This window comes from Rhinoderma darwinii, chromosome 2 (assembly GCF_050947455.1).
Source record: "Rhinoderma darwinii isolate aRhiDar2 chromosome 2, aRhiDar2.hap1, whole genome shotgun sequence".
NCBI lineage: Eukaryota > Metazoa > Chordata > Amphibia > Anura > Rhinodermatidae > Rhinoderma > Rhinoderma darwinii.
Genome location: NC_134688.1, coordinates 195,413,124 through 195,485,212, shown reverse-complemented (window position 1 = coordinate 195,485,212; position 72,089 = coordinate 195,413,124). Strand labels below are relative to the sequence as shown.

The 72,089-nt window shown below is 40.9% G+C and overlaps 1 protein-coding gene across 3 annotated transcripts; it reads right to left on the bottom strand.

Annotated features, from left to right (window-relative positions):
- Positions 1-23,953: 23,953 nt before the first annotated feature.
- On the bottom strand, positions 23,954-56,786 carry NMS (neuromedin S). 3 transcript variants are annotated; one of them, XM_075850341.1, is made up of 10 exons: positions 56,499-56,785; positions 52,602-52,657; positions 49,541-49,591; positions 41,981-42,040; positions 36,985-37,011; positions 36,867-36,914; positions 33,440-33,475; positions 30,879-30,920; positions 25,643-25,694; positions 23,954-24,993 (listed from the first exon to the last, which is right to left on the bottom strand). In XM_075850341.1, the coding sequence occupies exons 1-9, from the start codon at positions 56,641-56,643 to the stop codon at positions 25,656-25,658; spliced, it is 504 nt and encodes a 167-aa protein (XP_075706456.1). In that variant the 5' UTR covers positions 56,644-56,785; the 3' UTR covers positions 23,954-24,993; positions 25,643-25,655. The 3 variants fall into 3 exon arrangements, with proteins under 3 accessions (XP_075706456.1, XP_075706458.1, XP_075706457.1); XM_075850343.1 differs by lacking the exon at positions 36,867-36,914 and having other exon boundaries at positions 56,499-56,786; XM_075850342.1 differs by lacking the exon at positions 36,985-37,011.
- Positions 56,787-72,089: the final 15,303 nt, after the last annotated feature.

Genomic DNA, 72,089 nt, shown 5'->3' with positions numbered 1-72,089 from the left:
GCTGGCTAAGTGGTAGGGACTCAATCATATTTCTGGGATGTTGACATATACACTACCGTTCAAAAGTTTAGAGTCACTTAGAAATTTCCTAATTTTTGAAAGAAAAGCACCGTTTTTTTCAATGAAGATAACATTAAATTAATCAGAAATACACTCTATACATTGTTAATGTGCTAAATGATTATTCAATAGCAAACGTCTGGTTTTTAATGCAATATCTACATAGGTGTATAGAGGCCCATTTCCAGCAACCATCACTCCAGTGTTCTAATGGTACATTGTGTTTGCTAACTGTGTTAGAAGGCTAATGGATGATTAGAACACACTTGAAAACCCTTGTGCAATTATGTTAGCTCCGCTGTAAACAGTTTTGCTGTTTAGAGGAGCTATAAAACTGACCTTCCTTTGAGCTAGTTGAGAATCTGGAGCATTACATTTGTGGGTTCGATTAAACTCTCAAAATGGCTAGAAAAAGAGAGCTTTCATGTAAAACTCGACAGTCTATTCTTGTTCTTAGAAATGAAGGCTATTCCATGCGAGAAATTGCCAAGAAACTGAAGAGTTCCTACAACGGTGTGTACTACTCCCTTCAGAGGACAGCACACACAGGGTCTAACCAGAGTAGAAAGAGAAATGGCAGGCCCCGCTGCACAACTGAGAAACAAGACAAGTACATTAGAGTCTCTAGTTTGAGAAATAGACGCCTCACAGGTCTTCAACTGGCAGCTTCATTAAATAGTACCCGTAAAACGCCTGTGTCAACCTCTACAGTGAAGAGGCAACTCCGGGGTGCTGGCCTTCAGGGCAGAGTGGCAAAGAAAAAGCCATATCTGAGACTGGCTAATAAAATGAATAGATTAATATGGGCAAAAGCACACAGACATTGGACAGAGGAAGATTGGAAAAAAGTGTTATGAACAGACGAATCGAAGTTTGAGGTGTTTGGATCACACAGAAGAACATTTGTGAGACGCAGAACAACTGAAAAGATGCTAGAAGAGTGCCTGACGCTATCTGTCAAGCATGGTGGAGGTAATGTGATGGTCTGGGGTTGCTTTGGTGCTGGTAAGGGGGGAGATTTGTACAAGGTAAAAGGGATTTTGAATAAGGAAGGCTATCACTTCATTTTGCAACGCCATGCCATACCCTGTGGACAGCGCTTGATTGGAGCCAATTTTATCCTACAACAGGACAATGACCCAAAGCACACCTACAAATTATGCAAGAACTATTTAGGGAAGAAGCAGGCAGCTGGTATTCTATCTGTAATGGAGTGGCCAGCGCAGTCACCAGATCTCAACCCCATAGAGCTGTTGTGGGAGCAGCTTGACCGTATGGTACGCAAGAAGTGCCCATCAAGCCAATCCAACTTGTGGGAGGGCCTTCTGGAAGCATGGGGTGAAATTTCTCCCGATTACCTCAGCAAATTAACAGCTAGAATGCCAAAGGTCTGCATTGCTGTAATTGCTGCAAATGGAGCATTCTTTGACAACAGAGCAAAGTTTGAAGGAGAAAATTATTATTTCAAATAAAAATCATTATTTCTAACCTTGTCAATGTCTTGACTATATTTTCTAGTCATTTTGCAACTCATTTGATAAATATAAGTGTGAGTTTTCATGGAAAACACAAAATTGTCTGGGTGACCCCAAACTTTTGAACGGTAGTGTAAATCCGTCATGAGACGACCATTTTGTATATACATCTTTGTGTCCAGGAATTACAGACTCTCACTTGTGTAAACAGACGTAAATTGTAACTCTGTATGAGTCCCATTCAGATAACTCAGCCAATCATTAAGACATTTTTCTGTCCCTGTCCACACGAAAAATATATCGTCAATGTATCTCATCAAACCCATCACAAATTGGAAGGGGCTGGATGAGTATACATAGTCCTGTTCAAAGAGTCACATAAAAATATTGGTGTACGTAGGGGCCACATTTGACCCCATCGCAGTGCTCCTACATTGAATATAGTATAGATCCAGGAACATAAAATAGTTCCCATGGAGAACTAGTTCAAGTAATGAGAGAAGAAAATTATTACTTTCTTCATCAAGAGCGGAGTCTGCCAGTACACGTTTAACAGAATCTATTCCCTTGTCGTGGTCTATACTCGTATACAGACTCATGGCATCAAACGAGACAAGTATACAATCACCCTGAGCATCCAATGTTTCTAATCTGAGGATGAAATCAGTTGTGTCCCTCACATATGATTGAGCCCCTACTGCAAATTTTCTAAGAGTTTTGTCCAAAAAGGTGGCTATTTGGGTAAACACTGAGTCCACCCCTGAGACAATTGGTCGACCTGGTGGATCCATTATGTTCTTATGTATCTGTGGATCCATAATGTTCTTATGTATCTTCGGTAAAGTATACAGTATAGGTGTAATTGGGCAGATAGAGATTAAAAAGTCATACAGTTTAATATCAATTATATCATACACTCCTCTGTACAACGCCCAGTTGGTAAAAAGTAAAAACACGCCCAGTTGGTCATTAAGAAACGAATTAGCATAAATATAAAATTGCTCATAACTTGCTCAAAAATTATCATTTTTCAAAATAAAAACCACTGTTATTATCTACATTACATCGTCGATCAGATTATGTAGGAGATAGGGCACTTATAATCTGGTGACAGAGTCTCTTTAAATGAATGTTTAGCTGTTTTTCATTTGAGCCCTGCTACATCCTTTTTTACCAATGAGATATAGGCCTCACATCTGAACCAGTCCACATCAGTACCTGGACAAAATGAAACTCCTCTGTTTAGAAGACTAATATCAGTGGAGTATAAAGCACAAGACTAAATATTTACCACTACCACTGGTTCAGATGTGAGATTGATTTGCATGCTTTTTTTTTTAGGAGATTACGTTTAAAGGCATTCTTTAATAATAGAAAAATTGATGATAATGTGGTTTGCATCTTAGAGAAATGTGAGTCTGACATGATTACATTGAATAATGTTGGTTTATATAGCAAAAGTGCTTTTCAACCTCCTACTACGTGCAATGCAGTTGAGACCTATATCTCATTGGTAAAAAAGGATGTAGCAGAGCTCAAACGAAAAACAGCTAAACATTCATTTAAACCTAATCTTTTAGGTGCAGAAGTTAAATCCCTTAAAAAATTATGTGATATCCCTGATATTACAATAAGAACAGCGGATAAAGGGGGAGAGATAGTAATTATGGATGTTGCTAAATGTATTGCTGAAATTGAGGGCCAACTGAAAGATACCCAATGTATATGAGAGAGTTTACTCCGATCCGAAATGTAACATTATATACATAGAGTTAAATTGCTAGTTGATGATGCTTTAGCTATGGACGTAATTGATATTAAACTGCATGACTTTTTAATCTCTATCTGCCCAATTACACCTATACTGTATACTTTACCGAAGTTACATAAGAACATGATGGATCCACCATGTCGACCAATTGTCTCAGGGGTGGGCTCAGTGTTTACCCAAATAGCCACCTTTTTGGACAAAACTCTTAGAAAATTTGCAGTAGGGGCTCAATCATATGTGAGGGACACAACTGATTTCATCCTCAGATTAGAATCATTGTATGCTCAGGGTGATTGTTTACTTGTCTCGTTTGATGTTGTGAGTCTGTATACGAGTATAGACCATGACAAGGGAATAGATTCTGTTAAAAGTGTACTGGCAGACTCCACTCTTGATGAAGAAAGTAATAACTTTCTTCTCTCATTACTTGAACTAGTTCTCCGTGGAAACTATTTTATGTTCCTGGATCGATACTATATTCAACGTAGGGGCACTGCAATGGGGTCAAATGTGGCCCCTACGTACACCAATATTTTTATGCGACTTTTTAAACAGGACTATTTATACTCATCCAGCCCCTTCCAATTTGTGAGGGGTTGGATGAGATACATTGACGATAAATTTTTCGTGTGGACAGGGACAGAAAAATGTCTTAATGATTGGCTGAGTTATCTGAATGGGATTCATACAGAGTTACAATTTACGTCTGTTTACTCTAGTGAGAATCTGCAATTCCTAGACACAAAGGTGTTTATTAAAAATGGTCGTCTCATGACGGATTTATATGTCAAACCGACAGACAGGAACGGTACCCTGAGATATGAGTTTCAACATCCCAGAAATATGATTGAGTCCCTACCACTTAGCCAGCTGTTGAGGGTTAGGCGAATTGTTGCAGAGGATGATATCGTTGATGTTTGTCTTGATGAGATGTGTAATCGATTTCCAGCGAGGGGTTACCCCAGTAGTTTGGTGAATCACCATAGAGAGAAGGTAATGAAGCATTCTAGGAATGATGTTCTTTGTGGAAGGAATAAAATTGCAAAAAAAACTAGGATCCCATTTGTTTCTACTTATTCCAATGTTAGCAAAAGGTTGGGTAATATTGTAAAGAAAAATTGGTGTATTCTTCCACAAACATTTCCTGATATTCTGGAGTTCAACTCTCCTCCCCTAATGTCATTCAGAAAATCTAAAAATTTAAAAGACCGTTTGGTCAAGACAGATTCCTTGGGCCAGAGGATTTCGGGACATGGTAAGACAGGATGCTTCCCCTGCCTAGGCTGCTGCAATTGCAACAGCATGCAGAAGGGGAATAGTTTTGTACACCCCCGTACTGGTAGATGTTAATAATAAGACAATACTTTGTAGATCTGATTTTGTTATCTAACTTTTACATTGCCCCTTGGGTTGCTTTATGTTGGGGAAACCACCCAAGAATGCAAGAATAGGCTTAGCCAACATAAATATACTATACGTCAAAAGAAAGTTGGATTCACCTATCCCACAACATTTTGATAAATATCGACACAATGTCTCTCAATTAAGCTTTAGAATTATCGATGGGATCCCTGAGTTACGTAGGGGAGGTGATAGGGAAGCCATGTTGATAAGGTTGGAGCTGCATTGGATCTATGAGCTTGATTGTTTGGAGCCAAAAGGCTTAAATCGAGAATTCAAAATTGTCTCTCTCTTCTAGCTCTACGTTGGAATGCGTGTTTCTACCATGTTTATGTAGGTTTGGTTTTAAATTTAAGTGCTTGTACCTAACAATCATATGGATTTGTTATGATGTTTTTTTGGGCTTTATCTTATAATAAACAAAAAATAATTTTCTCTTTTCTTAGATAGTTTACACCTGTTGGGATCTTGTAAACTCTGTGGAGATGGAATTCCGGACCAATAGGATATACATTTTCAAATGTCTAGAGTTATTCTGCCATGCATATTTCCTCTTGATGTAATTCATTATAATAAAATGCCCTTTTTTTTATATGTCCTTTGGTGGTATGTATATTTCTACACCGTAGATTATAATGTTCCCTGAGACCTTGAGACACAGGACAACTTTTATTTAAGTCTATGCTCCTTAGGCATAGTAACACTCTATGTATTTATAATTGGGGTGATTTTTTTCAAAAATGTCTTCCCCTTTTGCAATATTATCTTATGGTTCTCTCTATTGTTAGGCTGTGGGAAACTATGAATGGGTACAGTGCTGGTTTATCCTTAAAGAGGCTCTGTCACCACATTATAAGTGCCCTATCTCATACATAAGGAAATGGGCGCTGTAATGTAGGTGACAGTAATGCTTTTTATTTAAAAAAAACTATCTATTCTCACGACGTTAGGAGCGATTTTGGTTTATGCTAATGAGCTTTCTTAATGCCCAAGTGGGCGTATTTTACTTTCGACCAAGTGGGCGTTGTACAGAGGAGTGCATGACGCTGACCAATCGGCATCATGCACTCCTCTCCATTCATTTACACTGCACTAGCGATATAGTTATATCACTATATGCAGCTACATACACAAACCGTCCAGGCTGGATGGTCATGTGTATTCATTATCAGGACACTGTAGTAATGTTAGGGTTTGTGTATGTGGCTGCACATAGTGATATAACTATATCGCTAGTGCAGTGTAAATGAATGGAGAGGAGTGCATGATGCCGATTGGTCAGCGTCATGCACTCCTCTGTACAACGCCCACTTGGTCGAAAGTAAAAATACGCCCACTTGGGCATTAAGAAAGCTCATTAGCATAAACCAAAATCGCTTCTAACGTTGTGAAAATAGATCGTTTTTTTAAATAAAAAGCATTACTGTCACCTACATTACAGCGCCGATCTCCTTATGTAGGAGATAGGGCACTTATAATGTGGTGACAGAGCCTCTTTAAGGCGTACTACGTTATAGACATAAGCCGGTGGTTTTCCTATACAATGGGCTAAAAATTAAAGATAAGATAAAATATAGATGGAACCTATTGAATGAATGTTTATAAAAGATTAAGCTATTAGACTGCGATACTGACGTGATATTTCTTTAGTATTCTAATCTATGATATCCACTCGTGGCTACATGCCTTTTTGAGCATGTTACATTAAGAAGCAAGTATGTTGGCAGATGAACAGTTAAATTACTTCTTACTTTTCTAATTTTAAATACATGCCTGACTGCTGGCTACACCGTTAGATAAATTGTAAATCGGCTCTGTACTCGGTACGGACATCTCTCACAATAAGTGTCCCACACCCGTGCATATTGCATCAATTGAGTCACGATCTCTATCTAGCGGCAGGCATTGATCATTTTAATCCAATATGTGTGGTTTGTCAGTTTGCTTTATATAGCATAATAAAGAATTTCATTCATTTATTTATTTCTATTTATCATATGGTAGTTGGAAAACTGGGCTTTCTTTCCTGAGGGCATTTAGTTGTTGGATGGTCCTTTTCAACCCTGTTTTTGGGCCGCTCTCCTGCGCCCTCTAGGTTTACACCCTCACCTCATACTATATATGGCATCGCATTGCACGGGAGAATAAAAGGAATAATTTTTAGGCTAAATATAATTGATAGACCAAACTGCCTTAAAACAGAAAAAGTGAAAAAGTAATTGAGGCTTCTTATCATTTTTCCCTAAATAGGTACACTATGTTTTTTGACACTGCTTTTGACACTAAAACCGCATTGGAATCAACCAAATAATGGCCGAAATCACTCTTCCCCATTGATTTCAATGGGAGACAGAGGAATTTTTATTCCCAAGCAGCTTTTGGCCGCTCGTGGGGAAAAAAAAGCAGCATGTTATTTCTTGAAATCAATGGGAGGCAGAAAAAACCTTAGGTGCTCATTTTTGAGCATTTTTCGCTGTGCTTTTTGCCCACGGTTCTTACATTAGCTGCAATGGCTGCGAACAAAAAAACTTTGCAAAAAAAACGTGGAAAAATAAGTGTAGGCAGTTCAAAATCTGCCTTACAGATTTTTTTTCTGCCTGCAAAAAACTCTGTGTGAAAAGGGCCTAAGACTTACAAAATAAAAATGCACCAGCTCCAGTTTTAAATAATATGAAGGCCTAGACTAAGAAATAAATAAAAAGTCACCTTTAGTAGGCAGCATTCCAAAAGTTTAATTTTTTTCTCTGGGCATCTAGGCCCAAAACATCCCTAGTTATGAAAGGGTTAAATACATTTCATCCTCAATAAATGTTATACAGTATGTAGTAATGGTATTCTGCCGCGCTTTAGGTCACTCAATACTGATCTAAAATATATTATCAGTGGATTTTGCACTTTTTTATTACTTTAATTTCGGAAGGTTTTTCTTATGCTCTCATTTAGTGCCTTCATCCATGCTATGCGACAATAGAATAATCGAGATGATATTACGCAAGCATTTAACAAGGCTTTTTAAGGGACTCTTTGGAACGTACATCGATTGTTGGGGGTCCGACCTACCAGAGAACCCTTTTAACCCCTTCCCGCTCCTGGACGTACTATTAGGTCATGGTAGCTGTATAGTTCGCGCTCCATGACCTAATAGTACGTCACGGGAGTAACAGCCATTTCGGCCATCCTCCCGACACATACAGGAGCTGTGACAGCTGCTGTCTCGTATAGCAGCTGCCGCAGCTCCTACAGCGGGAACCGATCGCTGTGTCCCCGCTGATTAACCCCTTAAGAGCCGCGTTCAATAGATCGCAGCTTTTTAGGGGTTAAGCTACCATCGCCGGCCTGCTACACGATAGCGGCCGGCGATTGTAACTATGGCAACCGTCCACCAAACAATGGCGTCCGGCTATGCCATCGACGGAAACCTTGTGGGTCCTGACTTTTGTCAGGACCCACTATGCTTGCTGTCAGTGAGTAGCTGACAGTTCTAATACACTGCACTACGCATGTAGTGCAGTGTATTAGAATTGTGATCAGGGCCTCCTGTCCTAAAAAGTCCCCTAGTGGGACAAAGTAATAAAGTAAAAAAAAAGTAAAATAAAGATGTGTAAAAATAAGAAAATAAAAGTTTTAAAAGTAATAAAAGTCAAAATCCCCCTTTTTCCCTTATCAGTCCTTTATTATTAATAAAAATAGATAAATAAACAAATAAACTATACATAATTGGTATCACCGCGTCCGTAACGGCCTAAACTACAAAATTATTTTGTTTATCCCGCGCGGTGAACGCCGTAAAAGAAAATAATAATAAACCGTACCAGAATCACAATTGTTTGGTCACTTCACCTTCCAAAAAATTGAATAATAAGAGATCAAAAAGTCGCATGGACCTAAAAATGGTACTGATCGAAACTACAGTTCGTTACGCAAATAATAAGTCCTCGCATGGCTTTCTTGATGGAAAAATAAAAAAGGTTCTTAGAATAAGGTAACACAAATTTTCATCTTATATTCATTGATATAGACCCTGCTTATTGTCAGATTGACCAACACAGTGGTAGAGTATATATGTTTTGTTTGAGGAAGCAACCTGATGAGGATAGCGAAGATCAGGTTGTCAACCTGTTTTTATTTTTTGTGTTTTTTTTTTACAACTTATCCCGAAATCACGGATAACATTTTTAACAACAAATTGAAAAAAAACTATTAATGATAAAGATGATTATTAATACATGTCCATAGGTCATATACTGATAGGAACAAATTAGCAGCATGTACTGTGACCTGTCAAATCATAACTGCATATTTCAACATTTATTTAATTTTTATTACTCCTCATATACTGGTAACCAAAGTCATGATACTGTATCTAAATAGTAAAAAAAAAGTCTCTCTCACCAGTCCTGCATTTCATAAAATATATATAGATATAGGCAGAGAGAGATTAATTAATGCTGACAAGATCTTGCTCCCTACTCTCAATCTCCATCAAGTACAATTGAATGGTCTAATATCTTCTCTCAAGCCAATAACTGTAAATAAAGGAATCTCTAATTGGACAGGGAAACACGAAGTCTGTTATCCTGCAATGTGTATTCTGTCCCTAGTCAACACAGCTAATATACTCCAGATGTAGAAGATTAATTCCTTGACCTCACTAGTTAATGAATTATGTAAATGTTTATGTAAGGTAGGGTTAAGACACTATGTACTCTAGATATATATATATATATATATATATATATATATATATATATATATATATATATATATATATATATATATATATAAAAAGCAGATTTAGGTGGTGAGCATAAACTAAAGAGGATTTGCCCTCCAGCCTTTCTGCATAAGACGTCCTGACACCTAGGAGCTTTTACTCTCTTATATTGCCTATTGATGAAATGCCTTATGTTGGATCTTGAAAAATCCTAATACGTCGAAAGAATGTTGGAGTTAACAAAGGCATCCATAGAAGTGTGTAAAAAATTATTTAAGAATAAAGAAATGTGCCCCAATCCCTCTCCGTTGATTAAACGGGGAGACTTGATAAGCCTGCAAGACTTAAAATTCAGCACCAAAACTACTATGCAATCTAAATTGAGAGGGAAAGAACAACTTCAATTGGAATTCCCTCAAGTCCACCTGTCCCATTTACATTATATGCAAATACTGTGTAATTACAAAATGCTATTGAAACAGAGGAATATCAATAGACCCCTGATATGGTTTCAGTCCCTAACCTCCACCTCACATCTGTTAGGAAATGTCTGTTCCTTTAAGATCGCCATGACTACTCGTCTAGCTTCTGGGCGGTTCTGGTTTTACTTGTTGAGCCTATCCCACTTCTGTCTTTCTTCCTGTCAGATGTAAGGGTGGAGTATTTATACCTGGCATTCTTCCCCTTTTTCTTTGCTTGTGAATTTCCTGGATTCCATGTGCTTGATCAAGCTACTGACTATACCCTGTACCTTTTGACTTCCTGGAACTGAACCCCTACTTGTCTCTGGATTACCCCTTGCTTTCTGATTTTGACTTTCTCTTCCCGGCAGGTTCTGACCTCTGCTTTTCCTAACATCCCGAACACTATAGAGTAGCCTTAGACACTGTTTTATCAGGGTTCTGATGGATTTGGGGTTGCAGGTTTATTGGCACGCTCACTCCCGGCAGTCTCCAGCAGCCTTTGGGGAATCGCTCTCTAGCAATTCCATAAACTTCCACACTGGGTATTGCTAAACTAACAATTCGATAACAACATCCCGTTCCTAAACTTATCTAAAAATTGTATAAGAAACTTGTACCTCTAGATACAGAAGCTCCACTATATTGGCTCCTGGGAAAAGTAAATGAACATTAAACTCAGCTCTTCAGATATTTTCCAAGTCTATAGATTTAGCAGTGGGCCCTATAGATAAACCTACAGGAAGCTTGTTATAAACTTGTAAGCAGATGGTACAAAACTCCAGCCTTACTTTACAGAATTGACAGTTCAATACCTTCAGAGTGTTGGAGATGCCATAGACAAACTAGTACCTATACTCACATTTGGTAGGAATGTGATTTGATCAAACCTAACTGGCAAAAGGTGGAACATATTCTTAAAGGAACAGTGTCACGAAAAAAAATTTTTTTAGATCAATTAGATTTTAGTGTTTTATTACATTTTTTTTATTTATTTGTGTGTTTGTGTTTAACTTTTTTTTATTTTTTAACTTTCTCTCCCCTATGGGGGCTGCCATTTTTTTTTCCATTTCTGTATGTGTCGATTTACGACACATACAGACATGGAATACGGCACATACAGTCCCATAGTGAATGCGAACGGGGCCCGTTCCATCCACTATGCTGTACGCCGTCTGTGTGGGAACGGTGCATGCGCCGTTCCCACACAGTCCAAGTTGAACTGTGCGACGTCCGGCGCCATTTTCTTGTGGACCGGAAGTCGCGGCCGGACAGTAAGATTACTACTTCCGGTCGCGGCTTCCGGACTTGTGCACTTGGAGCGGCGGCAGCAGACGGAGCGGACGGACCAGAGGGAGCGGCGGCGGCAGGAGCAGGTAAGTTATTTCTATGTATGTTCGTGTTTTAGTGTGTGTTTACTACTGTATGTTAACCTACTACACTGTGTGTTAGCTCAAAAAATGGCGACACATAGTGTAGGAGGTTTGACCGTTCAATCCCCTCGTTTCACCCGGCACTAGCCAGGATAAAGGAGGGGGGGATTCTGAGAGCTCACTAGAGCGAGTGAGTTTTCTCAAATTTTGCAGCATAAAGCAATGTGGTTGCTTTACCACATGCAATGCTGCAATTTTGGGAATTGCTCCATCTAGTGACCAGCGCTGGGAAATATTATAAATTAGAATCTAATTTATAATATTTCCTGACTCATGAAAAAAATGTAAAAAATTAGAACAATGTTTTATCACATATACACGAATTGTTTAACTAAAAAAAAACAACATTTTTTTCTAACAACACATTCCCTTTAAGTAATTATGTTCACAGGCCCCTTCCCTATCTCCAGTTCTATTATTTTTAAACATCTCACAGGGATCCACAAACTTCCCTAACAAAACCTTATGGTCCCACTTACTGCTAGCTGCTAAAGCTATGATTCTATCCCGTATTTTTCGGACTATAAGACGCACCTGACCATAAGGCGCACCCAGGTTTTAGACAACAGAAAATAGTAAAAAAATGATTTGTTAAAAAATAATTTATTCTATTTCACCAGAGCCAAAACTTTGTTTATATTTTTTTTCATCGATTGAGCGGTGTGAGGGTTTATTTTTTACAGGACGAGCTGTAGTTTTATTGGCACCATTTTGGTACATACGATTATTTTGATCACTTTTTTTTTTATTTCATTTTTTATGCGCTAAGGTGACCAAAAAACGATTTTGATGTTTTACATTTTTAAACTCACCATGCGAGTTAAATAATGGTATATTGTAATAGATCAGACTTTTACGGACGCAGCGATACCAAATTATTTTATTTTTACATTGTGCTTGGGGAAAAATAGGAAAAGGTTTTTTTAATATTTTTCTTTTTTATACTCCTGAAAATGTATTTTTACACATTTTATTAGTTCCCCTAGGAAACTTGAACCAGCAGCTACTTGGTTACATGTGGAGTTACTGAAACAGCGTAATGCGCTGGGACGCCCAGCGATAAAGAGAACAGAGGACTGAAAGTCACCCAAAGCGCTACATGAGAAGCCTGGACTTCCGGGTTCTGTGTCCGGCTTATTTGTTCCGCAGCTCCATAGAGGTCAATAGAGAGCCGCTCGCGCATGCGCAGAAGAATCCCATTGATCTCTATGAAGCTGCCGGACACAGCTCTCATGCAGCTCTATTGGTAACTTTCGAGCCCCGTTCTCCTTATCGATCACACATGTATTCCCTATCCTGTGGATAGGGGGATACATGTGTTTATCGCACACACCTTTAACCCCTTTCCTCTTTAGCCACTTTTGACCTTCCTTACAGAGCCTCATTTTTCAAATCTGAGATGTTTCAATTTATGTGGTAATAACGTCGGAATGCCTTTACCTATCCAAGTGATTCTGAGAATGTTTTCTCGTGACACATTGTACTTTATGTTACTGGCAAAATTTGCTCGATATGTTCAGTATTTAATTGTGAAAAACACCAAAATTTAGCGAAAAATGGCAAAAATTAGCATTTTTCTCAATTTTAATGTATCTGCTTGTAAGACAGGCAGTTATAACACACAAAATTGTTGCTAACTAACATCCCCCATATGTCTACTTTAGATTTGCATAGTTTCTTTAACATCCTTTTATTTTTCTAGGACTTTACAAGGCTTTAGCAGCAATTTCTGACATTTTCAAGAAAATTTCAAAAGGCTGTTTTTACAGGGGCCAGTTCAGTTGTGAAGTGGCTTTGAGGGTCTTATATATTAGAAACCCCCAATAAAACACCCCATTTTAAAAACTTCACCCCTCAAAGTATTCAAAACAGCATTTAGAAAATTTCTTAACCCTTTAAACTTTTCACCGGAATTAAAGCAAAGTAGAGGTGAAATTTACAAATTTCATATTTTTTTAATCCAATTTTCTTTATAACACAGAAAGTTTTACCAGAGAAATGCAACTCAATATTTATTGCCCAGGTTCTGCAGTTTTAGGAAATATCCCACATGTGGCCGTAGCAGGCTACTGGACTGAAGCACCGTCCCCAGAAGCAAAGGAGCACCTAGTGGATTTTGGGGCCTTATTTTTATTCAAATATATTTTAGGCACCATGTTAGGTTTGAAGGGCTCTTGCGGTGCCAAAACTGTGGAAATCCCCCAAAAGTGACCCCATTTGGGAAACTACACACCTCAAGGAAATTATCTAGGGATACAGTGAGCATTTTGACCGCATAGGTTCTTTACAGAAATTATTGGAAGTAGGCCGTGAAAATGAAAATCTAAATTTTTTCAAAGAAAATGTAGGTTTAGCGGTTTTTTTTTTCTGATTTTCACAAGGACTAAAGGTGAAAAAGCACCACAAATATTGTAAAGCAATTTCTCCCGAGTAAAACAATACCCTGCATGTAGTAATAAACGGCTGTTTGGACACACGGCAGGGCTTAGAAGGGATGGAGCACCATTTGGCTTTTGGAGTTCACATTTAGCAGGTATGGTTTGCGAAGGCCATGTCACATTTACAAAGCCCCTGAGGGGACAAAACAGTGGAAATCCCCCACAAGTGACCCCATTTTGGAAAGTAAACCCATTGAGGAAATTATCTAGGGGTATAGTGAGCGTTTTGACCCCACAGGTTTTTTTGCAGAAATTAATGTAAGTAGGCCCTGAAAATAAAAATCTACAAAGAAAATGTAGGTTTAGCTAATTTCTCCTCATTTCCACAAGGACTGAAGGAGAAAAAGCAGCACAAAATTTGTAAAGCAATTTCTCCCAAGTAAAACAATACCCCACATGTGGTAATAAACGGCTGTTTAGACACACGGCAGGGCTAAGAATAGAAAGAGCGCTATTTGGCTTTTGGAGATCACATTTAGCAGGAATGGATTGCGGAGGCCATGTCGCATTTGCAAAGCCCCTGAGGGGACAAAACAATGAAAACGCCCAAAAAGTTACTCCATTTAGGAAACTACACCCCTAAAGGATTTCATCTAGGTGTGTAGTAAGCATTTTGACCCCATAGATGTGTCATAGAATTTATTAGAATTGGGCAAATAAAAACAATCCTTGTTCTTCAATAAGACATAGCTTTAGCGCAAAATTTTTTGTTTTCTCAACAAATAAAGGAAAAAAGAAAGCAACATTTGTAAAGCAATTTCTCCCGAGTACGGCAATACCCCATATGTGGTTATAAACTGCTGTTTGGGCACACGGCAGGGCTCAAAAGGTAAGGAGCGCCATTTGGAGTGCAGATTTTGCTGGATTGGTTTCTGGGTGCCTGTGGGATCAAAACATTGGAAACCCCCTAGAAGTGACCCAATTTTGGAAACTACACCCCTCAATGCATTTACCTAGTGGTGTAGTAAGCATGTTAACCCTGCAGGTGTTTTGTAGAAATTAGTGTGCATTCGATGTTGCAGAGTGAAAATTGGATTTTTTCCATAGATATGCCAATATGGGGTGCCCAGCTTGTGCCACCATAACAAGACAGCTCTCTAATTATTATGTGGTGTTTCCCGGTTTTAGAAACACCCTACATGTGGCCCTAATCTTTTGCCTGGACATTCGACCAGGCTCAGGAGTGAAAGCATACCATGTGAAATTGAGGCCTAATTTGGCGATTTACAAAGTATTGGTTCCCAATTGCAGACGCTCAGATGTGAAATAATAAAAAGAAACCCCTGAGAAGTGACCCCATTTGGAAACTGCATAGTGAGCATTTTCAAACCAAAGGTCTTTTCCATAAATGAATGCGCTGCGGATGGTGCAAATTAAAAATTAATATTTTTCCCTAGAGATGCCATTTCAGTGGCAAATATGACCCCAAAAATTGTTGAAAGGGTTCTCCCGGGCATGACGATGCCATATATGTGGAAGGAAACTGCTGTTTGGGCACGCTGTAGGGCTCAGAAGGGGGGGGAGCGCCATTTGGCTTTTGGAGAGCGGATTTTGCTTGGTAGTAAAACGGGATAACGGCATATTTTTTATTTCCTGACTTATTGGAGCCATAACTAATATTATTTTTTCATAGAGGTAGTGGTATGAAGGCTGTTTTTTTTTTTGCAGGATGAGCTGTAGAGATTATTGGTACCATTTTGGGGTACATGTGACTTTTTGATCACATTTTATACTATTTTTTGGGAGGCCAGGTAAACAAAAAAACGCAATTCTGGCATAACTTTTTTAGTTTTTTTTATACAGCGTTCACCATGCGTTGTAAATTACATGTTAACTTCATTCTGCGGGTCAGTACGATTCCGGCGATACCTAATTTATAGAACTTTTTTATGTTTTACAACTTTTTGCACAATAAAATTACTTTTGTAAAAAGAATGTATTTTTTCTGTCGCCAAGTTGTGAGAACCATATATTTTTTATTTTTTTGTCGACGGAGCTATATGAGGGCTTGTTTTTTGCGAGACAAGCTATGGTTTTTATAGGTACCATTTTTGGATACGTGCGACTTTTTGATCACTTTTTATTCCAATATTTGTAGCGCAAAGTGACCAAAAAACAGAAACTCTGGTATAGTTTTTTACGGGTTTTTTTTACGCTGTTCACCGCGTGCAATAAATAATATAATATTTCGATACCTCAGGTCGTTACGATAATAAATAATAAAAGACTTGATAAGAGAAAAAGGGCGATTGTGTTTTATTAAATTACTTGAAACTTTTATTGTTTTCAAACGTTTATTTTTTTCACTATTTTTTACACTTTTGTTATACTTTTTTTTTTACACTTTTTTTCAAGTCCCACTAGGGGACTTGAAGTTCCAACTGTCTGATGGGTTTTTTCTAATACATTGCACTACCTACGTAGTGCAATGTATTAGATCTGTCAGTTATTCACTGACAGCAAGCCGATTAGGCTTCGCCTCCCGGCGGGGCCTAATCGGCTTCCGTAATGGCAGAGCATTGTGTCTCCTGTTGCCATAGCAGCAGTCGCCAGTCCTGATTGCTTGTCAGGGCTGGCGATCTGCTAGCAACCGCTAAGATGCAGCAATCACTTTCGATTGCTGCATCGAAGGGGTTAATGGCAGGGAACGGAGCTAGCTCCGGGTTCCTGCCATTACATGTGGATGTCAGCTGTAACATACAGCTGACTTCCACCGCTGATGACGCCGGATCAGCTCCTGAGCCGGCACCATCTTGCCGGCGGCTACGGAAGCCGATTAGGCTCCGCCGCCGGGTGGATCTTGGCCGGCTTCCATGCTAGGCAGACCGGGAGGCCAGTATTAGGCCTCCGGTTGCCAAGCAGCCATCGGAACCCCGGCAATTTCATTGCAGGGGTTCCGATGAACTGCAAACACCTTAAGTGCAGCACTCGCGTATGAGCGCTGCACTTAAGGGGTTAATGGCGGGGATCGAAGCTAATTTCGGCCCCCGCCATTACAGCCAGATGTCAGCTGTAAGTTACCGCTGAGATCCGGCGATGAGGGCACCGGCTCAGCTTCTGAGCCGATGCAAAACATTTGGCGTATGGATACGGCAATTTGCGGGAAGTCATAGCTTTCCATGGTGTACCCATACGGCAAATGTCGGGAAGGGATTAAATTGCTGTTCCTGACCGTTAGAGCAACGTGTCAGAAGCTGACACCTGCAGTGCATGGAGCGGGCTCAGTGCGTGAGCCCGCTCCATACATCACCCCCCCTCCCACAATGCCGAGTCCCTTGACTGCGGATTATAAGACGCAGGGACTTTTTAGCAAGATTTATTCTTGCTAAAAACTGGGTCTTATAGTCCGAAAAATATGGTATACTGGCGAAAAAAGAAATACCTCCAGTCTCGCACTGGCTGAAAAATATTGTCCAAATTTCAAGAATGGAGGAATTGAGTTTCTTTGCACAAAGGAACCCGAGTAAATATACAAAAATCTGGCTTCCTTAGCTCACCTTTCTTTCTGATCCCACGGGCTATGGTAGCTATATATCTTCATAGATCTCTTCACTGTCTGACAAAGGCGCATGGATTTAGATTTGAACATGGTTTATTGGTTTTGACTCATTCCCTTATAGAACTAATAATAACTATATGTTACTGTTTAGAATAAGACCTGTTCTACTTAATATTTATAATTTGACTTTTGTTTATATAGATATAACTACGACACATTTCTATCTGTTAATTATGTCAGACATTTATCTGAAATTTTAGAGATACACTGAATTGTTGTATGATATATTTAAGTGTTTTATTGTCACGATTTGAATTGCTATGTTATATGATATTTGAAAGAATGTTGGAGTTTGTGGATATATCAACGGACCTGACACATGGCACCTAGTGGTTGGGCGTTAGGGCAGTTAAGGAGGATTACAAATTGAGTTTCTAATTAATATTTTTAAATATATGTTTTGGAATTTTTCCATTTCTGTATTTTGAATAAAATATTACTTTAGCATCATTTTATTTTAGGAATACCAAAAAATAACTGAATATGGTTGTCAAGGCAGGAGGTCGCCGTGAAGTGGCAAGTGGGCTTATACAATTTGATCAAAATATTAACTAAGAACCTCCTGTTCATGTTCATTGATTAATATTGTGGATGTCTGGTCCTCGTTTCTCCTCTTCAATCAGTATATTTACAGATTCCACTGGCGTAGCTATAGGGGTCGCAGCGGTCGCAATTGCGACCGGGCCCCGAAGCCAGGGGGGCCCATGGCCCCCCGCACCACATAAAAAGTTACTATAGTAACTCGGGCCGCGGGCCCCTGTTACTATAGTAACATACTTTACTTACCTTCCTGGTTCCGGAACGCAGCGGAGGTCCTGACGTCAAGCGCTGTGCGCAGCGCATGACGTCACAGCGCTATGCGCCGCGCACAGCATCGAGACGACAGAACTCCCGCCGCGGCCGAAGAGGAAGGTAAGGTTAGTAGCCCTGACTGGCGGGGTCTGACTCCCGGGACCCGCCAATCAGCTGTTTTGAAGGGGCTGCAGCACTCGTACGAGAGCTGCTCCCCTTCATTCCTGTCACTTCATTCCGGTCACACTGTGAATCCGTGTCGGCGATTCACAGTGTGAGCAAGTAGTGAAATGAAGGGGAAGCAGCTCTCGTACGAGTGCTGCGGCCCCTTCAAAACAGCTGATTTGCGGGTCCCGGGCGACACATCAGCTATTGATGGCCTATCCTGTGGATAGGCCATCAATGTTTAGGGACTGCACAACCCCTAAGCCTACGATGTATCAGGCTTAGGGCGCCCATGAGACAGGATCACAGGGTTGTGTGATCCTGTCTGCTGGGCCCTGTATCTAAGCCAATCACATGGTAGGCTTAGATACATGGCCCATGTGTGATCCTGTCTGCTGGGCCCTGTATCTAAGCCAATCACATGGTAGGCTTAGATACATGGCCCATGTGTGATCCTGTTTGGTGGGCCCTGTATATAAGCCTACCACACTGTAGGCTTAGATACATGGCCCATGCGTGATCCTGTCTGCTGGGCCCTGTATCTAAGCCAATCACATGGTAGGCTTAGATACATGGCCCATGCGTGATCCTGTCTGCTGGGCCCTGTATCTAAGCCTACCACACTGTAGGTTTAGATACAGGGCCCCAGCACACAGTAATCTTATACTGTATAAGATTACTGTCTGCTGGACCCTGTATCTAAGCCTACGTTGTGGTAGGCTTAGATACAGGGTCCCACAGACAGTATCACACATGGGCCCTGTATCTAAGCCTAACACATGTGTTACTAATCATTTTTTGTGTGTTTTCTTACAGGTTCGGTCATTGGACTACTTCGATGACAGCTTTTTTTTTATTATCAATAAAATGGTTAATGAGGGCTGTGTGTTTTTTTTTTTTATTTCAATAAAATATTTTTTCTATGTCTTTGTTTTTTTCAAACTATATTACTACCGCCTTAGTAATGGCCGCCGGCTTATTGACGACGTCCATTGCTAAGGCGGGGCTTAGTGTTAGCCGGTGCAGAGGCGAACACTAACCACCTTTATTACCCCGGTACCCACCGCCACCAGGGGTGCTGGGAAGAGCTGGGTACGATCCAATACCTGACCATCTGTAGTGATGGTCGGCCACTGGGGTGGCCGCAGGCTGGTATTATCAGGAGGGGAAAGGCCAAAAACAGTGGCCCTTCCCACCCTGGTGATGCTAGGCTGCTGCTGCTTTATTGTATCTGGCAGGTTATGAAAAATGGGGGGGACCCCACGTCATTTAACAAAAAATAAAATAAAAAATAACTGGAAAGAACGATGTGGGGTCCCCCCCAATTTTCATAACCAGCCAGATGCAACACAGCAGCAGCAGGCAGCATTACAAGGGTGGGAAGGGCCACTGTTTTTGGCCTTCCCCAGTCTAATACTACCAGCCTGCGGCCACCCCGGTGCCTGCCCGTCACTACAGATGGTAGGGTACTGGTTCGTACCCGGCTCTTCCCAGTACTCCTGGTGGAGGTGGGTACCGGGGTAATAATGGGGGTTAGTGTAGCCTCTGCACCGGCTAACATTAAGCCTCGCCTTGGTAATGGAGGATGTCAATCAGCCAGCGGCCATTACTAAGGCGGTGATAATAAAGTTTAAACAGATACAAGCACATAGAAATATATTTTATTGAAATAAAAAAACACAACCCTCATTAACCATTTTATTGAGAATAAAAAAAACGCCGTCATTGAAGTCCTCGAATCCGAAGTCCAACAACCGAACCTGTAAAAAAAACACAAACACACAAAAATAATCAGTAACACATAAAGAAGCAAAATTATTATTCTTACCTATCCTGGGTCCAGCGCTGGAGCCGCAATGTCAGCGAGCTGGGCCCTGTATCTAATCCAATCATGTATGATACTGTCTGCTGAGCTGTGTATCTAATCCAATCATATGTGATACTGTCTGCTGGGCCCTGTATCTAATCGTATCTTGTGTGATATTGTCTGCTGGGCCCTATATCTAATCTGATCATGTGTGATACTGTCTGCTGAGCCACTGTATCTAATCCTATCATGTGTGATACTGCCTTCTGAGCCACTGTATCTAATCCTATCATGTGTGGTACTGTCTGCTGAGCCACTGTATCTAATCCTATCATGTGTGATACTGTCTGCTGGGCCACTGTATCTAATCCTATCATGTGTGATACTGCCTTCTGAGCCACTGTATCTAATCCTATCATGTGTGATACTGTCTGCTGAGCCACTGTATCTAATCCTATCCATAGTTTATAGGGTCGTAGTGCTATAGATATACTATGCTGTCTCATATACACACTTTTTTTTGGGCGGACACATATGTATTGGGGCTATTTCCGCTGACATTTTAAGCCCTGAGGGTATGTTCACACGGCAGCATCTGTTATGGCTGAAATTACGGTGCTGTTTTCAGGAGAAAACAGCACCGTAATTTCAGCCGTAATGGCATGTGCAGGCGTCTTTCGCTGCCTCCATTACGGACGTAATTGGAGCTGTTTTTCTATGGAGTCCATGGAAAACGGCAGACACTTCTTTGACGCGGGCGTCTTTTTTACGCGCCGCCTTTTGACAGCGGCGCGTAAAAAAAAATGACCGTCGGCACAGAACATCGTAAGACCCATTCAAATGAATGGGCAGATGTTTGCCAACGCTTTTGAGCCGCATTTTCGGACGTAATTCAATGCTAAAATGCCCGAATTACGTCCGTAAATAGGGTGTGTGAACCCAGCCTTAGTGACGCCCCCGGCTGCTAGTGCTGCATTGTTGGGTCACTCAGGAGACCCAGCGATGCAGCTGAAAGCTGCGGACCGTCGGCCATGAGAAGTTTGCGGGGGGGGGGCCCAGAAAGACTTTTTGCATCGGGGCCCATGAGCCTTTAGCTACGCCCCTGATAGATTCTTTACCTTTTTTCAATTTCTGGTACCAGCACTCCGCGCTTTTAACTCAGCTGATTTTAATTAAGGAATGACCTCATAAGTGTTTCTGCTCTTGTGCTCTCAGTTGGCCACTGGGGGCACATCTAAAGGTGAGTTTATTCCATCTTTTCACTTGTGGGGGAACGTGGCTTGGCCTGGCAGCAGGGGTACTTCTGGGCCTCTGGGTTGCTTCCTCTGCGAGTGCGGTACTGTGATTGCAGTTCTGCAAACAATAGAGAAGGGACCCACTTATCGGAGGCCGCCGTGAAGTGGCAAGTGGGCTTATACAATTTGATCAAAATGTTACCTAAGATCCTCACGTTCATATTCATTGATTAATATTGTGGATGTGCAGTCCTTGTTTCTCCACTTCAACCAGTATAATTATCTAGTATGTTTTGGCTTATAAGTAAATTATACATTTTCATCTGGTTATGAAAGATAAATTTCTTTGGATAGAATTTTATTCAATAAAAGCAAAGAAACGTACTTTTCAGTCATGAACATTTTATTTGATTATGTAAGTGACAGCAACTAAATATATTGCAAGTGATATTATAAGTGATATTATAATTGAATGAGAGTATGGCTGCAACTCACAATTTCTGCCTGCACCAAATATATAACAGGAACTGCAACGTTCAAATGTTTATATACAGAAAGATAACCAGTATGAAAGCATCCTGAGGTTCGAAAACCGTGTGGCAAATCCGGATGCCGTTTTACTGTGAATCTTTACAGTTTTGCTATGCGGTTTTTGGTCACGCGGCTTGAACTGGTGAAACATGTGGTTTTAATGTGTTTCACCTGCTCGAGCTACACAGCCAAAAAATGCATAGAATAACTGGAAATTCACAATAAGAACCACATGTGTTTTACACACATTTTTTGGTCACGCATTACACTACTGCCATGTAGCCGCTGTGTGTACGGGCACCCTGAACGTATGTAAGTGATAATTAGGATCAGCTGATTGAAGAAAGCCTTATTTGACTGTAGCCAGCCCTGTTGATCATAAACTTTATTCTATATTGAATGTTACCATGAAAAAGTAGTCACCACAATGTTTCTATAAGAATACTATGTCACGATCAAGGAAAAATGCAGAAGAAATTAGATTATTAATGTATATAAATGTTGTGCAAATGTATCTGTCTGAAAAGGTTAGAAAGCCATTCGCAGGGTTATGAGGCTCCATCACATCAAATAGATTCTCAAATGAGGAAGAGTTGTATGGCGCAATGCACCAGGCAATTCTTCAATCCTTTAATATGGTTCCAAAGCTAAAGTTAAAGTGTAATTGAGATATTTAGCAAGCCAATGAACCAGAACAAAGTCAAGTGTAAGGATATGTTCACACGGTTAACAAAATATGGCTGAAAATACGGAGCTGTTTTCAAGGGAAAACAGCTCCTGATTTTAAGCCATTTTTAATCAAATTAGAGTTTTTCGCTGCGTTTTATACGGCCGTTTTTGGAGCTGTTTGTCTATTGAGTTAATGAAAAACAGCTCCAAAAACAGCTTAAGAAGTGACGTGCACTTCTTTGTCATGGGCATCTTTTTACGCGTCGTTTTTTTAAAATGAGGCGTAAAAAAAACACCCTGTCGGAACAGAATTCCATATTTTCCATTGAAATGAATGGGCAGATGTTTGTAGGCGTTTTGCTTCCGATTTTTCGTCCGTTTACGAAAAACGGCCGAAAATAAGCCGTGTGAACATTCCCTAAATCTGAATGGGGTCCAGGTGGACAAAGAGAAGTGACGTTTTTACACAAATGATTGTACAACTTTGTTCCTTCAATAAATACAATTATAATCCAAAACATTTTTTACAGGTTCCCTTTCAATAATATAACATTTTGTTTAAATATCAGACTGATACATAATAATGGAACATCTAGAAAGGGTCACATCGTTTTCCATATCTCTATGAGTCATATGAGAGGCTTTTCATATTAAATATTAAAACAATATTTTAAGTAAAAAACAGTAAGGTTTTCATAAACTTACTGTAGCTCTGCCGGTACTTAGTACACATTGTGTGTGTGTGTGTGTGTGTGTGTGTGTGTGTGTGTGTGTGTGTGTGTGTGTGTGTGTGTATCATATGCATGAACTGTAGTAATTTATTTAGTGCCACACGAATTAGTCTTTGTAAAATGCCATACTTTACAATACAAAACAATAAAAACAATAAATTAAACGTATAAGTATGATATACAGTACCTTTAGATACATTTTCCAATAAATGTAGTAAAATATAGGACAGATGATTTATAAAAGTATAATTTTAGATTTTGGTATGATTATTATTTTTAAATAAAACAGACATTGCAGCCAGGGACGTAACTAGGAAATACTGGGTCCCATAGAAAACTTTTGACTGGGGCCCCCTTCTCCCCTGGGTATCACACATCCGCCCCTTGTAGATAGTGCCTCCCTGTAGATTCCGCCACACAGCGCCCCCCTATAGATAGCGCCATACAGCCCCCTGTAGATAACGCCTTACAGCCCCCCTGTAGATAATGCCATACAGCCCCCCTGTAGATAACCCCATACAGCTCCCCTCTAGATAATGGCATACAGCCCCCCTGTAGATAACGCCATACAGCCCTCCCTGTAGATAATGCCATTGAGCCCCCCTGTAGATAACGCCATACAGCCCCCCCGCCATACAGAGCCCACTTTAGACATCGTCATACATCCCCCCCTGTGGATAACGCCAAACATCCCCCAACCCCCCCCCCAAAAAAAGAAATGGCCTATAGTTTGTCCTACAAAAGAGATGTATGCCCTATCCACCGGATAGGGGATACATGTGTGATCGCTGGCAGCGATAATGAGAACAGGGGACCGAAAGTCCCCCGAAGTTCTCTATAACAAACCTCGGACAACCGGGGTCTGCGCAGTTCAATAAAAGTGCAACCGTTGCACAATTCATTTCTATGGAGCTGCCGACAGACCCCGGAAGTCCGAGGTTTGTCATGGAGAACTTTGGGGGACTTTCGGTCCCCCGTTCTCCTTATCGCTGGGCGTCCCAGCGATCACACATGTATCCCCTATCCTGTGGATAGGGGATGCATGTCTTTTGTAGGAACAACCCCTTCAGTGGCGTCGCACTGTAGCAGTTATAGCGGCTGCTAGCGGAGCCTCCGGTCATGTGGGCCCCGTAGCAGCCACTATGGCTTCTACAGCAGTAGTTACGCCACTGATTGCAGCAGTGCCATTATATCAAAACCAATCTCCATTTTGGAACTACATTTCCTAATTTAATGTTAATGAAATTGATTTATTTTACAAGATAGTTTATAGTAGCTATTCAGTAAGGAATTCACTTTCCCTGCCCAATATCCACTTCTCTACCCTGAGCCTCTATAAGGTCTCCATTCACAGGATATTGGCTGCCTTAAAGGGTGCTGTTGTTTGGTAATGGTACCTATAGGACTGAGGGATGCTTGAAATGTTGGCGCAGAGTTGTCCCTGCCTATAAATGAAGCAATTCAAGTTATAACATTACATGAGAGAATTGTTGATTTCCAATTACCTTTACAATGGAGCTACAATTGCAAATGTTAGCGGAAATGTTAAATTATACAAAATGTAATTTTTTTTAAAATAATTCACAATTGCAAATGTATTATGACATGTTAAAATAAACAGAATGAAAATAAATTACTATATACTCTTACATTTTGGTTAGCTGCTAAAAAGAATGTTCCCTTAGAGTTAAGAAAATCTTGAAGAAAAATAAAATGTTCACTTAATCCATGCAGGACATCCTCAGTGAATCCTGGAAAAGAAATGTTTGACAAATTTAAATTGATAAGAAGGTATTTAATCTACATTTCTCTTGAAACTCATGTGCAATAATGCCTTTTGTATAAGTTTGTGACCACTTGATTTGACAGGCGACGGCAACATACCATTGGAAGTAACACAACTATAATGGAACTGCTGTGGCTCATGAAACACCCGCCACCCACATTTTCCTGGACAGCCAATACTCATTCTTGAGTTCCAAATAAAGGAGTTCTTAAAAGTCCTCACAATGCTCCTCTCAAATGGACAGATTGTCTCACATTAACCACACATACACTGTCACCATAAAGTGGGAAGCACAACATGCCATTGTATGTTGTAATACTAAGAGACCCAATCCAAACTATGGTAAAACTAAGAAACCCAATCCAAACTATGGTAAACAGATCTAGACCATTATTCCTCCTCCACCAATCCTTACAGATGGCGCTATGCACTTGTGCAAGAAGAGTTCTCCTCACTTCTGACAAGTCTACCAATGATGAAGTGTTTTTCATCACTAGTACTCCATAGCTTTTGGCATACAGGGAGCAGAGGGATGTGTATCAGACTACACATAGGTTTGTATGCAATCTGGAACCATGCTAGTGAATGCTCTGAAGCAAAAATTAGTGACATACCTTTCAGGAAATATTACTGTTCTTCTATGGAAACTTTTCTTCCATTTCTAGGCTGTTGCAATATAAAAAAATGTTGGCAATTTATTATGAAGTAGAAAATAGAAAAAAGGAGCAAACCTCCAGCTCACCAATACTGCGTCTCGAGCCAGCACTTCGCTCGGATCCCCGCGACAGCCCACGGTAGGTAATGTAGGAAAAAAGGAAGAAATTATCCAGCGCTGTGTCAGGGTAAAAGGGATACTCCGTTCCCACTTTGATTAGTAGAAAAATGATTAAAAATAGAACAGAGACAAAGTCTCAAGGTGGTTAATGATGCGGGCAGATGCCCGAGCCTACGCATTTCGAACACCGGCCATTTCTGCCATGAACAAGAACACTGCCGGTGTTCGAAATGCGTAGGCTCGGGTATCTGCCCGCATCATTAACCACCTTGAGACTGCGTCTCTGTTCTATTTTGAATCATTTTTCTACCAATCAAAGTGGGAACGGAGTATCCCTTTTACCCTGACACAGCGCTGGATCATTTCTTCCTTTTTTCCTACAAGTAGAAAATAATATGTCTCGAATAGTAGAATGTAGATTTTCCAAAATTGCTAAATAAAATAAAAAAACACTAAAACCAAATTTTACATTATGTATTTTACATTATGCATACAATTTTGTATGTTTGTTGACAATAATTGAAGTGGGAACAGAAATCCCTAACGTTAGTGAAAATTGTAGCTATATAGAAAGAGAAAAAATACACAAAGCGCACATAGTGCTTCAACCAATATAAGGTGAAACAACAATTACCATAAGTGATCAGTTTCTCTGATCGGGTAGTGTTGTGCTGGTAGCACAACATCGATAAAAGTGTTAGTCTAAAGGTGCTGCAGCCTGGGTTCCGATCTGGGAAGTGTCCAGATGATTTGTAATAAAAAGGTATCGAGAAAAAAATTCGGATTGCTCCCCTGGTGATGCTGGTGTTTAAATTTGCTTTTAAGAATAAGCTACTTTTTCAATATTTTGATAAAATTTATAGTGCAAGTAAGCGACGCGTTTCAAAGCCGGACCGGCCCCTTCATCAGGCAAAACACAATTGGTGCATAGTCCCCTTGCAAGGGACAATATACAGAAAAAAAACAGTCAAAGTGATGCATCGTCAGACAGGGTGTTATAGGGTTAAAGGTTGCATAAATCGCTGAGATCGTGAAATCCAATTTTATAACAGTTTGTATTGTGATGTGTCAGGAAGTTTTATATTAATCATAAAAACTTCTTTGTGTGAATAAAAGTACATGATAAAAGTACATAATAAAGTAAAATAAATGTAAAAAAATATGTTAATATGATTGGAAAGTGTACAGTGTTTAAAAAAATGTTGCGTTCGCTGTTTTTATTTTTATAGAACGGTTCATCATCCTGAAATACTACAGAAGTGGTTGGTGCCCTGACCGTGTTGTTGGATTGATATGTCGAATATGCTTACCGGATGATAACCTGGATAACCACAGAGCACTTGTGTGGAGGGTCCGGGATCCCCTCAGTGACCAGAAGCGAGAATTGGTAACCATGTTCAACATAGGACGCTAAATGTTGAGTTACGGAAGCCTAAAAGGGTCAAAAAGTGGAGGCAGTAGCAGGCAATTCATCTATGGAAGCCTGTAAAATGCTGTCTAACGCCAATGCATGGGTTACCATACGTTTTGAAGTGGTGTGTCTACATAAATCTGAGGTAAGTTACCTAATGTGCTGATGTCGCTTGACATTAGGTGCCGGGACCATACTGTCAGTCTGCTTGGATGCTATAGTTCTTATAGGTCAGAAATATTTTGTTCTTTAGTAAACCTCGTCTTAATGGGGTAGGGACATGTTTTTTATTATTATTGACAGGGAAACAATTGGCAGTATTTTAGAATGACGACCCGTTCTATAGAAATAAAAACAGCGAACGCTGTTTCAAACGTTGTACAGTTTCTCAAACATATTATCATATTTTTATTTAGTTTACTTTATTATGTACTTTTATCATGTACTTTTAGTCACACAAAGAAGTTTTTATGATTTATATAAAACTGACAATTTTATGACAGTTTGTGTTGTGATGTGTCAGGATTTCATGATCTCAGCAATATTAACCTTTAACCATATGACACCCTGTATGACGATGCGTCAGTTTAGGGCATGGCCAGACGTGACAGAATTTCTCTGGAATTCCGCTGCGGACAAACCCCGCAGCGGAAATCCGCAGCGGACCCGTTTCTCCTTTATCTTCCACAGCTTTTTAGTAGGGTTCGTTTGCACGTTGCGGACAATTCCCCTGCGGAGTATAGGCTGCGGTGCGGAATTTGGTGTCCGCAGCATACAATGGTTGTTGCGGACGTGTGGCGGACTGGTTGCGGACTCATTGCGGAATTTCTCCATTGACTTCAATGGAGATTCAAAATTCTGCAATGAAGTCCGCAGATGTTATGTAGATGTTATGTGTGCTGCGGAGCGTATTGGTTTTACTACCATGACATTTCTTCATTCTGGCTGGACCTATGTATTTCTAGGTCTACAGCCAGACTGAGGAAGTCAATGGGGCTCCCGTAATTACGGGTGACTACGTGTGTGCACCCATAATTACGGGAGCGTTGCTAGGTGACGTCAGTAAATAGTCACTGTCCAGGGTACTGAAAGAGTTAAGCGATCGGCAGTAACTGTTTCTGCACCCTGGACAGTGACTACCGATCACAATATACAGCAACCTGTAAAAAAAATAGAAGTTCATACTTACTGAGAACTTCCTGCTTCTTCCTCCAGTCCGGCTTCCCAGGGTGACGTTTCAGTCTAAGTGACGGCTGCAGCCAATCACAGGCTGCAGCGGTCACATGGACTGCCGCGTCATCCAGGGAGGTTGGGCTGGATGCCCAAAGAGGGACGCGTCACCAAGACAACGGCCGGTAAGTATGAAATTATTTTACTTTCACTAGGGAAAGTGCTGCCCCTTCTCCCTATCCTGCACTGATAGATAGAAGGGAAGTACTTTCACCTCAATACTCAACGGCCAGTCCGCATCAATTTACTGCACATTTTGGGCAGATCCGCCACAGAATCTGCAACGCAGATTCTGCACAGCATTGATGTGGACAGTTGCGGAAGAAAACCGCTACGTGGGGCCATGCCCTTAGTGTGCTGGCTTCAGTTATTAGCGGTTGTCCTATAATTAAAAATGACATCTCTCTGTTACATCAGGGAAAAACATAACATTTTTTAATTGGAATAATTTTTTAACAAATGCTCCTGTGTCTAGATACTGCAGTGACATATTTGTTATGGCGCCCCTAGAGGTCTTTTGATTCCTTCTCAGAAAGTTCATCCAGTGGACACATGTTCCCAGTTGCTCAGTCTCACTGCTCAAATCCTCTTGTACATGGGCAGTGGAGTGAATCCTTCTATTGTACAGGCCAGCCAATATGAATCTGCGCACTAGAAGCGGCTTTTCACCAGCATTGGACACATTTTTTTTATTATTCCATTTACAAAATTGTTTTGTGTGATCTATTTTTTGTGGGACAACCCCTATAAGGGCTTGTTGGGAGCTCAGCTTTCACTAGCAAGAAGGTATCAAGAAAGAAATTCGGATTGTCCCCCTGGCGCTGCTGGTGTTTCAATTTTCTTTTAAGAAAAATCTACTTTTTCGATAATATATTTTGATAAGATTTATTGTGCATGTAAGCGAAGCGTTTCAAAGCCGGACCGTTTTTAATTATAGGACAACCCCTAATAACTGAAGCCAGCACACTAAGGGCATGGCCCCACGTAGCGGTTTTCTTCCGCAACTGTCCGCATCAATGCTGTACAGAATCTGCGTTGCAGATTCTGTGGCGGATCTGCCCAAAATGTGCAGTAAATTGATGCGGACTGGCCGTTGAGTATTGAGGTGAAAGTACTTCCCTTCTATCTATCAGTGCAGGATAGGGAGAAGGGACAGCACTTTCCCTAGTGAAAGTAAAATAATTTCATACTTACCGGCCGTTGTCTTGGTGACGCGTCCCTCTTTCGGCATCCAGCCCGACCTCCCTGGATGACGCGGCAGTCCATGTGACCGCTGCAGCCTGTGATTGGCTGCAGCCGTCACTTAGACTGAAACGTCATCCTGGGAAGCCGGACTGGAGAAAGAAGCAGGGAGTTCTCGGTAAGTATGAACTTTTTTTTTTACAGGTTGATGTATATTGTGATCGATAGTCACTGTCCAGGGTGCAGAAACAGTTACTGCCGATCGCTTAAGGGTATGTGCACACACACTAATTACGTCCGTAATTGACGGACGTATTTCGGCCGCAAGTCGCGGACCAAACACAGTGCAGGGAGCCGGGCTCCTAGCATCATACTTATGTACGATGCTAGGAGTCCCTGCCTCGCTGCAGGACAACTGTCCCGTACTGTAATCATGTTTTCAGTACGGGACCGTAGTTCCACGGAGAGGCAGGGACTCCTAGCATCGTACATAAGTATGATGCTAGGAGCCCGGCTCCCTGCACTGTGTTCGGTCCACTACTTGCGGCCGAAATACGTCCGTCAATTACGGACGTAATTAGTGTGTGTGCACATACCCTAACTCTTTCAGCACCCTGGACGGTGACTATTTACTGACGTCGCCTAGCAACGCTCCCGTAATTACGGGTGCACACACGTAGTCACCCGTAATTATGGGTGCACACACGTAGTCACCCGTAATTATGGGTGCACACACGTAGTCCCCGTAATTATGGGTGCACACACGTAGTCACCCATAATTACGGGAGCCCCATTGACTTCCTCAGTCTGGCTGTAGACCTAGAAATACATAGGTCCAGCCAGAATGAAGAAATGTCATGTTAAAAAAGCAATACGCATCCGCAGCACACATAACATGTGCATGACAGCTGCGGACTTCATTGCGGAATTTTGAATCTCCATTGAAGTCAATGGAGAACTTCCGCAATGAGTCCGCAACCAGTCTGCCACACGTCCGCAACATCCATTGTATGCTGCGGACACCAAATTCCGCACCGCAGCCTATGCTCCGCAGCGGAATTTTCCGCCTCGTCTAAACGAAGCCTACTAAAAAGAAGTGGAAGGCAATGGAGAAACGGGTCCGCAGCGGATTAACGCTGTGGAGTGTCCGCAGCGGAATTCCAGAGCAATTCCGCCACTTGGGGCCTTGCCCTAATAACCATCACAGGCAAATATTTGTCATAAATATACCGAACAAATAACAATGACATACCCTAAAAAGGAAAAAGGGTCTTCCCATGGAACCGGAGCTATCCTGTAAAATAGAATACATATTCCTCAGAATTTTATGCTTCACAATGACTCTAGATGCCCTTTGCTATTTTTTATTATTTAATTTAAGTACAGAAAATAAATAATACCTAACGCAATGTTAATAATAATAATATTGACTAAAGGTGACCATATACATTAAATAATTGTTAGTCGACAGTCAATTCCCCCGACTCCGTAAACATGCAGGCTAATCTATTTCAATTGGTAAAAGAGAATAAGCCGATGCCAAACATCTCTAGCAATGATTTATCTCCTGTGGGAACAAAGCATCGGGTATGTTAAAATCCAACATGCCTGATCCTTCTTTCCCCCCACAGGGTGGAAGTCGGATGGCCCCCATTCACATTAGATGATCATACTAGAGTGATTAGCTTGTATGATGATCCACTGGATCCTGGTTAGTGGTTCAGTCTGGAACCAGGATCCAGTGGATATCATTGTCATCATGCAAGCTAAAAACTCTCGTTCATATATCAAGACTTTATAACACAGTCAGACATGATATATTTATATACGAATAATGGCTTATTTTTTATTCAATACATATATTATTGTACTTATTTTCATTTTTTGTTGCACTTTTACAGTTTATTTGTGCACCAAATGTTTTTTTTATTAGGTTATTGGATTTATTGCTGTGTTTTATATTAATTCAATGTCTATTATGACTTTATATTAAGTGGGGTATTCCCAACTCACACATTTATGGCTTATCCACAAGATGTGTAATAGATGCGGGCCCTATCTTTATGTGGAGAGCGGGGGTCACCTGACCCCCAGTCCATTTGATGAGGTGGACGATGGCCACTGCATCCAAATGGTGATTGACTGGTTAGGTGGCTGGGTGGTTGTGTGCGGCTCTCTCCATTCAGTTCTATGGGAGTTATGGAAATGGTGTATAGTATATGGCAAACATGCACTGTGACCGCAGTGTAAACAGACAGACAGGTAAGAATTATCTTCCATTATGCTGCCTACAAAACCAACTTAGTGAGTAGGTGGCATCTGGTTTATTAGGTTTTGCGATGTGATAAAGCCTCTATTTCTATTCTAGCATCAAATCAGCATCACCATGAGCATTTACAACATTGCGGATTTACTAAGAGCCTTGAGACAACAGGAATGCTCTCTCACTGGGGTGCCTACTTGACCCCTTCAGCTTGTAGAACGCTGCTGTATGCAGTTTCCCCTGTATTCACTAGTCTAACACTTTATGGAAATCTTTTTGCTGTCCACTTTAAAAACCTGCAGTATAGACACCAAAAGAGCCACCCCCGGGCTCAATGGTGCCCTGGTGTGGTGTGTTGTATTAGCATTATCTTCACAAATTTAGTAAGCTAAATAGGTATAGCTTGTATACTAGTAATGTGTTATGTTACCCTTTTAAGAAGTATTACTCCATTGTCGCAAATACTACTTTGTTAAAATGTGGTCATTTTTTATAAAATGTTTGTTTTGAGTTTTTATTATACAATGATTAACCCCTTAATGACTGGGCCTGAAAAGGCCTTAATGACCAGCTACATTTTTCAGTTTTTACCTCTGCCTTTCAGCAACTATAACTTTTTATGTTTTCATTGAGGTGGCCGTATGAGGCCTTGTTTTATGTGGTAGAAATTGTACTATTTTTTTCTATCCCCAAACTGAGTGAATATAGGAAAAAGCGATTCTCTGCATCGTTTTTCATGTTTATTTTATATCCCGTTCACGTTTCGTGCTAAATAACCTGTTAGATTAATTTTTCCCGTTATTACGGTCGTTTAAATACCCAATACGTGTAGGTTTTTTGTTTTTATTTAATGTAGGGGCAATAAAAAATATTTTATGCAAAATAAATATCTTTTTTTTGGGCCATTTTTTTAAATTTATTTCTTTTTTTTTGTTACTTTTTTTTTAACCCCATTAAGGGATAACGTTATTTACAACTCTATTTTTTTTTTTACTTATGATGTATTAGCATACTTTTGTATGCTAATACATTATACTGTGTCACTTTGACACAGGCTGCTGTTAGGGCAGCACATAGTGTGCCCTAATAGCAGGCTTACTGAACAGACGGATTCCCTGCTCTTTGATAACGTCACTTTGATCAAAGGGTTAAACAGCTGGGGTGCGAATGTTTTCCGACCCCAGCTGTATTTAGCAAGCTGCTCTAAGATCAGGAGCTGTTAGTTACAGCTCCTGCTTAGAGGATGAGCGCTCACAGGAGCACTCATCAGCCTGATCTACAGCGACGCCAAAAGACATCGCTGTAGACGAAGAAAGACGGTGGGCGGTCGTTAAGGGGTTAAACATTATTTACCTAAAATTGGAAAACTCCTTTAAGGGTATGTTTACATGTAGCAGATTTGCTGCTTACATTTTTGCAACATAAAATCTGTTCCATACGTGTGAATTAGGTTGTTTCGGCAGCATGTGCATGGATTTCTGCAAGCCCCAATTCAGATACATGAAAGTCAAATTTGGTCAACATGTAACCCTTAGATATATAAAGCTTACCTTTTTTGTAAACTCTTCTGTGGTTATTTGAGATTCCTGCAAAAGGGACCATATATAATGTGACATTTACTGATATTCAAAGGGGTTATCTGGGAGTTTTTAAACATTTTTCTAGTGCATGTTATGGTAGAAAATAATAAACCATCCAATAATCACCCCTGAAATGTCCCCCAGCTATAGTCCCCATTGCTTTTGTCTTAGAAGCTCCTGCAGCAGTTACAGCTTTATACTGGCCACACGAGACCACTGCAGGACCTTCCAGAACCTGAGGAACGAGGACCAGAGCCACTTCACAAGAGCGGGGATGCATTTATGGGGTGAGTATCGGGTTCAATTATTATTTTATACAATTGCTGCCCTAGGAGGAATTACAAAACTCCCTTTAATATTTTTCTTAATAACAGTGCTCATTTCCTGCTTTTGGGTATGTTCATACACGGCAACATTTTTGACAAAATCATAACATGGACTTTGTATTGCAAAGTGTCAAGTCTACAGCAAATCCATGGCAAATTTTTCCGCTGCGCGGAAATGGGTTTCTTTAAAAATCCATTCACTTGCATTGTACTGTTATTTTTGGGGGGGATTTTCAAACCAAAAATCTGTTGTAATAGCTGTGCAATATCAACAACAAACAATGTCAAGTAGAGATACAGATAGATTTTCCTTCAGGGTATTATAACACAGGTATCATCCAGTTATTTCATGTGGTATTAGCTTTTTATTCATCTTTGTCATTTGTCAATGATGCCTCTTCCCTCTATTGTATACTATTATTACTCATATTTTTTCATAATGTCAGCAAATAGGCCATGTTCAGACGTGGCAGAGTTTTTCCGATGAAAATGTTGCTGCAGATTCGTTGTGAATTTGCAGCAACATTTTCATATTTGACAGGTAATTCTGACATTGCAGATATCACAGCAGACTTGCTGCAGATTTCAGCCTTTGCAATGCAAAAGCTGAAATCTGCAGTGAAATTCCGCTGCTTCTCCGCAATATAATGTGCATGCTGCGTAATTCTGCACCACAGCCTAAATCCCGCCCAGTTATTTTCCGCAATGTCTGAACTAAGTTTCGTAAGATGTATCGAAGCAAATGTAAAAAACGGCTTCAGCAGAATTCCACTGCGTACTGTCCGCAGTGGAATTCAACAGCAATTCCACCACGTCTGCATGTGTTTTTATGTCTGTGTCTCTTTCTTTGATAGTCCAGTTCACATGCATTAGGATATTAACTGGTTCCCGACCACTGGCTGTGTTTTTACGGCCAGCTGTCAGGGTCCTTAAAACCCACGCCATAGACTATTTACGGTGCGGGTTTTAACTTGCTGCCCGAGCGATCAGTGACTGCCGGGGACACTGAGGAGAGGATAGAAGCAGCTTTCGTTGCTTCTGTCTTCTCCGATCTCTTTTACACAGAGCTCAATGAACGCTGTGTATAAAAATAGATGCAGCGGCCGTGCCGCTGTCTCTATTGGTCCTGGTGTTAATGTGACTGGTCACATGATCGCCATGATGCCGTTAATGGCAGACTGCTGCTGGATCTTACTAGACCCAGCACAGCCCTATTAGTGACAATCGTCACTATGAGAGGGCTGATTCCCCCTGTAACTGGGGCTGCTGTGCAGTTCCAGTTACAGCGGAAAAGCATGGTGTACAAGAAAGAAAAAAAAATTATATAAAGTTCCCCAAAGGTCTTTTTTGACCTCTGAGGGAAAGACCATAGTAATAAAAAAATAAAGGAAAAGTGCAAAAAAATGAATAATACACATTTAAAGGCCACCCCAAAACAAACGTTCCCCCTGCCAATCATTGTCGTAACGCTCACCCTGACCCAATTACCCTAATATAGACATGTAATATATTAAAATTTATGGTAGACAATGACGATCACAAATAAAAGGTCTATTTTAGGGTAAAACTATGTTATTACAAAAAAAAATTGCTGAAAAGTAAATAAGCTTATTTTTTTACTATTGTTTTCAAACTTTAAGCCTAAAAATTCTAAAATAGCAAGAAGGATGTGTATAAAAAAAAAAAAGAAACCTGCATAGTCTACGGAAAAAACATCGCAAAAATCATGTCACTAGCCCAACAAATAAAAAAGTTATAGCCATTTAACTAACGCGTGATAAAAACAGCTAAACGGTGTCTGGTCCTGAAGGCTCAAAATAGCCCGGTACTGAACTGGTTAAAATCTCAGACTTTATAGTAACATAGCAAACTCTCTGCGAACAAGTTTTACCCAGACGTGTTCATTCTAAAAGTAAGTAAATATAGAAGTGGGTTCAATAGAAAATTTTAAATCCTCATTAAAGTGGTTGTGCTTACTGCCCTAATAAAGTACATGGTCAAGGGCTGCCCAGATGGGATAATATAAAGGAAAGTCCCGTGTGACCCTGTATGGTACCCCTCAGTGGCGTAACTACCGCCATAGCAGCCGTAGCGACTGCTACGGGGCCAGCGGCATGAGGGGGCCCGTGTCGCCCGCCGGCAGCCCCCCTGTAGAGAACGCCATACAGCCCCCCTGTAGAGAACGCCATACAGCCCCCCTGTAGAGAACGCCATACAGCCCCCCCTGTAGAGAATGCCATACAGCCCCGCCCTGTAGGGAACGCCATACAGCCCCCCCTGTAGGGAATGCCATACGCCTCCCCCTGTAGGGAACGCCATACAGCCTCCCCCTGTAGATAACGCCATACAGCCCCCTTTGTAGATATCTACAGGGGGGGCTGTAAAAAAGGCACTATCTACAAGGGGGGGGGGTTGTGTGACACCCAGGGGAGGGGGGGCCCAGTCAAAAGTTTGCAATGGGGCCCAGTCTTTCCTAGTTACGCCCCTGCTACCCCTGTACTGCCCTGTATTATGGTGATATTCTCCCTTGAGAAATGCTTTTAGGAAATAATTTTTCTGTAAAATGGCAACCAATGAGGCATGCACAATTATTTTTTCTTAGATTTATAAAGAATCCGACAGATTGAGTCCCATACACCACTGTGCCTTGTGCTCATGCACATGACCATATTATGGCAAAGGTTGTGCAGAGCCATAATGTGGTCATGTGCATGAGCACAAGGTGAGATTTTTTTTCCACTGTATTAAGGTCATGGGCTAATGATCGGACAAACGGAAACGATCAGCCAATGAATGAGCAAACGCTTGTTCATCAGCTTATTTGCTCAATTATCCGGCCAATAAAATGGTCGCTGGTTGGCAGCACATCTCCCTTTGTAAACGGCGAGATATGCTGCCGACATGATAGTAACGATTGCTCGTCCCCATATATAACCGATCATTGCTTCTTGTGAAAGCAGAGAGCTGTCTCGTCAATCAGTGCTCATTTTACCAGCCAAAATTGCGCCGTGTAAAAGGACCCTTGTTGACATTGTTGTGCATTTTACATGGATTAAATTGTATGTACCTACCCCAGTTTTCAGGGCAGGATCTTGTGCCCTGGAGTAGTGAAACAGAAACTATAAAAAAGGAACATTGTGAGAGAGAGCATAGTAAATATTGTAAGGAATGTGTCATTTGAATACTTACTCTTTTGTATATTTCTTGGTTATTCTCCTAAAAAAATAAGTATTTTCAAAAATATAAATACATAAAAAAAAGGATTATATTCCATTTACAAAAATGTAAGTTACATACATACATAACATGCTGATTATGTTGAATATTGACTTTCAGCTTATGATTATATTGAGACTTCATACATTTAGTTTAGTGAAACCCACAATTTTGTTTATTTGTACTCTCAAGACGTCACTGATTTAGTCATGCATAGAATGTGTAAAAATTAGGCCGGGCTCACACGTAACATAAATACTGCGGATTTGCTGCAACGGATTTAGAAAATCTGCAGCATAATACAGAGTGGATGAGATTGGAACATACGCTGCATGAATGATAAGCTAAAAAACGCAAGAAAGTTGACCTGCGGTGCGTTTTTTTAATCAGCAGTATGTCAATTGTGTCTGTGTAATCCCTGCTTTTTTGTTGTGTGTTTTCCCCATTGAATTCAATGGGGTGGTAAAACCTGCAACAATCAGCAGATGTTGCAATTTTTCAGGGTCAGGACAAGGTCTGTTGGTGCCCAAGGTAGTGGTTTCAGAATACACCCCCACCTCCACCCTTGGTCCCTTAAGCAGTGGTGTAACTATAGGGGTCGCAGTGGTCGCAATTGCGACCGGGCCCCGAAGCCAGAGGGGTCCGCGGCCCCCCGAACCACATCAATGAAAAGTTACTATAGTAACAGGGCCTATGTAATAAACTACACGGGCCCCCGTTACTGTAGTAAGTGACAGTACTTACCTTCCTTGATCCGGAGCGCAGCGAAGGTCCTGACGTCACAGCACTGTGCGCATTGCATGACGTCACAACGCTATGCGCTGCGCACAACATCCTGAACCTGGACAGCTTCAAGACCTCCGCTGCATCCGTACAGGAGGGTAAGTTTAATACCACTTTCTGCTGGAGCTGATATGTCGGGATCCGACTCCCGGGACCCCCCGCCAATCAGCTGTTTTGAAGGGGGTGCAGCCGCTCGTACGAGTGCTACTTCCCGTTCATTCTGGTCACTTTCTCATGCTGTGAATCGCCGACACGGACGTGTCAGCGGTTCACAGTGTGAGAAAGTAAGGGAAATAAAGGGATCTCAATGGTGACGGAAATGTTGATAAAGGTTTCCCTTTGTCACCGTTGTGAAAGGGTTCCGTTGTTCTTGACGCAACCAATAGCGCAGTCGAATGCGCTATGGATTCCGTCAAAACAACGGAACCCTGTCACAACGATGACAAACGGAAACCTTTAGCAACATTTCCGTCACCATTGGGATCAATGGTGAGAGAAACGGAAGCTGAGGTTTCAGTTTGCCTACCCGTTGAGGGGTTACCCAACGGAAACCTCAGACGGAACCCCTCAACGGAAGGACAGCGGTGATGTGAACAGACCCTTACTAATGTTTATTGTTTGTGTTTTTTTACAGGTTTGGTCATTGACTATGCCTGATTCAAGGACTACTTCGATGACGGCTTTTTTATTATCAATAAAATGGTTAATGAGGGTTTTGTGTTTTTTCTCAATAAACCTATTTTTTCTATGTCTTTGTATTTTTTACAAATTTTTATTACTACCACCTTAGTAATGGCCGGTGGCTGATTGACAACGTCCATTGCTAAGGTGGGGCTTAATATTAGACATGAAGAGGCTAACACTAACCCCCATTAATTCCCCCGGGAACCAACCGCCTCCAGGGGTACCGGGAAGAGTTGGGTACGATTCAGTACCCGACCATCTGTAGTGATAGTTGAGCCCCCGGGGCGGCCGCAGGCTGTTGTTAATAGGCTGGAAAGGGCCAAACATAGTGGCCCTTCCCACCCTGGTAATGCTAGCCTGCTGCTATGTTGTATCTGGCTGGTTACGAAAAATGGGGGGGACCGTTTGTCTCCGTTGTACAAGGGTTCCGTCGTTTTGACGGAATCAATAGCATAGTCAAAACGCTGGAACCCTTGCACAACGGAGACAAACGGAAACCATTTACACCGGATCCATCACCATTGAAACCTCTGGTTTCCGTTTGTGTCGGTCAAGGCTCCGTTCCGACAGAAAGCTCAGACGGAACGTCGGAACAAAGCCTAACCAGTTTCTATTTGATGACAATCAATGTTTACATCCCTTGCTTCTGGTCCTGGCTGTTTCCTGTCTTGTAACCCACCATACCCATGATCACTTGCTGCATTTGAGGAGACAGCTTACAGCCCCCATTCCGCCACAGCAACTTAGCATACTGCCACGCCCCTCTATGTTTACAGGGTCATTTCCTGCTTTAATTAGTCACCCAGCTCCCTCCCTGTACACTGTCACCAAACACCCACTAATAATCACACAGGGATGATGGGAGTCATATACAGGGATGATGGGAGTCATATACAGGGATGATTGGGGTTATATACAGGGGTGATGGGGTAATACAGAAGGATGATGGGGGTTATATACAGGGATGATGGGGGTTATATACAGGGATGATGGGGGTTATATACAGGGATGATGGCGGTTATATACAGGGATGATGGCGGTTATATACAGGGATGTTTAGGGTAATACACGGGATGTTGGGGGTAATACACAGGGATGATGGGTTATAAACAGGGATGATGATGTACTACACAGGGATGATAGGGGTTTTATACAGGGGAGATGGCGTAATACATAGGCTTGATATAGCTCCATGATCCCTGTATACAACCTGTATATAACCCCCACTATCCCTGTGTATTACCTCATCATCCCTGTATATAACCCCCAAAATCCCTGTGTATTACCTCATCATCCATGTAAGATGGGGTTATATAGAGGGAAGATGGGGTTATGCACAGGGATGGTGGGGGTTATATACAGGGATGATGGGAGTTATATACGGGGATAATGACCCCATCATTCCTGTATATAACCCCATCATCCCCATATATAACCCCCATCATCCATGTATTTATATAAACCCCATCATCCATGTATTTATATAAACCCCATCATTCATGTATTTATATAACCCCCATCATCCATGTATTTATGTAACCCCTGTATATACCATCGGGGCGGTCAACGCACGGGGACACGGGCATTACATGAAGTGAATGAGACGGATATCAGAAACTGAATCTGAAAGGAGGAGGTGGCGTAGGCGATGAGAGAGAAGACGGGCAGGCAGTGTGGGAACGCCGAGAGAGAAGAAGGAGGAGGGGGAACGTACTAGCAGAGACGACGTTCCCTATCTTTGCTCAGCCAGCACTTCGGGCTGAGCAGAGACACGGCGCATCATCAACTACATTTACAGCCAGGCGGATGTTTCATGAGCTTTTCAGAGCTCCACCTCTGGTCCTGCTGCCTGTAAACGTAGTTGATGACGCGCCGTGCCTCTGCTCAACCCGAAGTGCTGGCTGAGCAAAATCACCGAACATTGTCTCTGCTAGTACACGCCCCCTCCCCCTCTCTCGTCGCTACGCCCTCTCCTTCTCCTCTCTCGGAGTGGGATTAGAGTCAGAGCTCATCAAACATCTGCCCGGCCCACTGCATGTAAACGTAGTTGATGACGTACCGTGCCTCAGCTCTGCTGGAAGTGCTGGCTTAGCAAAGACACGGAACGTCAGAGGAAGTGAAAAATTTACTCTGGGTGCGGCACATTAGAAATAAGTAACGGTACAAGATATAAAAATACATTATATTAGAGAATTAAGTATACATGTCATATTAAGTTAAAATAGAAATACAATTTATTCATGGCAGCCCTTTTAAAGATGTTGTCTGAGATTTAATGACTTTGTGTTAATGCTTGCAATTTATAAATGTAAATACATTTGTAATATACTTACGTTTTCCAAAGTGGTCCCGTTTCCAGATCGGGTACTTCACGGGTGACGTCACTCTCTGCACTGGCTCTGGCCGCTTTGTTGATCTTGAATTTCTTGCTGGGTATACGACACGTCACTTGTGACGTGGTTTATATCAGCTTGTTCTGCTTCACAGCCCGTAACGCGCAGATAACAGCAGGGGCCGCGCATGCGCATTACAACAGAACAAGCCGATATACACTATGTCACAAGTGACGTGTCGTATACCCGAAAAATAATTCAAGATCAACAAAGCGGCCAGAGCAGAGAGTGACGTCACCCGTTAAGTTCCCCACGGCAGGATCTGGAAACGGGGCCACTTTGGAAAACGTAATTATATTACAAATGTATTTACATTTATAAATTGCAAGCATTAACACAAAGTCATTAAATCTCGGACAACCACATTAAGTTCAGCATGATAGCTGTCATATGGAAATTAATTCATTTAAAGGGGTTGCACAGGATTAGAAAAACATGGCTGCTTTCTAAAAACAGTGCCACGTCTGTCCATGTGTTGTAACTAGTATTGCAGCTCAGCTCGAATGAAGTAAATGGTGCTGAGCTGCAATACCACACACAACCCATGGACAGGTCTGGTGATGTTTTGGAAGAAAGCAGCCATGTTTTCTAATCCTGGACACTCTATTTAATTGTCCCCTTTTGCACCTTTCCCCACTAATCCCGAGTGTTCTTATTGAGAAAAACACTAATTTTTAAAGAATGTAAAGGCAGAACATTGCATCTTTTTTTTTGTCGTCCCCCCCCCCTTAATGACACCCTAAGCAACGGCTTACTCCGCCGACCTCTCATCACGCCCCTGAGTGCCTCATGTTCTCATTTGAATCAGATTCTTTCCCTTTCTATTACAATTCAAGCACACATTAAGCTTCGTTGGAAAACAATACATTTAACTAATTTTCAGGAATTCTCACTAGAAAGGTAACTAGAACCTCCTGGGCCCCAATGCAAAACCTTTTATAGGGCCCTCGCTTATCTCACCTGATGTATAGTGCTGGTTTCCTCATACAGGACAGAGGGATCTTTTGGGTCCCCTCAGGTTCCAGGGGCTTAGTGCAATCAACCTCTGTACCCCCATTAGTTATGCCCGTGATACTCACCACTCACAAAATAGAACACATTGTCCTTACCTCATTAACTTTCATTCTGTTGTAGATAGAGCTACAAAGGTCCATGACAAAACTCGAGATCTGAAAAATTTATTATATTGTTAACATAGATGCTGAATTTAAGTGTAGTTTTCTCTTTAACAAAGACAGCTAATCTGGAACAAGACATTTCTGAAAGATACCATGTTCTGAAGATGGAAGTGGTGGTACACACAACGCAGCCTAACTGTTAAGGCCAGAATCACGCACACAGTTTTGATGCCGTTTTTGGTGCAGTCGAAACCGTGTCCAAAAAACGGAGCTAAAAACTGCATCAAAACTGTGTGTGTGATCTTGTTCAAAAGGGGTGTGTGGCACTATCCACTATCTACAGCGAGTTTGTGGCACTATCTACAGGGGACACCGTGGCACTATCTATGGGGTGTGAGGCACTATCTACAGGGGTCAGTGTCTAGCACTATCTACAGGGGCACTGTGGCACTATATAAAAGGGGCATTGTGTGGCATTGCCTACAGGGGCACTGCATGACAACTATCTACAAAAGGCACTTTGTGTGCCACTATCTACTGGGAAAACTGTGTGGCATTCTCTATTGTGGCACTATCTACAGGAGACAGATAAGCCTTGAATTTTTGCCACAGATCTACGGGTGGGAATGGGTCTAAAAAAACCTAATAAAGCACATCTCTGGCTGCCCGTGCACCAGAAAATAAAATCTATGGCAGTTATGAGCTGGCGTAAATAATGTTAAACGCGTCAGGCTGCAGATTGCACCGCTAACTTCTACAACGCTCCACCCACTTTTCTATAAACGTGGTGCGCGGAGCAAAAATGGCACAAAGTTGCAATTTTTGAGACTTTTCTGCCGTTTGTGACTTTTTATTGCATAGAAGAGTTGATAAATTATTTACAAAGTATATTAGAAAGTTGTAGAACTTTTCATTTATTTAGTGATTACGTTTAATAACCTGAAACCTGAAGAACGCTTTAAACCATTAAGTACCCATGCCATAATAGCACGGCACAGGCAGAAATCCTCACAGGAACTGTGCTATACTATTACTGCGCTCTGACCATGCGGCACTGGCACTGTGCCTGTTTGATCAGGTGCAGGACAGTAGTTACAAAACAATACTCCGACGTCTGCAACTGTATGCCATATAGTTGCATACATTGCCTATAGAGCACCATTGTTAAAAAATGTAAACTGTGCAGTATATGTTTTTTGCGATGCTCGGCTGCACAGGAAAGCGCAGCAGGCACAAAGTATTCCATGCGCCCTCTTTTGGCATCCGTTGAGCCCATAGGGATCTATGGACATGTTTAGCGTATGTGCCAGGACCATGTTTGAATAGTAATAGTAACTGTAATTAAAAATAATTAAATAAATGAAAGGATATATTTACATTTAATACATTTTATTACAAAGTGGTTACAAAACACCAAATAACATACAATTTTTTTATATCACCATAACCAAAATAACATGTACTCTAAAGTTATAACTTTATTTAAAGTTAATAGTGTAAAAAATAAATAAATTACTTTTGGCCTGTCTTTATGGGGTTAAACAACTCAATAATTACACATTGACATTACTATACGGTACATATGTTTGTTTATACTCAGTTTTTATTAAATATATCATTACTAATCTGTAAAACCACTAAGTATTTCCCTTCGCCAGTAATGTAGATTGTATTGATTCAATTTGTGACACAATTTTTGACTCATGTGTAACCAACTTTAAGTACTAAATACATGTAATAAATCACAGATAATGGTTTATTTGAATGTCAGGCTTAAAAATAGCATGTCTTACAGTATAATGCTGTGTTCTAAGAGTGGTCATAAATAATATGTGTACATTCCAACACAGTAGATCAAAGCAATATAGTATTTGTTTGTTTGATCTCAATTTTACTGTTTGTAGGTTGTCTGCGGCAAAAAAAATTATGTTTCAAAACAACAATACAATGAATTTATTTACAGCTTCTTTCATATGTATATTTTTGTTTACTATTTACAGCATCAAGTTTGTATAGTGTTTGTACAGCTTACACTGTTTATATTCTATATGTAAGGCTTCGTTCACATGGGCGTCAGGGCTCCATTCATGGGTTCCATCTGAGATTTCCGTCAGGGGAACCCTGACTGAAACAAACGGAAACCTTAGGCTTACGTTTGCATCATCATTGATTTCAATGGTGACTGATCCGGTGCAAATGGTTTCCGTTTGTCACCCTTGTGTAAGGGTTCCATCGTTTTGACTAAATGAATAGCGTAGTCAACTACGGTATTGCTTCCATCAAATCTATGGAACCCTTGCACAATGGTGAAAAACGGAAACCATTTGTACCGTATCCGTCACCATCGAAATCAATGGTGATGCAAACAGAAACCTATGGTTTCCATTTGTTTTAGTTTGGATTCCGTTCATGGGGTTCCTTGGCAGAAAGCTCAGATGGAATCCATGAAAGGAGCCCTGACGCACATGTGATCAAAGCCTAAAGCTAGTTTCATATTGCATCCACCGATTTTGTTTAGCAGGACCTTTTTATTGAACCAGCTTAATTGAGAAGCATAGTTGACCTCAATTTCAATACTATTGAGGCATAGTTGCTCTAATGTATCGGCAAAACGTATACCAAAGGGACACTCTATTGGCTTACATCTGGGTAATGTAAGCCTATGGACACATTATATATTTCGGGACAATTAAATGGCGTATATGCCAAACATTTACCCCAAATATAGTGCAAACCTAGTCTAAGCTACACAGTAGATTATTTCTCTGGTTCTCGCTTCTCTTTATGTACTTTCAGTACAACTCACTACAGTTAAATAGATAGGATACCGTAAAGTGGTTGTCTCATATTAGCACAAAGGTCAGCTATAAAAAAAAAAGAAAGCCGGACTATTTTCTAATCTTAGACAACCTGTTTATATTTATATATCATCAAATAATGACAAGTTATTTAAAACAGATTTTTATTATAAACATTTTTTTTTTTACAATTCTTGGTTGTTGTTTTTTTTTTATGTGACTATCCACATAAAAAATACTGAAACATTCCAGTTTTTACACTAGAGCAGTCACAGTAAACTGATATTTCCTAGTTTCTGGAACTCACTTGTCAGCTTTGCTGTATAGACTGGTGTAGAATAAGCCGAATAAACCTATCATTAGTGGGTGGGTAAGTTAAGGCTGGATAGTAACACTAAACACACAGATAAAGCTCTGTGTGCGGTCCCCCTGTAACTCTGGTCTCTGGGGGGGTGCCATATTCCCCTTCTAGGAGACTGTCTAAACATTAACTGCTATAAATTGCAGCTCCATAAAGCGCACACACCCTGCTGCACTGTCTATACAGAAAATATGGAAATAAAGTGTGTTCAATATGGCAACCCGCTGGAAAGTTTTTGAAAATAAATAGCAAAAACATTTGATCCCTTCCCTACATACGCCGTAAATATACAACGGAAGTTGGGGGGAAGTATGGAGCGGGCTCAAGGGCTGAGCCCTCTCCATTAGACGAGTGTGTTGGCTGTTTGTTATAGCCAACACTTCAGTACAACGAGCAGTATCCCGTTCAGGCGGGAACCTGCTCGTTTAACCGCTTAGATGCCGTGGACCATAGTGACCACAACATCTTAGCCGTTACAAAGAGGGGGTTGGGCCCTCTGATGTTCGATCAATTCCCCTGCGACTAAGTCGTGGGGTTCCCATGGTTGTCATGGCAGCCAGGGAGCATAGTGAAGGCCCCCGGGGCTGCCATCTTTGGAGCCTGTCAAAATCACCATGTAGTGCAATACACTGCAATATAGGGGGCCTAATAAAAAGTTAAATCAAGTTTTTTAAATAGATAACAAAAAATATTAAAAGTTAAAAAAAGTTTTCCCTCTTTTTTTTCCAAAAGCAATGTAAAAAAAATAATTTATCATAAATGATATTACCGCGTCCGTAAAAGTACGAACTATTACAACATAACATTATTTAACCCGCGCGGTGAATGATGTAAAAAAAAAAAAAAAAGACAAAATTGCTGTTTTTTACAATAGTAACTACAGCTTGCCCGCAAAAAATAAGCCCTGCTGCCGTTTAATCGAAAGGAAAAAAAAGTTATGGCAATACAAAAAAAGATGGGACGCTGAGAACTTATATTTGCAGTGTATTTGCACAGAAGGACTGCTTTAGCTCTCCCTGTACCTTTCTGTTTCATGGAGGACTAAAAGTGGTCACCAGTGAACAGTGCCAGATTTGGGGATCTTGGGCCCACCTTGCAGCAGTCCAGTGATTTTATCAATAAGGAATAATAGGTATTTTGTGAATTAACGTAATAAAATGATATTAGTTCCTAGTGACAACGTTTCCGTCATGTCCCTTATTATCCATTCTCAGCAGTACATTGTGTATGACAAGTCATTAAATTCACCTGTAATTCCATTCTCTCGGCATGGAGAAACGCAGAGAACATGCTGGGCGATACAGTTGCTGAGGCAACCGTACTGCGCCAGAAGAGATTTGTGTATGAGTTCTATTAATCGGAACAGGAGTATAGGTACAATCCAACCCTTCTACTGCTAAAGTATCTCTTGTTTAGGCACAGCTCACACTTGGCATTTTGATACAGTTTTTTGTTTTTGTAGTCAAAACTAGGAATGGATCTAATAGCACAGAAAAAAAACCTATAAAATTCAGGGCTGCTTTGACCATAGGGCAAGCGGTGTATCTGCATTCGGCTTCCTGGTGGTGGCATCATTTTTAAATGTATCTGCATCCTCAGGATGTGGATACAGTTGAAAATTATAGTACCATTCTGCACCAGGCCGCTGAGAGCACAGGACGTCAACATCCCAGCGAATCCGGCATAATGCAGTAACCTCACGTCGCCTGCGGCAGCCTGCTTATGGCACGGGCTGGAAGAGCTTCAGCTGCTCAACTTGTCATGAGAACACGGTTAGTGAGGTATCCGTTTTATTATTTTCAAGGCCACTGTTACCAATTAGTGGGGCACAAAAGTGATCATTATTGCTGAGTGTGGGGTAAAAAGTTAACTAATAACACTGTGTGAGTCATAGAAAGAGGAACAAAGGGGGGCACCATAACCGTCTGGGGCAATATTACTGCCTGTGTCACCATAATACCCCTGAAAACTTTTGTTTTCAGGGGCATTATGTGTCTGGCACTATTATTTTGGGCTCACTATCTGTGTGCCATTGTTTTATGGGGGAGGGGGCTGTTACGATAGTTATGACACCATTATTTCTATTGCTGATTTTTTTACATTTGTTCCAACATTTCAGAAGTACAGTATTCAGGAGCACAGTGCAATACAGCAAGTACAGTAATGGGGGGAATGGGGCAGAAACAGGCACAGCATTATGGGTAGCAACAGGGTGGGGAGTTCGTGTAGAGGGGGAAGCAGGGTACTGGAAAAGCAAAAAGTCAAAGATGTCAGGGCAGCAAACTCTGCAGAGATGTGTTTTGGCTGAAAGACGTCCTTATTATGCCCTGGATCAGATGGAGAAGAAACAGTAGAGTGGACATTACCTGTGAGTCAAAACCTTTCCCATAAATGTGTCTAATTTATAAAAATTGCACCACTTAATAGATATTAACGGAAGACAATTAGCAAAATGTTCAGGGGGGGGTGGGTGACACTCATGAAACCTTTGCACTGATCACACTAATGTGTTAAAACCTGAACAAAGTCTGCAAAGTATGAGCTGAGCCTTAACTTAATTGTAGTTTATGAATTACTTTTAAGGCTAAGAATTCAGGTTGCGATTTGCGGCACAAAACGCATTTCAACCGCAACGTGAATTCTTAGCCTTAGGCCTCATGCACACAACCGCTTTAGTTTTTGGGTCCGCAATTCCACGGGTTTGTTATGATCCGTGGGACCGCAAATAACCCTTGTTGTGCACCTGTGTGTCATCCGGATCCACAACAATTCACCTGTGTTGGTGAATTCGCAAAGCGGACTGTAAAATTACTTGTCCTGAGTTTTTGCAGTCCGCAATTGCGGCCCATGTAAATCACAGTCACGTGCTTGGGCCATTGAAAAGAATGGGTCTGCAATTTATCCGCAAAAATACAGATAAATTGTGGCCACAAAAATACGGTCGTGTGCATGAGGCCTGAGAGATTGTTTTGTGCACAATATGTCAATAAGGTACAGATAACTTTTCTGAATTGACGGAATCGGAGAACAGTACAGCTTCTATGTATCCGGGATAAATACAAGCTGTATTGTAAAAAGTAAAAAAAAATAAACATAAAAGTCTATTAGAAAAGTGATTGAAAAAAAAAATCATTAATTTAATAAAAATGAAAATAATAATAATAATATAAAAAATAAAAAGTGTACATAGCCTTTAAACAATTCTGCTGACTTTTCTAAACTACTTTAGAAAATATTACTGATGAGCATTTGGTCTTTTTAAATGTTATATTCTTAAGATCTCCTGTTATTGTCGAGAACATATTTATGTTTCCCTTATTTTTTATATATTTCGCTTCTTGGGTTTTAATTGTATTGTTGCCCATTGAATTCAAGATTGGGTATGTTATTCTACTAGTCTCTTTTCTTTAAATTACCTTAGAGATATAAATTCTTTAAGAAAGCTTTGTGTCAGCATCTGCAAATAAGCAAACCTTTCCCTATATGCCCCCCCACACTATAAATAATGAATGTATTAAACAAATAAGCGCTCAGAATTGATCCCTGAGGGAATCCATTGAATGCATTCACTTCCTTAGAGCTTATCTCATTGACAGCACTACTGTATCTCTTCTTTATTTCACCTCAATTTATATAATTTTGACTATCCTGCCGTAAAATCTCAAGTCTAACAGCCTCTTGGGAATTTATTGTGAGATATAGCTGCAAATCCTTAGCACAATTCAAGTAAATATCTGCTAAATAGATCAAATAGTTTCTCCGCCCAATCAAAACTAACCCAATAAAACTAGATTTCTACCACTTGTTTAATTGTATCATTCATTGTCGATTCAATCCTGGATTCAATTATATTTGGCTTATTGTCCTGACAATCGGCGCCTTCTGTGTGATGCAAGCAGCGCAATGACGTCTTCGCGGCTCCTGCGTCATTCAGCAGGAGCCTGGCCCCATTACTAAGACCACTTTTACACAGTTCAGATTGGGAAAGTATTTTGCATCTGTAAATTTAAATCCAAAACTATGAGTGTATCAAAATAAAAAAAAGTACTGTTTCAGGGTTTCGGTTCTACTCCGTTTTTTTTTAGCTTTAAAATACACATGTAAAACACTTACCAAATCTGCATCATTTATTTTTTGCATAGATAGACACAAAATAAATAAAAAAAAAAAAATACCTTTTTTAAATACCTTTACAATATTTTCCCCAAATAAAATAATACTTTGTCCTATAAACAACAATAGAATTTTTTTTTGATAGGAATTGCTCATCATTGTAAAGTTCTGCCAATATTGAGCACATACCTCATAACTAAATTCAATATACAACAGTCCATTCACAGTCACCTACGACAACATCACCTGCAATATATATATTTTTTCTTATAGTTTTACCTGGGGTTGATCTGACAGTGATTTCCATCGACTGAAGCAGAATTCTAGTCTCTAAACATGAGAGGGAAAGGAATTATATCGGACATAAAATGGAGTACAACTTTTAATATTGGCAATACATATAAACCAAGAAACATTATTATGCGTTTTACTAAACACAAATCAATGATTTAGTTTAATCCTAATCTCAGTTCAATTGTCCTATTCTGTTACCTATTTAGTAATTGCACCGATTAGTTAAATATACTCAAATTATCAGATAGCAGATTTGCTTAAAGCAAAAAATTCTCAGCTCACTTGACTTTTTCCATAGCTTCCATAGTTGTATGGTGGGGAGGGATGGGGTACTCTTATCCCCCATTCTATCAATCTGTGCAGGTCACACCTCCTGGATGAATCTTGCATATTCATAGTTGTAGTATGTCAGGCAATACAATCTCACAGCTACAGGAGCGAATACATCGGTGTGTTTATATGTATTACCGTATATACAATCCTAGATACACAATATATTGTACATGTTTGTCTCTCTACCTCTTAAAATTCAGATGTGACATAAGTTAAAGGGAACTTTTTTTTTATCACATACAGTCCCTAAACCACAGCTATAACTTTATACAGGATGGTAAAAGATCTCTAAAGATGTCACTCTCTAACATGTCCCTTGCAGCATCAAGGAGAAAATAAAGCTATAAAGTAGCATGCGTCAGTGAAGAGTCATAGGGCGATCTTCTCAGGTCTGAACAAGTCAAAATGAATCCACTTTGGCTTGATGAGAACTGAGATTAAAAGATCACTCAGCAGCACACAGAAGCCGCTGTCAGCCGAGCCGTAGCAGCAGCTCACTGACAGATTTGGCTCAGAACGACTTTCTGCAGCTTCTTTGTATTGTGATACATTGAAGCTGCAGAAGTGAAACAGTGCATTTTTTTAATAAAAGTAAAATATAAATATCACTAAATAAATGCATTTCATAAAAAAAAAGACACAAAGGTGTCCATAGTCTTTAAATATGAATCAATACCTTCACATACCAGAATGTATATTAGATAGCAATATTGTTTGCCCCTGTATGGGGAAATGTTTTACAGGATCCTCAAGTGATAGAACTGGTAGTCATGACTGGTCAACAGAGAATTAATCCCTAACAAAATATCATACCTCCAGCCTATCACGATCTGTGGGTATGTGTACCCACTGGGCCGTACCGCCATAGCGGGATAGCAGCTGGCCAACAGAGTACCAAATCAATATATAAATAGTCCAAGCACAAGGGTACCTGTAGTGGTTCAGAGAGTAGCAACGGCTAGGCACAGATGGGACCTTGACAGCAGACACTAGACGTGGTGTAACACTGCAACGCTGAGGCAATGAGCATAGGGGCAGTGCCCTTTTTCTAGACAAGGGTGATCATGGGCTGATTAGTGATAATTCCCATGTTCTATGCTGGCCCTTAAAGGCCGGACATGAGCGTGCGAGCGCACCCTTCATGACACAGCGGACTGTAGCGTAAGTGAGCGCTGGCATCTCCTGGGGAGGAGATCTGGGCCAGCGCTCACAGATCCATGGCTGCGGCCGCCGGGGTTGAGTAATGGACGCTACACAGCCATAATTAAAACTTGAGTGTGCTCCTGAATACTTATGTGCTGTAAATGTATGTACTCTCTCTTGTTTGTGCCCCATTGCCTTCTGTTTCTGAGACAGGAACTAGCTGTCTGACAGTTAATATTGTCAGCCATATTGGCTTTCATGGAACTATTTTCTTTGTCAACTGGGTGGGTCTTCCCTCTCTCAGTATTTCTTAGCAGTCAGTCACAAAGAGAGCACTCCCCTCTTTCTCCTGATATTGTAATTTTTAACCCTATAGAGCCACTATCTTATAAGTGAGGGACAGAAACATCCAAATTCATCTGCATTGTGGACCCTGTGAGATGGGGTGGGGGGGTGTTCTGAGGTTAAACATATAACAGTTAAATATATCAAATTGTTGTGTACTAGACATTTCAATTTCTCCTTTCTCATTGTTATGCTAATAGTTAATAGTAAATCTCTTACTGGTATTTTGCATTGTCTATTACATGCTGATAACCCTCTAACTTGTTTTTTATGGACTGGCCTTGGTCTGTGTTTCATTGAATTTATGAATTAATAGTTTTATCTTTTTTTGCCAATACTATCCCATCAAAAAGTCTTTAGTTCTCAATGCACAATGCTTTAGATTAAATATAAATAAAAAATATTACTGCATGTACATTAAATGGAATAAAACGGGGAATAACAAAAAAAAAAGGAGAAGTACCTAAGTATTCCGGTTATAACTAAGCTAAGCAGCAGTACTCAATGTCAAACGGCAGCTGCAAAAGAATATCTAATTGTTAGGTATATAAAAAGAGAGATAAAAACATGTATTTCAAATGTGATTACCCCTCTATAAATCCAGTTTAACACTGCACCTCTAATCGGGCATTCAGTTTTTTGGCTCCACAATGTAAAAAGGATATAGGAGAACTAGAGACGGTTCAAAAGCAGGCGGCTAGATTATTAATGACATTGGAGGGTTCTCTTATAATGAGAGGATATAAAAATCCCTCTTGTTCAGCTTGGAAAAAAAGATGCCTTAGAGGTAATCTTATTAACATGTATAAGTATATGTGTAGTCAATACAAAGAACTGGCACATTCATTCCAAGAACTGTACAGAGGACATTTATTATGTGTGGAGGTAAGGCAATTGAGACACCAATATAGGAAAGGGTTCTTTACTGTTAGAGTGGTTAAAATATGGAATGCCCTACCCCGAGAGGTAGTAATGGCAAATGCAATGACAGCATTTAAAAAAGGGGTAGATGCTTATCTAATGACAAATGGCATTGAGGGTTATAAATAATTCAGCTGAATGATGTATATCTGATCTGAGAACGGTTGAACTTTTTTTTTCAACCCAAGTAACTATGTAATATATCAAAATACAAACCAAGCGTATAAATAACAAATGTGACTCAAATCTACCCATGTTAAGTCTTTTCTTTTCCCTCGTGCAAGACTGCTAAAAACAACTATACCTCACTTTCTGGAATATTCAATCCATCCACATAGTGTGCTGCTGACTGGGGAAACCCTGCAATAGTAAATGAAATAAAATAGTCAAACCTTACAAATAGATGATTGCAATTGAGACAGCAGTTAGCTACTGTACCATCCAAGTCTGTGAATTTATATTAAATGTAATGTGGTCTAAATTAGTACACCCTAGAAACGAATGTGACAAAGAACCTTAATGAATACTTTACAAAATGATCTGTAGGTTATGGGACCTGTGGCTTAACTGGATTAAAAAGAAATTGATCTTTAGAAAGCATAATTAATTACCCAATTTAGATTAGTTGAGCACCCCACAAGTTTATTGTATATATGGCTTATGCCGCAACATGTTGAAAGTTTATTAGATAGATAGATAGATAGATAGATAGATAGATAGATAGATAGATAGATAGATAGATAGATAGATAGATAGATAGATAGATAGATAGATAGATAGATAGATAGATATTTTTCAAAAAACAGGCAGCACTCAAAAAGTTGTAGCAAAATTAGAAAAGGTGTTTTATTCCATCAATCCAAGACAGCCTTTTTCAAGCTGGGAGACTGTGGCCGTATCCCTGGCGGGCTTGCACCCTCATTTTTATGAGACCTGGACTGTGCGGTTGACATTTTTTGTGTAGATAGATAGATAGATAGATAGATAGATAGATAGATAGATAGATAGATAGATAGATAGATAGATAGATAGATAGATAGATAGATAGATGATAGAGAGAGAGAGATAGATAGATAGATAGATAGATAGATAGATAGATAGATAGATAGATAGATAGATAGATAGATAGATAGATAGATAGATAGATAGATAGATAGATAGATAGATGATAGATAGATAGATAGATAGATAGATGATAGATAGATAGATGATAGATAGATAGATAGATAGATAGATAGATAGATAGATAGATAGATAGATAGATAGATAGACAGACAGACAGACAGACAGACAGACAGACAGACAGACAGACAGACAGATAGATAGATAGATAGATAGATAGATAGATAGATAGATAGATAGATAGATAGATAGATAGATAGATAGATAGATATGAGAGAGATAGATAGATATGAGAGAGATAGATAGATAGATAGATAGATAGATAGATAGATAGATAGATAGATAGATAGATAGATAGATAGATAGATAGATAGATAGATAGATAGATAGATATGTGATAGATAGATAGATAGATAGATAGATAGATAGATAGATAGATAGATAGATAGATAGATAGATAGATAGATAGATAGATAGATAGATAGATGATAGATAGATAGAGAGAGAGAGAGAGAGAGAGATAGATAGATAGATAGATAGATAGATAGATAGATAGATGACATAGCTGTTCTTTACACATGATCTCCATGATTTCCTGTGGATTAGTAAATGAATTGCTGTCCCTCCTCCACTACAGATGTACACAATTGTCAATAATGATCAATTAATGTTTTTAATATTTTTACCACTGTTATGTACATTATGCACTTGTGTTATATGCACTATATGATTGATGTACACTTTATACATTGACCATTTTTATGATGTATATAAACTCCTATGACTGCATAAACTGTGTCACTTTAATGTTTTAATTATTACTAATGATGTAACTAGTTTACATGTCTTAAGTACTCTGTTCACATGTATCACTTTGCTTGAAAAAAGTTCCACGGTGGAACTAAAAGGTTGCTTGACTTTAAATATGGGCAAATAAAACGACAGATTTTTTTACTGGGCCTTGCCGGAGTACTGCAACCTTTTTTCTTATATAGGATTTTGAGCTGTTGATTGAGCTCTAGCTGCTTTACACCAACCACTTTATTACATGAGTGCTGTTTCAATGGAATATTTTTGGTACTATATAGATGATAGATAGATAGATAGATAGATAGATAGATAGATAGATAGATAGATAGATAGATAGATAGATAGATAGATAGGTAGGTAGGTAGGTAGGTAGATAGATAGATAGATAGATAGATAGATAGATAGATAGATAGATAGATAGATAGATAGATAGACAGACAGACAGACAGACAGACAGACAGACAGACAGACAGACAGATAGATAGATAGATAGATAGATAGATAGATAGATAGATAGATAGATAGATAGATAGATAGGTTGGTAGATAGATAGATAGATAGATAGATAGATAGATAGATAGATAGATAGATAGATAGATAGATAGATAGATAGATAGATAGATAGATAGATAGATGATAGGTAGATAGATAGACAGACAGACAGATAGATAGATAGATAGATAGATAGATAGATAGATAGATAGATAGATAGATAGATAGATAGATAGATAGATAGATAGATAGATAGATAGATAGATATTAGATAGATATAAGATTTTAGTTTTTATCACACAACAAATATGTAAAGATCTGGCTGAGCTGACTTTGTGGGACTGCATTATGCATATGCTCTGATTCGGGCCCGGGCTTCACGCTAACTAAATGTAGTTGAGTTTCGCAGTAATGCGTTTCCGATAGACTGCAGTGCAATATTGCGCCTAATGTATCTCTATAGGGTTTCATGAGACCAGGTCTACATCCTATTTCATGCCACCGGGATATTGTGATGCAATATTATGGCATCTTGATATTATGCGATATTGCAATGCTATTTAGATTTTTTTTCACCTTCTAAAAGATAGCTCCGACCGTAAGTGGCACACAATCACATGTAAAATAGCATACAATTTTACATGTCATTTTCGCAAATGCAGTATTGCATAACAACGCAATGTACTTAGCATGGATGATTATTTTGTCCGATATCATGTGAAATTGCAAAGAACACATTGCATGAGATAGACTATCATGGCGTCCCAGAGAGTGTTCACACATTGCAATTCTCATGCACTTGTGCGTGCATTTTCTTTAGGCAAAACTAAGTATATGTTTTTTCATTATACTTCCCCCTTTTAGGAACCACATCTGGTTGTGGCTAAAATATTTAGGTAAAATCTACCCCAGAACTTCACTGTGTGAACAGCCTAAACATGATATTCACATGAAGTCCAATATAAAACCATAGATGACACATGACAATATCATAACTATACTCAGGACTAACATATTTAGCTTTGCTACACTGAGAAGCAAAGAGAACATCCACAGTAGTATTTTTGATAGATAAGCCTATTCATTTCTATGAGACAAACTGCTGCCAAACTACTAAGAAGTAATGCAAAACGCGTTGGTGTGAACGCGCCCTAAATACTGCTACATGCACATTGGAATTGACCCCTAGCAAACTCGGAATCAACCAGAAAATTTTTCAGTACACAATACGTCTTGGTTGGTTTCCCCTCCCACGTGCCATAAACGGGTATATCTTCTTATGACCATAGTACCGGTGTGTGTGTGTGTCTGAAATAGAGAAATTAGATTGCGAGCCTCACTGGGGACAGAGACTAATGTGAGTGAATACAATCTGTGTACAACTCTGCAGAATATGTGTTCTTTGCTATGTATATAACACAAAACTTTTCATAAATGTTACACAACCTGTACAGTGGTGCATAAAATATAATCGGATTTACGTATACAGTAATATATATATATATATATATATATATATATATATATATATATATATATATATATATTATCGCATAACAGTTAAAAAGTTTCTAATTTTAATTCAGCAAAGTGATCCGTTCCTTACAATTGCTGGAACCATTAAAGTAAAGGCACTTATGAGACCAGCTCGTCATTCCAGTAATAGGAGATGACGCCAAGACCTAAGTAGATAGATATGGACATTATATTATTGTTATATTTCAATAGTTGTAGAAGTTATAAATCAGTCAGTGAAGGTGATATATTATCTTCTTACCTGAGGAAAGGTGAAGGGCGCTCAGGCAGCAGATTACCATGAGCAGCGGTAGAGGAGGATGGTGTTTTACAGACTTGATTTTGAGCAGTTGCCTCTTCCTCTCTGTAGGTGACATGCCTCTTTTGTGTGTCTTATACATCAGCATCTTGCCAGGGACTGTTGAAGGTTCGATCTGTGAGTCTGTGTCTGGCTCATCCACAATGCTGCGCTGTCTCTTTAAATGTAATACTGTATCCCATAGGAGTGGAAGCAATCAGCACCTGGCATGATCCTACTTTCTATCCTTGTGTCATGCTGAGCTCTTATTTATGAGGCATTGCCCCCACCCAAATCAATGTTACCTGATTAGCTGAGGGTTGAGTAAGTAGAAAAGAGTAGAGGATCTATATTATTGCACAATAGGGAATCTTATAACTAACATTAACTTTGTGGCGGATAGGAAATGCTTCTCATGAACACTATGTGATATCACTACACGTGCCCTCGGAAATGTAATAGCTTTTTTGCTTCCCATGGAGTTTATTAACAATGACTATTTTATGACATTTGCTGATCCTTGAGCTCAGAAATGACGCAGGAAAACTAGTTTACAAGAAGTTATTCTGAGATTGTCCGGTTTATTGTGAGGCTTACAGTAGGAGAGTATGATAATAACCGTGCTGTACTGCTATCATTGCTTCTTATTAACCACTTTATAACGCAATTTGCACATTTTGCTTACAAAACAACAAGTCCCAGTTTTAGTACTGCATTTAATCCCTCCACTATGTCAATGTGCCATTGAAAAGCCTCCGGAGAAATTACTTCTAATGTTAGGAGTTTAACAGCTGGGATTGACTTGCTTTATTGTGAAATTAGTCAAACGTATTTGAATAGTAAAAAGGGAATCGTTTTATGGGAATTGAGCCGATGCAAGTCTGATGATCTAGTATCGAAATGCTTGAAGACTAGACAATTATATGCACTATACACTTTCCATAATCAGCTCATATTAGCACTCTATCTATCTATCTATCTATCTATCTATCTATCTATCTATCTATCTATCTATCTATCTATCTATCTATCTATCTATCTATCTATCTATCTATCTATCTATCTATCTATTATCTGTCTGTCGGTTTTTCTATCTATCTATCTATCTATCTATCTATCTATCTATCTATCTATCTATCTATCTATCTATCTATCTATCTATCTATCTATCTATCTATCTATCTATCTATCTATCTATCTATCTATCTATCTATCTATCCAGGGGCGTAACTAGGAAAGACTGGGCCCCATAGCAAACAACCCCCTCTCCTTGTATATAGTGCCTTTTTTTTACAGCCCCTCCCCTGTAGATAACGCCATACAGCACCCCCTGTAGATAACGCCATACAGCCCCCTCTGTAGAGAATGCCATGCAGAGTCCCCCCCTGTAGGTAATGCCATGCAGAGTCCCCCCCCTATAGATAATGCCATACAGCCCCCTCTGTAGATAACGTCATGCAGAGTCCCCCCTGTAGGTAACACCATGCAGAGTCCCTCCCCTGTAGGTAACGCCATGCAGAGTCCCCCCCTGTAGGTAACGACATGCAGAGTCCCCCCCTGTAGGTAACGACATGCAGAGTCCCCCCTGTAGGTAACGCCATGCAGAGTCCCCCCTGTAGGTAACGCCATACAGAGTCCCCCCTGTAGGTAACGCCATACAGAGTCCCCCCCTGTAGGTAACGCCATACAGAGTCCCCCCCGTAGGTAATGCCATACAGAGTCCGTCCCCCCCGTAGGTAACGCCATACAGAGTCCGTCCCCCCGTAGGTAACGCCATACAGAGTCCCCCCCTCCTGTAGGTAACGCCATGCAGAGTCCCCCCCCCCCCGTAGGTAATGCCATGCAGAGACCCCCCTGTAGGTAACGCCATGAAGAGTCCCCCCCTGTAGGTAACGCCATGCAGAGTCCCCCCCTGTAGGTAACGCCATGCAGAGTCCCCCCCCTGTAGGTAACGCCATGCAGAGTCCCCCCCTCTGTAGGTAACGCCATGCAGAGTCGTCCCCCCTGTAGGTAACGCCATGTAGAGTCCCCCCCTGTAGGTAACGCCATGCAGAGTCCCCCCCTGTAGGTAACGCCATGCAGAGTCCCCCCCTGTAGGTAACACCATGCAGAGTCCCCCCCTGTAGGTAACGCCATGCAGAGTCCCCCCCTGTAGGTAACACCATGCAGAGTCCCCCCCCTGTAGGTAATGCCATGCAGAGTCCCCCCTGTAGGTAACGCCATGCAGAGTCCCCCCCTGTAGGTAACGCCATGCAGAGTCCCCCCTGTAGGTAACGCCATACAGAGTCCCCCCCGTAGGTAACGCCATACAGAATCCCCCCCCCTGTAGGTAACGCCATGCAGAGTCCCCCCCTGTAGGTAACGCCATGCAGAGTCCCCCCCCCTGTAGGTAACGCCATGCAGAGTCCCCCCCTCTGTAGGTAACGCCATGCAGAGTCGTCCCCCCCTGTAGGTAACGCCATGCAGAGTCGTCCCCCCCTGTAGGTAACGCCATGCAGAGTCCCCCCCTGTAGGTAACACCATGCAGAGTCCCCCCCTGTAGGTAACGCCATGCAGAGTCCCCCCCCTGTAGGTAACACCATGCAGAGTCCCCCCCACTGTAGGTAACGCCATGCAGAGTCCCCCCCTGTAGGTAACGCCATGCAGTGTCCCCCCCTGTAGGTAACGCCATGCAGAGTCCCCCCCCTGTAGGTAACGCCATGCAGAGTCCCCCCCCTCTGTAGGTAACGCCATGCAGAGTCGTCATCCCCTGTAGGTAACGCCATACAGAGTCCCCCCCTGTAGGTAACGCCATGCAGAGTCCCCCCCTGTAGGTAACGCCATGCAGAGTCCCTCCCCTGTAGGTAACGCCATGCAGAGTCCCCCCCTGTAGATAACGCCATGCAGAGTCCCCCCCTGTAGGTAACGCCATGCAGAGTCCCCCCCCCCCGTAGGTAACGCCATGCAGAGTCCCCCCTGTAGATAACGCCATGCAGAGTCCCCCCCCTGTAGGTAACGCCATGCAGAGTCCCCCCCCCTGTAGGTAACGCCATGCAGAGTCCCCCCCTTGTAGGTAACGCCATGCAGAGTTGTCCCCCCTGTAGGTAACGCCATGCAGAGTCCTCCCTTCTGTAGGTAATGCCATCCAGAGTCCCCCCCTGTAGGTAACACCATGCAGAGTCCCCCCCTGTAGGTAACGCCATGCAGAGTCCCCCCCCTGTAGGTAACACCATGCAGAGTCCCCCCCTGTAGGTAACGCCATGCAGAGTCCCCCCCCTGTAGGTAACACCATGCAGAGTCCCCCCCACTGTAGGTAACGCCATGCAGAGTCCCCCCCTGTAGGTAACGCCATGCAGTGTCCCCCCCTGTAGGTAACGCCATGCAGAGTCCCCCCCCTGTAGGTAACGCCATGCAGAGTCCCCCCCCCTCTGTAGGTAACGCCATGCAGAGTCATCATCCCCTGTAGGTAACGCCATACAGAGTCCCCCCCTGTAGGTAACGCCATGCAGAGTCCCCCCCTGTAGGTAACGCCATGCAGAGTCCCTCCCCTGTAGGTAACGCCATGCAGAGTCCCCCCCCTGTAGATAACGCCATGCAGAGTCCCCCCCTGTAGGTAACGCCATGCAGAGTCCCCCCCCCGTAGGTAACGCCATGCAGTGTCCCCCCTGTAGATAACGCCATGCAGAGTCCCCCCCCCCTGTAGGTAACGCCATGCAGAGTCTCCCCCCCTGTAGGTAACGCCATGCAGAGTCCCCCCCTTGTAGGTAACGCCATGCAGAGTTGTCCCCCCCTGTAGGTAACGCCATGCAGAGTCCTCCCTTCTGTAGGTAATGCCATCCAGAGTCCCCCCTGTAGGTAACGCCATGCAGAGTCTCCCCTGTAGGTAACGCCATGCAGAGTCCCCCCCTGTAGGTAACGCCATGCAGAGTCCCCCCCTGTAGGTAACGCCATGCAGAGTCCCCCCCCTGTAGGTAACGCCATGCAGAGTCCACCCCTGTAGGTAACGCCATGCAGAGTCCCCCCCTGTAGGTAACGCCATGCAGAGTCCCCCCCCTGTAGGTAACGCCATGCAGAGTCCCCCCCTGTAGGTAATGCCATGCAGAGTCCCCCCCCCTGTAGGTAACGCCATGCAGAGTCCCCCCCCTCTGTAGGTAACGCCATGCAGAGTCGTCGTCCCCTGTAGGTAACGCCATGCAGAGTCCCCCCCTGTAGGTAACGCCATGCAGAGTCCCCCCCTGTAGGTAACGCCATGCAGAGTCCCCCCCTGTAGGTAACGCCATGCAGAGTCCCCCCCCCCTGTAGGTAACGCCATGCAGTGTCCCCCCCTGTAGGTAACGCCATGCAGAGTCCCCCCCATAGGTAACGCCATGCAGAGTCCCCCCTGTAGATAACGCCATGCAGAGTTCCCCCCTGTAGGTAACGCCATGCAGAGTCCCCCCCCTGTAGGTAACGCCATGCAGAGTCCCCCCCTGTAGGTAACGCCATGCAGAGTTGTCCCCCCCTGTAGGTAACGGCATGCAGAGTCCTCCCCTCTGTAGGTAACGCCATCTAGAGTCCCCCCTGTAGGTAACGCCATGCAGAGTCCCCCCCCCCTGTAGGTAACGTCATGCAGAGTCCCCCCCTGTAGGTAACGCCATGCAGAGTCCCCCCCTGTAGGTAACGCCATGCAGAGTCCCCCCCCTTGTAGGTAACGCCATGCAGAGTCCCCACCCCTGTAGGTGACGCCATGCAGAGTCCCCCCCTGTAGGTAACGCCATGCAGAGTCCCCCCCCTGTAGGTAACGCCATGCAGAGTCCCCACCCCTGTAGGTGACGCCATGCAGAGTCCCCCCCTGTAGGTAACGCCATGCAGAGTCCCCCCCTGTAGGTAATGCCATGCAGAGTCCCCCCCCCCTGTAGGTAACGCCATGCAGAGTCCCTCCCTGTAGGTAACACCATGCATCCCCTATCCACAGGATAGGGGATACATGTGTGATCGCTGGCAGCGATAGGCTGGGTTCACACGACCTATTTTCAGGCGTAAACGAGGCGTATTATGCCTCGTTTTACGTCTGAAAATAGGGCTACAATACGTCGGCAAACATCTGCCCATTCATTTGAATGGGTTTGCCGACGTATTGTGCAGACGACCTGTAATTTACGCATCGTCGTTTGACAGCTGTCAAACGACGACGCGTAAATTGACTGCCTCGGCAAAGAAGTGCAGGGCACTTCTTTGCAACGTAATTTGAGCCATTCTTCATTGAACTCAATGAAGAGTAGCTCAAGATTACAGGCGTCAAAGACGCCTCGCATAATACGAGGAGGTGCTTTTACGGCTGAAACGAGGCAGCTGTTTTCTCCTGAAAACAGTCTGTCACTTCATCCGTAAAAGCCTGCTACCGTGTGCACATACCCATAAGGAGAACGGGGGACCGAAAGTCCCCCAAAGTTGTCCATGACTAACCTCTGACTTCCGGCGTCTGCGCAGCTCAATAAAAATGAAAGGAGCGCTGGTCACGCATGCGCACAAGCGCAACCGGCGCTCCATTCATTTCTACGGAGCTGCCGACACAGACCCCAGAAGTCCGAGGTTTGTGATGGAGAACTTCAGGGGACTTTCAGTCCCCCGTTTTCCTTATCGCTGCCAGCGATCACACATGTATCCCCTATCCTGTGGATAGGGGATACATGTCTTTTGTTTAATGGCAGAGCGGGGAGATACCTCCCTGCTCTGCCGTAGTGTTCAGTGGCGTCGCGCTGTAGCAGCCATAGCGTCTGCTAGCGGAGCCTCCGGCCACATGGTGGGGGCCCGTGCCGGCGGGCGACACGGGCCCCTGCATGCCGCGGGCCCCGTAGCAGCCGCTACGGCGGTAGCTACAACACTGTATCTATCTATCTATCTATCTATCATCTATCTATCTATCTATCTATCTATTATCTGTCTGTCGGTCTTTCCATCTATCTATCTATCTATCTATCTATCTATCTATCTATCTATCTATCTATCTATCTATCTATCTATCTATCTATCTGTCTGTCTGTCTGTCTGTCTTTCTGTTTGTCTATCTATCTAAAACGTAGCAAAAAACGCTTTCTCTGCCTCCCACTGATTTCAATAGGAGGTCAGAGAAGGAACTGCGGGAAGAAAGAGCAAGCGGGGAAAAATTTCCTCTGCCTCCCATTGAAATCAAGGGAGAGGCGGTTTTGGTCATTTTTTGGTGCTGATTCCGATGCGGTTTCCGCATCAAAATCAGCGCCAATAAACTCGGTGTGAAATGGGCCTTAGCGGGCATTTTTCGAGCTTGAGAAAGGCCCTGTGAAAGGGCTGAAACGTCGCAACTATGGATGAATAAACGACTTTTTGCATTTTTAAACCACTTGGAGTGCTGTGATTTCTTCACAATCAAGTTTTTCCCCATCATTCTCCACTCAATACCCCATAATGACAAAGTGAAAACAGAATGTTAGTAATCTTTGCTAATTTGTTGAAAAGAAAAAACTAAAATATTGCATTGGCATAAGTATTCTGATATGCATTGTCAGCTGTAGGACCTTATATAGACAGGGGTCTGTCTTTCCAAATCATATCCAATCAAATGAATTTAGCACAGGTGGACTCCAATCAAGGTGTAGAAACATTTCAAAGATGATCTGGAGAAATGAGGCCCCAAGAGCTAAATTTCAAGTGTCATCACAAAGGGTCTGAATAATTATGTCTTTGCAAAATGTGAGGTTTTTTATTTTGACTAAAATTGCAAAAAATTCTAAAATTCTGTTTTCACTTTGTAATTATGGGGTATTGAGTGCAGAATAATGGGGAAGAACATGATTTTTTTATTTTAGCACAAGGCCTCAACATAACAAAATGTGAAACAAATATATATAGATTAGGCCCCCTCTTCTTATAAAGTCTTTGGACCCTGATAGGTTGGGCCCCCTTTTCTTTCACATAGAACTTGTTCCTGGTACATTGGGCCCCCTCCCCCACAGATCCCTTGGCCCTTGGAATAATTGGCACCTTAACCCTACAGAACCTTTTGCCCTTGGTAGAGTAAGCCTCCTTCCCCCATAGAGACCACTGACAGGTGGTGCCTTTTCCCCTCATAGAGGGGCTCATAGAGGATTGTGCCCCCCTATTTTTGTACCCTTTGACTACGTTCACACATAGCAGAATCACTGCAGATTTTTTATCAGTTTTTGTGGAAAATATCTGTGCAGAATTCGACCTGCTGTAAAGATTTTTTAATTTTAAGCAAACGCCAACTGTTGTGATTTTTGCTGTGTAAAAGCTGCGAATCTGCAGCAAAAATTGCATTGCTACGAGATATCAGGGGAGGTGACTATGATATTTATTGTTATTTTAAGCTGGAAATAGGGCTTTTTTTTTAAATTTATGCTCGTTTCAGCAGCGGCAAATCTGGTTGAAAATCTGCACCAAATGAAACACAATTTGGTGTAGACTTTGGCCAGAATTCCCTGCGGTATGCAACTCGGATTTGCTGCAATTCCAACCCATGTGAACATATCCATTGTACCTTGGTAATGCCCCTCGCATGTCCATTGAATTGGCAAAACAATTCTGAACAGTGGCATCTGATCACTGATCCTGAGAACAGGGGTCCTGGTGGAAAAGTAACTGAGCTTGCATGGTCATTCTCCAGATGGAAACAGCCCAGTGAGAGAGCTCTCTCCTAGGGGTTCCTTGTCGGCAGTATCAGTGGGGCCTTCATTGGTCAGAACCCACCATTCAGACTTTTATGACATCCTATGGATAGGCTACAAATCAGTAGTTTTAGCAAAGAAAAACCATGTAAAAAATATTATTCAAACATATTCCATTAATTTTCATGTATAGATGTGTCATGTATACATGGATAAATTTAAAGGAAGAAAGGCAACTACTATAAGGACAAAGCTCATGGGGGACAAGAAGGAGAATCGGTAAATGGGACGCAGTGGGCCCGGCACATTGGCTGATTGAACAAATATATGTAACATTATATCGCCTGTTTATGTCTTTTGTATATCTAAGATGGCACTCAGATTTTATTCAGTTTAAAATAGCGCAAACTGTTTGCCCTTCTATATGGCAAGCTCCACAAAATTTGCAGGAATATTTTTCCTGACCAAATCAAGTGTTTCACACACACACATACACACACACACACACACACACACACACACACACACACACACACATATATATATATATATATATATATATGTGTATGTGTGTGTGTATATATATATATATATGTGTATGTATGTATATATATATATATATATATATATATAGCAAACAAGAAAGCAGCAGCACTCACACAGAATCAATCGATCAGGTGCCCAGCAAAACGTCCCGATCCTCGGACGTGTATTGGTATATAAAGAAAGAAGATTTGCAGCACTCAAATGTGAAAAAAGTGGTGGTTTATTCAATCCAAGAACAACAGCAACGTTTCAATCCTACAATAGGATCTTTATCAAGCCTAGTGACACATCTACTACAAGAAACTAATATAGGGTTGAGACTACTTAACATAATTAGTCTCATTATGATACAATCAAGTATACAGTGTTGTAAAACTCATATAATGCATGTTATAAGGTATCATTACAAAACACAAACATGATACAGAAAGTGCAAATGTGTATATATAACAGTGTAAGTGGCAGTGTACAGTGACACAAACGTTAAAAACAGCTGATTACAACATAATCATTTATGCCTCAGTGGTGTTAGAATCAATCGTCATAACCCCACTCACCAACCAGAACTTCAGATACATCAGATGAATCGTTTAGTATGTAAATTAGTTGTAGCAAACCGCTGCACACCTAAAGTCATTAGACTTTAATACATGCGTATAAAGCCAAGAGACGGAAATGAATCATCGATCAGTGGCGAGACGCATCGGACGCATCAAAGTGATGTAATGCGTGTCGATGCGTTCCACTGAACTGGTCATGTGTGAAGCGGCTTCATAGGTTGCTAAGCAACTGATGCAACTATGTAACGGATAACTCGTAACACGGCTATGTTAGATAAAAAGTCTATATTGTAACCAAAACAAGTAAATTAATCAATGCTCCTCATGGTAAGGAATGGAGATATTAAATTAGGATTACAATATTATGTTATTATATCAACTTCTTATGAATGATCCACACGTTGGCACAGAGAGCTCTGTCCGCAATTAAGTATTCAGAGCGTCCTTATACCTAGGGTTTTAGGAACCACATAGCATCGTCTTCACGTGCATAGGATATCCCATCCCCCTCATCCGTGTAACGGACCAAGATTGTCGTATCAGCGACACCATTTCTCATAAAGTATATATATATATGTATTTTCACTTTTTTAAATCTTTTATATGTAAATATCTCAACATCACTTAACACCACAATAGGAGACTCGAAAAAGTTCAACAAATAATAAATATCTTTATTGATATCATAAGACAAGATGAATATAGCACAGCCGTGTCAGATATTCCCAATATCATAATTTTACTATTAAAAATAAAAATAGAGATTCCGAAATTCTGTTGGGAGTAGTATTTCGATCTAGAAAAATACAAAAATATAAAAATTAGTATTAATCACATATTGACAAGAAATTCATCATGAGAAATGCAAATACTAGTGTGTCATCATTCTTTATACTAAGGAGGACATCAAGGAACCAAAGGAGAGAGATGTGAGGGAGTCATACAGCTAACCTATCCACAGCAAATTCAATATTAAGTCCAAAAGGTTTCAATGTATTTAATTGGAATATCCACCTCAACTCTTTTTTATGTAATATCACATGACGGTCGCCGCCTAATTGTAGTGTAGGGACATGGTCCAGGATCATAAATCTCAGATCCCTTTCATTGTGACCATATTCCGAAAAGTGCTTAGACACTGGTAAGTCAAGTTTCTTTTTACGTATCGAGAAACGATGATTATTTAACCGGATTTTAAAAGCGCAAGTTGTCTCCCCTACATATAGGAGACCACAGGGACACCATAACACATATATGACCCAATCCGAATCACAAGTGAAATTGTGTCTAATTTTAAATTGTTGTCCAGTAACTGGATGTTTAAAAGAATCACCCTTGCACATCAACGTGCAGTTAACACATCTGTAACACGGAATATTACCCGGTTTCAGAGGTTTAAAGATTGATTGTGATATTTATATATATATATAGTGTGTTCATTCTTTAAGATGAGCACCTTGGAGATTCCCTTAATTGAATCATGACAAAGGCTTTATGTAAGTGATTACCAGCAGGACAAGCCAAGGTTTAGTACTGTGTTAGATCAAAGAAAACAACAATTTATCTGGTGAAAGCAAACAAGTAGTTGAGTTGTCTACTGAATATGGATTGATTGAACTATATGTATGTATTGAGCTGCACAGGTCATCATTTATTATGAATACTCTTCGAAAATGCACTTTTTAACCAATTATACTGTCCACCGGCCGCAGACAAGACACTAGAACAAGATGTAGAATGAGATTTGATCTTATTAGTGTGTTTGTGTCTGGCTGTGTATTCAAGCCATTTAACTTCATGAAAAAGATGAAAGCAATGCAGAGTTTAGATTATATTTATCTTTAGCATCAATTTACAGATTATAATCATGACTGACTTCTATAAAATAATGTGTATTACATTTAACAATTTAGAAAAAGTTGCAAAATATCAAGTTTGTGAGCAAAACATATTGTAAGGCTTAAAAGGTTTTGTTCTCCATTTCTGCTTAAATTTGCAGTCACCTGTATACACGTTTTGTATAATTTTGTTGGAATATGCTGTTCAAACTTTTGTGTAGTTTATGTGTAGTTTATGTGATCCATATATGTGGGGTTAGTGACTGCCTCGATTTTTGTTCTTGCACTCCTCCCATTCTGCCCTGGGTGATTTAAATTAGTTTAGTGCTGGTTCCTACCATCCCCAGATATATATATAGGCTTAGTCCCAGTTCTGGGTGTATGTGCAGAGTAGATCCCCACCTTACAGAGGTCGCCTTGTCGTGGCTGGTGGGCAGACACCTTTTGATCAAAATGTGCACTAAGAACCTCCCTACTGTAAGTAGATTTAGCAGTAATGTATATTTATTTATATTTAGTGGCTTAGATGGCATTAGTGTTCGCAGTGTGCTGTTGCCATTTCTTTTTCTGCTATATTCATATATATACATATATATATATATACATATATATATATATATATATATATATATATATATATATATATATATATATATATATATATATATATATATATATATGTGTACACTACCATTCAAAAGTTTGGTCTCACCCAGACAATTTTGTGTTTTCCATGAAAACTCACACTTATATTTATCAAATGAGTTGCAAAATGACTAGAAAATATAGTCAAGACATTGACAAGGTTAGAAATAATGATTTTTATTTTAAATAATAATTTTCTCCTTCACACTTTGCTTTCCTCAAAGAATGCTCCATTTGCATCAATTACAGCATTGCAGACCTTTGGCATTCTAGCTGTTAATTTGCTGAGGTGATCGGGAGAAATTTCACCCCATGCCTCCAGAAGCCCCTCCCACAAGTTGGATTGGCATGATGGGCACTTGTTGCGTACCATACGGTCAAGCTGCTCCCACAACAACTCTATGGGGTTGAGATCTGGTGACTGCGCTGGCCACTCCATTACAGATAGAATACCAGCTGCCTGCTTCTTCCCTAAATAGTTCTTGCATAATTTGGAGGTGTGCTTTGGGTCATTGTCCTGTTGTAGGATGAAATTGGCTCCAATCAAGCGTTGTCCACAGGGTATGGCATGGCGTTGCAAAATGGAGTGATAGCCTTCCTTATTCAAAATCCCTTTTACCTTGTAGAAATCTCCCACTTTACCAGCACCAAAGCAACCCCAGACCATCACATTACCTCCACCATGCTTGACAGATGGCGTCAGGCACTCTTCCAGCATCTTTTCAGTTGTTCTGCGTCTCACAAATGTTCTTCTGTGTGATCCAAATACCTCAAACTTCGATTCGTCTGTCCATAACACTTTTTTCCAATCTTCCTCTGTCCAATGTCTGTGTGCTTTTGCCCATATTAATCTTTTCCTTTTATTAGCCTGTCTCAGATATGGCTTTTTCTTTGCCACTCTGCCCTGAAGGCCAGCATCCCGGAGTCGCCTCTTCACTGTAGATCTTGACACTGGCGTTTTGCGGGTACTATTTAATGAAGCTGCCAGTTGAGGACCTGTGAGGCGTCTATTTCTCAAACTAGAGACTCTAATGTACTTGTCTTGTTGCTCAGTTGTGCAGCGGGGCCTCTCACTTCTCTTTCTACTCTGGTTAGAGCCTGTGTGTGCTGTCCTCTGAAGGGAGTAGTACACACCGTTGTAGGAAATCTTCAGTTTCTTGACAATTTCTCGCATGGAATAGCCTTAATTTCTAAGAACAAGAATAGACTGTCGAGTTTCACATGAAAGCTCTCTTTTTCTAGCCATTTTGAGAGTTTAATCGAACCCAGAAATGTAATGCTCCAGATACTCAACTAGCTCAAAGGAAGGTCAGTTTTATAGCTCCTCTAAACAGCAAAACTGTTTACAGCGGTGCTAACATAATTGCACAAGGGTTTTCAAGTATTTTCTAATCATCCATTAGCCTTCTAACACAGTTAGCAAACACAATGTACCATTAGAACACTGGAGTGATAGTTGCTGGAAATGGGCCTCTATACACCTATGTAGATATTGCAATAAAAACCAAATGTTTGCAGCTAGAATAGTCATTTAGCACATTAACAATGTATAGAGTGTATTTCTGATTAATTTAATGTTATCTTCATTGAAAAAAACTGTGCTTTTCTTTCAAAAATAAGGAAATTTCTAAGTGACCCTAAACTTTTGAACGGTAGTGTGTATATATATATATATATATATATATATATATATATATATATATATATATATATATATAATGAGAAAGACAATAAAGCAGCACAGCAACATCAGTGGGTGCTGGCCTCCTAGGTTGAGGCTAGGAACCCTCATTAATGAAATCCCCAAAAAATGAAGAGGCAGCACTCCAAGGAAATTGGTGAAAAAAAGTTGTGTGTTCATTCACCCCAGGCAGGTATGCCTGGGGTGAATAAACACACCACTTTTTTTCACCAATTTCCTTGGAGTGCTGCCTCTTCATCATTTTTTTGGGATTATATCTATCTATAGATATAGATATATCTATAGATATAGATATATGTATATATATATATATATATATATATATATATATATATACTTTCTTCAATATATATATATATGTCAATGTTAACTTTAATGGTAGGAAAGAAACAAAAACAATCATGCAACACTATTTTTCTAGGTAAAAGAAAAGTATGGCTTCGTTCACATGTGCGTCAGGGCTCCACTCTGGCGTTTCGACGGAGCTTCCCGTCGGAACAGAACCCTGACTGTAACAAACTGAAACCAAAGGTTTGCATGACCATTGATTTCAATGGTGACGGATCCGGTGCAAATGGTTTACATTTCGCTCAGTTGTGCAAGGGTTCCGTCATTTTCAGGGAATGAATGCCCTAGTCGACTAAGGTATTGCTTCCGTCCAAACGACGGAACCCTTGCACAACTGAGATAAACGGAAACCATTTGCACCGGATCCGTCACCATTGAAATCAATGGTGATGCAAACAGAAACCTATGGTTTCCATTTGTTTCAGTCAGAGTTCCGTTCTGATGGGAAGCTCCGATGAAACGCCAGAACGGGACCCTGAAGCAGATGTGAACGAAGCCTATTATTTTCTAATAATAATTTTCAAAAATATATGTGGGGTAGTTGCAAAAAAAAAAGTGTGGTATCACTGTGAGTAAAAACTCTAATTCCATGTCTAGCTGCAGTGGATTTATGGCAGATTTTCTTTACGGATTCCACATGGAAAATTTACAACAAAGTACAGTACAATACATGAGAATGAAGTTTTTAAAACCCAATTCACATGTAGTGTATTTTGAGGATTTGATCTCAAAATAGCTTGCCAATTATATCGCTGACTTTTGCCATGGTTCTTACCCTTAGTAATGGAAAGTCCGCAGGTAAAACATGTGGATTTTATGAAAATTCAGCGCAGAATAAATCTACCACGTATGAACCCAAACTCAAATGGTTGTTCACTTCATGCTCTCTTTTAAGAAATGTTGATCCCTCTTTACAAGGTATTAAAAATAGACCATCCTAAAATGGTAGGATGAGCAGATGGAGTACTTTAAGGCTCATTTACCCAGGGACGTAGCTATAGGTGGTGAAGAGGTTTGCAGTCACACCTGGGCTGAGGTGCCTGAGGAACCCAAAAGGTCCCGTTGCCCCATATGGGTGCTAGATGGCGAGCCATGTGACAGATTTTGCATTGCCCTGGAGCTTTAAGTTATGCCTCTGCATTTATACATTATTGTTACAATTCTTACACTATTGAGCGATCATAAAACTTAAACTGTTGAATAAAATTGATCATCCATAAAAGTGCTTGTTATAGTTTTTAACGTGTTATTTTAAATTTTAAAAGTAGGTTATCCCACTTTTCTATTAACGTTCATTGCTGCTATGATTCAATTTGTGTAGGAAAATGGTGGTAAATGTATGATAACTGCTTTGAGGGAAATGTCCATCCAGTGCTCATAGCAACTCTTCAAATCACTGATCATTCGACATTGGTTTAATGTGCATTGTGCCGGAATATGGGTGTGGCCTATTGAAAGGTTGTGGCTGACAATATAAGGAAGGCTGTCATATTATTGGATGTTCTATATGGAGGCATCTATGGTTATCATTAGTATGGGGGCTCTGGCTGTCACTGGCATCCTGAAGTAACCAGAGCATTACCACATGCAATGTGCTTGCATTCATGTCTCTTTGTGCCATCCAAACAGTGGGAGATATTTATAGTTATCAAAAGTTACTTTGCCCAACAAATCAACCAAAAATTGGAAATAAATAAGAAAATGTACACAAAAAGTTAATTTACCATTACTAACACACATTGAAGAGGCTCGGTCACAAGATTATAAGTGCCCTATCTCCTACATAATCTGATCGGCGCTGTAATGTAGATTACAACAGTGTTTTTTATTTTGAAAAACGATCATTTTTAGCAAGTTCTGAACAATTTCAGATTTATGCTAATTCGTTTCTTAACCCCTTCAGGACCCAGCCTGTTTTGGCCTTCAGGACACAGCCGATTTTTTCAAATCGGACATGTGTTACGTTATGTGGTAATAACATCGGAATGCTTTTACCTATCCAAGCGATTCTGAGATTGTTTTCTCGTGACATGTACTTTATATTAGTGAAAAAATTTGGTCAATAATGTTGGTATTTATTTCTGAAAAACACCAACATTTTAAAAAAATGTGCAAAAATGTGCATTTTTCTAAATTTAAACGTATCTGCTTGTAAAACAGAAAGTAATACCACGCAAAATAGTTACTAGTTAACATTTCCCATATGTCTACTTTATGCTTACATCATTTTGCAAGGCTTACAACCATAGCAGCAATTTCTCGTATTTTAAAGAAAATTTCAAAAGGCCATTTTT

Bases quoted from the DNA above. Each gene is read 5' to 3' on its own strand.
- NMS (XM_075850341.1), bottom strand. From the start codon at position 56,643: ATGCTGATGTATAAGACACACAAAAGAGGCATGTCACCTACAGAGAGG. The intron at 49,592-52,601 runs GTATAGTTGTTT...TCTCATGTTTAG, and splicing joins TGAATATTCCAGAAAGTGAG to AGACTAGAATTCTGCTTCAG. The intron at 42,041-49,540 runs GTAAAACTATAA...TAAATTTTTCAG, and splicing joins CACTGTCAGATCAACCCCAG to ATCTCGAGTTTTGTCATGGA.